Source organism: Hydra vulgaris, chromosome 04, assembly GCF_038396675.1.
Source record: "Hydra vulgaris chromosome 04, alternate assembly HydraT2T_AEP".
NCBI classification, from domain to species: Eukaryota; Metazoa; Cnidaria; class Hydrozoa; order Anthoathecata; family Hydridae; genus Hydra; species Hydra vulgaris.
In genome coordinates, this window is record NC_088923.1 from 25,162,335 (window position 1) to 25,223,282 (window position 60,948).

General features: G+C 26.9%; 3 protein-coding genes across 3 annotated transcripts; 1 reads left to right on the forward strand and 2 right to left on the reverse strand.

Moving 5' to 3' along the window:
- Positions 1-960: 960 nt before the first annotated feature.
- On the reverse strand, positions 961-2,677 carry LOC100203245 (F-box only protein 43). The gene is made up of 3 exons (XM_065795883.1): positions 2,139-2,677; positions 1,856-1,970; positions 961-1,756 (listed from the first exon to the last, which is right to left on the reverse strand). The coding sequence occupies exons 1-3, from the start codon at positions 2,390-2,392 to the stop codon at positions 1,349-1,351; spliced, it is 777 nt and encodes a 258-aa protein (XP_065651955.1). The 5' UTR covers positions 2,393-2,677; the 3' UTR covers positions 961-1,348.
- An 11,058-nt stretch (positions 2,678-13,735) lies between these two features.
- On the reverse strand, positions 13,736-31,228 carry LOC100210358 (proteasomal ubiquitin receptor ADRM1-B). Its single transcript, XM_065795881.1, has 8 exons — positions 30,937-31,228; positions 22,045-22,312; positions 21,794-21,959; positions 21,489-21,622; positions 16,455-16,472; positions 14,291-14,451; positions 14,030-14,132; positions 13,736-13,929 (listed from the first exon to the last, which is right to left on the reverse strand). Exons 1-8 carry the CDS (start codon positions 31,123-31,125, stop codon positions 13,844-13,846), a joined length of 1,125 nt encoding a protein of 374 aa, XP_065651953.1. The 5' UTR covers positions 31,126-31,228; the 3' UTR covers positions 13,736-13,843.
- Positions 31,229-31,297: 69 nt separating this feature from the next.
- Positions 31,298-60,383, forward strand: LOC100215219 (33 kDa inner dynein arm light chain, axonemal). The gene is made up of 8 exons (XM_065795882.1): positions 31,298-31,474; positions 35,042-35,193; positions 43,549-43,630; positions 49,520-49,607; positions 49,719-49,833; positions 50,389-50,452; positions 55,595-55,759; positions 59,916-60,383. Exons 1-8 carry the CDS (start codon positions 31,394-31,396, stop codon positions 59,952-59,954), a joined length of 786 nt encoding a protein of 261 aa, XP_065651954.1. The 5' UTR covers positions 31,298-31,393; the 3' UTR covers positions 59,955-60,383.
- The last annotated feature ends 565 nt before the right edge of the window (positions 60,384-60,948 follow it).

The window sequence follows — 60,948 nt, forward strand, 5'->3', positions numbered from 1 at the left end:
GTTGCTAACATTTAAAATGTATAACGTTTTTAAAATGTGTTTAACTGTTGGTATGAAAGGGGTAAAATAATTGCAAATTAAAGCCGCAAGAGTTGAGCTCAATGCTGAGTTAACTAATTTATATTTTAAAAATAAGCAACGGGATTTATTTAATTAGATTTATAACTTTTAATTTTATTTAATATCAAATATGTTAATATCAAGTTTTTATTTTATTATCAAAAGCATTATAGTAATATTAAACGCAAAAATCTTTTTCATAGTCGTTTAAAAGTTTCGAAAAACGCAGCAAAAACTAAATTACTCAAATTTTAGCCTAACCGCATGAGTAATAGAGAGATGAATAAACAAACGTGCAAATGCATAAAACCTAGTATTACCTCTTCTATAATATCATCAAAATTTGTCTACTATATTAAAAGAAAAAAGCAAACAATGACAAGTTACATTTTCAAAACAAACATTTGGAAAAGCTTTAAAAAAAATTTTATCAACACATAGAAACCATCTAGAACATTAACATTGTTATAGATAGGTCAACCCAAAACATTAAACTTTAATAAAATATTTTTTTGGTTTCCACATTTAAAAACTCCTAAAAGAAAAACAAATTCTTAAAAACTCAATATAATGTAATTTATATAAATTAATTTTAAATAATAAATTTTATAAAAAAAGTAATTATATATATAAATATATATATATATATATATATATATATATATATATATATATATATATATATATATATATATATATATATATATATATATATATATATATATATATATATATATATATAGCATTTATGCATTTATACCAAATTAAAATTAAATCATTAAAATAATATTTTTATACTCATGAATATTAACACCATTTTTAATTTTATTAAAGTTTAATATTTTTAGGTTCAAGTAGTATATATCTTTGATTCTTTGGTTTGAGATAAAAGAAACAGAATTAAAAGTTTACAAAATTATTCTTTTTCAATATTATTTTACAATTTTTATTAATACATATTTACAATTTGTAATAAAAGCATATCTGAAAAATAAATACCACTGTGATAAATGGTTAAAATACTTTTTTCAAAGATAAGAAATGTTTCAAGCTAAACAGTACTTGTCCAAAAATATTTGTTTTAAAAATAAAGCTGCCCATGCAGTTTTGATATAAAAACATTGCTACCTTAAAATATACCTCTTTTCTTCCTTCTTTATTTTTTGCTGTGCCATCTTCTCATCTTTTGTTGTTGTTGTGTAGTCTTTTCTCAATAAACTTCTTTAAGGTAATGACCAATCAAATTAATCAATGAAAGTATAACTTAAGCTAGCTGAAGTTTAAAAGATCACAGTCTTTTCAAACGAACTTTATTATCTTTTGCATTTATAGAATATTGATGACAGTATGCGTTTGTCAGTTTTCTAGGTGAGCCTAAAGTACCTGGACCACCCATAACTTGACACGTTGGCGAGTGTTTTTCTTTTGAATAAAAACAATGTATACAAAAGTCTGTATTACACTTCGTACAATGTCCGACATTTTGATAGGATATTTTAGACGGAGACTGACACTCAGGGCATTGTTTATATTTATCCTTAGATGTTAAAAGAAAAGTATCTGAGTTTAAAAATGTATTACTTTCAACTTTCAACAATTTTGAAGGAGTATTTGCATCAACATTTACATTAGATGTCAATAAAGGCAAGCGTAATGGACCAAGTAAAGTTGTTTTCTTCACGCATTCTCTGTTTTCCTGAAAAAGTTTTTAAATATGGGTAATAATTAACAATATTTATTAGGAGTTAAATTGTAATAAAACTTGTGTATAAATTAAAAAATAAAAATGGCATACTTTATTGAACTCATGCGACCTCTTTAATTTTTTTAAAAATCGATTCATTCTTCTCCCTGACTTTATGTCAACATATCTAATAATTGAACGCCAAGTTGAACTGACATGAGAGGCTCTGAATGAAAGAAATCGTATTATTTCCTTTATGATTTTTTAAGTATTGATTAAAAATAGAAATGCTTTAGCTTAAATTCTTTTTGCTCCATCATAACAAAGTTTATTCTTAAAAGAAAGTTTACAAATAATAAATTGCTACTTGAAATCAATTAAATAAATATCTTACCTTAATAAGTCACGATCAGCAAGACTATCTAAAATTTTTTTACAAACTGTGCTTATCATTGATTTTGATAAAAGTTCTTTGAGAAAATCTACTTTTTTATCTTTGTTTATATTATCATCTACGTCGTCGAGGCAAAAACTAGGAGGTTTTTCTTTATAAATATTGCAGATAAACCTGTTAGAAGTAGAGACTTCATCAGAAAAAGGTGGTGTGTACATAAAACTAGCCGAGGCTAGTTCAGGAGTTTTCGCCATGATGAGCCTTTCGTTAATGAACTTTATAATCTTGAATTTTGGCGCTTCAGCTACGTCTTTGACTGTTTACCTAAAATTCTAAATACAACCGCTTTAAATTTTAAAGCCAATCATACACGAGAGAAAAAATTTAACCAATAAAATTAAGTTAAAAACTGAGAAAATGTTTGAAAAAAGAAATTAAGCTGAATAATAAAAGAAACTACTCCAGAGTTTACAAATATGCTTCATTTAGTTGAAATAAAAACTGTTTATTTCAACCTATTTGACTCTTTTTTTATGCATAAGTAAGTCGATAACGTGTTTTTAAACTACTTAGGAAACAATCATGTGATTTAAAACAATACCATGCAACTACAAATTTTGACTTAAAGCTGACGTAAAGCTAAGATTTTTTTTTTTTTTTTCAAAACATTTTTTTTACCCACAATTTTGTTAGCGTACGCAATGCTTATCTGAGAACAGATTAACTAAACTGAAATGAAACACTAAAGATCCCGATTGAGGTTCACTAGAAATCGATAGTAAAACGTTTAACAGATAGTTTGTATTTAAAGTTTTTACACTGATAAGAAAGTAAATATGTTTTGCCCCATACAATTTTTTATATTATTTAGAAAAAATTTCTTTGAGCAAGTTAAATATGTCAAAAAAACTGAAACTTATTATAATGAATTATGATAAATTCAGTTTAAGTTACTGATGATAATTTTGAACAGACTCACTGCTGATGTTTATTACATTATATAATTTATAATAAAAAATCTCACATAATAACGTTTTTTAAAACAATAATGTACTTTTGCATTTCATATATTTTTATATAGCTATATTTTTTACTCCAAAAAAAAGTCTTACTTTTAGAGATTAAAAAACTTCGGCCGAATCTTCTTTGAAACATATTTTAGTATGAATGATGTTTTAGTATGAATGGTATTTTAGTGTAAATGATATTGAAAGATCTTTTAGTAAAAATGTTCTTATAATTGTCCTAAGTGTTTTAAAACACAGACCCCCTAAAACACTATCTATTTAGCCTTATAGGTACCCTGTTTCTGATTATGATTATTTCCGTTGAAAAATATACAACATAACATAATAAATACTTATGCAATTTATGCCTTAATGAAGAGTATCATTCAATAACAGTCAAAAATTACAACTTGTTAAATTACAACTTGTTATATTGTTAAATAAGAATTACATTTTTAAGAATTAATTGTTAAGAATTACATGAGAATTAAATAAGAATTACATTTAATTGAATTACATTTAAATAAGAATTACATTTACAAGAACTAATTGTTAAAAAAAAATTACATCTTGTTATATTGTTAATTAAGAAAAGTGAAATGCTTTCTAAATTTTGCCATGAATACAAACCTACTTTCACTATTCGAAATTGGAGATTAGGCAGCTCTACTCAAAATTTTCTTATTCTATTTTTTCAATACTTTTATTTTGTTTGTTAATTTTTTTTTTTTTTTTTTTTTTTTTTTTAAAATTTTAATAATTTTAGTTTTTTTTTAAAAAAAATACATAAATAAATTTTATAAATTAATTTTTATAACTTTTATTTTTTAAATTATTTTTTTAATATTAAATATTCAAAATTAAATATTAAACATTAAATTTTAAATTAAATATTAAAATTAAATATTAAACATTAAATAATTTTATAAATTAATAAAATTTTAGAATAACTTTAGAATAACATTAAAAAATATTAAATATTATTGCTGGGGCGGAATGAAATATTTAAAAAAAAAATAAAAAATAATAATAAGTTAATCTTGGTTATTTTATAATAACCAAGATTAACTTATTATTATTTAATTTTGTTAAAAATAATTTACCAATTATTTTTAACAAAATTACAAAGTAACTTTCTACTGTTTATTTTTCTATTAATTTTTTAACGACTTTTTTTCAAGAAGTTAAAAATTTACCTTATACTGTGGTATATTGAAAAAACTATTTTAAAGTATGTATTTATGATTTGATTTGATATGAATTATAATGGAAAATTCACCAAAAGTTATTCACACCTTAAAACAATTAACAATATGTTACAAAAATAATTAATTTAGTTTTGACTAGAAGCCATTATAATGAGTAATTTAAGTTCTTTTAGGTACCTATAAAAACAGGAAAGGAAAAGAAAGAACTTTTCCCCCGTAAAATGATTAAATTCGGAACCAAAAGAAAATAGAAATAAAATATTGTAAAAATTCTAATAAAAAGCAAAACCATACAAAAATACGTTTGACTGTTTAATATCATAAAACTTTTGTTCTAATAAGATAAATTTAGAAAAATAAGTTTCTAAAAAAAGTTAAAACTATAAAATTTGTTTAACTAATTGCATTTGGTTATAAAAAAATAAACACATATATCATTATGTCTGGATTTTTGATATACCAAGATTTAGCCGTACAATAAAAAAGTTTTCTGAAAAAACTGTTGAGTTAAAAGTGCTTTGAAAGCATGTTTTTAAATTAAAATGCCGAAAATTTTCGTTTCATAAAAAAAACGCAAAAGCTTCGTTATCTTAGATTCCAAAAAAATGTGTCCTATATGCAGAGCCTAGAGAAAATAATTTATTTGAAAAATAAATATCAACTAGGATATTTTTTTTCAAATAAATTATAACGAAACTGTTTACATTTTCGAAACCATGATACTTTGAACAACTGTTATTTAAATTTTGAAAATTTTCTGTCGATGTCTTTCAAAATAAAAGGGGGTTAAACGGGCAGGTCATGGATTTTTGGTGTTCAAAATGGGTAACTTCCAGAGATGGTGCAAACTTAAAATTTACAATTTAACTTTAAAAACTAAGAAAATTTTTATTTTTTAAAAATGGCGACCAAGGAAAGTTTGGAACCTCCTCTATTTGAGGGGGTTGTTAACTTTACAATGTTATAACTTTAGAACGTTAAATAGTTTTTTACTAAAAAAGAATTTTACGGATGAATTTTAGGCGAGTTCATAATAGTAGAGTTGTTTTTTAAATGCTATTATTGCCCCCTTTCTTACAAACACTTGGACCTTTTCCTACAAACACTTGGGGCCCACATTTTATGGCAAATTTAAACAATACGTCAAGTACGGTAAAAAAACGGTTACATTACAGGTTAAATGTATAAACAACACTCCTGTGTTTTGTATACTTCCTAGTGGTATACCTCAAAAAATTGATTAATAGATATTATGAACTCTTTTTATCTGCTGCTGCAGTTAATAAAAAAATTTTCAAAATTGATTAGTATTGTTCGAATCTTTTCAAAATGCCAAACTTTAAAAACTCTCATAAAAATAATAAAGCCTTATGATTTCTCAAAGTAAGTATACTTACCAGAAACGAATCATTCTGTGTTTGTGACATTAGTAAAATTGCTCGAACTAAAATTACTTCAGGATCAACATCTGAAAATAGAGTGAGAACTAAGTAAAAAAAAAAAGCATCATAACCTGGAACAATAAAAAACATGTAAAAGTTGTTGTGTATATTGGAGTTGACAAAGATAGGGCGAATCTTTTATTTTTGATTTAATATTTCAAACTTTAAGTTAAGAAATTTATATAAAATATTTGAAATATAAAAGCTTAAAATATGAATGTAAATTTCTATTGATATTAGGGTAGACGAAATGCCGAACTTCAATGTTCAAAAGTATTGAAAAGAAATTTTGAGGAGGATAGAACTAAAAGCAAGGTTGCAGCAAAAGGTAAAGCCATTGCCGTCGAACAAACAAAAAGCTTTTTAAAAAGCGCTTTTTCCAGTTAAAAAAAACCCAACATCGGAAATGAACAAATTTAAAAACACTTGTGGTCAGAATATTACACAGTGGGGACCAAAGTTCTTAGCAAATTTAGAAGCTGGAAAAGAAGATAAATATTTGAAAGCAATCTATGAGAGAAATTAAGTGAAAAAGTTAGGTTTGTAAATGATTATTTTGATGTTTAAGAAATCACTTTTAAAAAAGATTCCACACATTTGGTTTATTGTAAAAGGACTTATTGAGAGAGTAATAAAGGAGAGGAAATTGTTAAAAGATTACATTCTAAAGGTGGGCATTGACTTTGAATGCGGATTTTTTAAAAACTTTGTTGAAATATTTCAGAAAAAGTGAAATAATGAAATTTCAAAACAAAAAGTTTAGCTATGAGGAGGCAATAGGTAATGAAAAATAAAAAGACGGTGGCGTAAACAAATTCTTTATTATTGGCATAACAGAAAACGTTGCTGAATCTCATTTAAATCATGAGAAAATTATCTCTATTTTAAAGCTAAATAATTTAAAATACTTTTGTGCTTTTGATATAAAATTAGCCAATATATTTTTTGGAACAGAAAGTGCAACATCAACACATCCTTGCCCTTGGTGTAACATTAGCAAAGAAAAATGCAAGGATTCGAAAATCATGGTGAGCTCAGAGCTTTAGGAAGTATCCGTTCATTATCTAATGCTTATAAAGCCGCCTGTAAAGATTTAAAAAAAATCCAAACTTTCAGCCGCATCTAATATTGGTTGCGTTAACCTTCCACTAGTTTATCTGCCTAGTGACATAAAAAGTATTAAAATTCTTGCTCCAAAGGAACTTCTTTTATTTTGTAGAAATACAAACAGAATTTTTAATAACCTTGAAAAATGTTTGCAATCTATGGATACCACTTTATAAGCAAACCACTGAAATCAACTTTGATGTTTTCAAATACCTAAGCTGTATGGTGGTCAATTTAAAGGTGGAGAATGTTCAAAATTGCTAAAAAAATTCATGTGTTTGAGGAATTAAGGATATTTTACGAACTGGAAAAAAGATGAACGTATCATTTATATAGTTAATTACTTTAAACTTTTTTCTTGTTACCTGAATATGAGTTAATCATTAACGAATACAAAGATGCTTATGTTAAACTTGGTCTACGAGTGTCACCGAAAATGCATGCTCTTATCAAGCATACATGTGAATTTCTTTTACTTATGTCAATTTCTAATCCAAAGAAAGGATTGAGTTTTTGGTCTGAACAGGCCTCTGAATTTGTTCATTATAATTTCAAACAGTTATGGGAGAGTGGATACAAAGTTGTTAGTAGCTTTAAAGATTATCCTTAGAGCCACTATTGGGTACAACTCCCGGCATACCTTCTTTAAAGCCAGTTTTAATTTAAAATTAAATATGTTATAATATATATGTGTATCTTTTAGAAACTATTAATGATTTAAATGTAAATAAATATAAATGTAAACATTAATTTGTGTCGTTTAAATCATTCTCTTATTGAAAAATAATTGAATATATCCTTAAAGATCAGTTTCAAGATTTTTTATTGTTCAAGATAAGTAACCTCCAGATATGTATTTTCACGCTATTACAAATAATATGTTAAAAAAAAAATCATGATGGTCATAGTTTGGGAACAATATTATGCTCAAATTAGGGCCCTAAAGTCGAAATGTATTGATAGTAATGATAGCACTTAAAAAAAAACTCTACTATTATGAACTCGCAAGTTTTTGCAGATGAGTTTTAGTAGATCGACTAAAATTCATCTGTAAAATTATCATTTAGTAAAAAAGTTTTTTAATGCTCTAAGGTTATGACCTCGTAAAGTTGACAACCCCCTCAAATATTTTTGAACGATAAAATTTTTTTTTAGATAAATTCATTTTTCCGATGAACTTTGATCTGTTTTAAGATACTGAAGAAAAAAGTATTTTTTTTCTACATTTGGGACAGTGGGTCCCAATTTTTCAGGTGTATATTGTTTCTGGGCTCCTTCCACTGTAATTTTTGTTAAACATTCTAATTTGAAACCAGCATCAATATTACAATATTTAAAGTTTACGCCATCTCTGGAAGTTATTTTGAACACCAAAATTTCATGACGTTTAACCCCCTTTTTTTTTGAAAAACGTCGACAGAGTATTTTCAAAGTTTAGATAATAGTTATTCAAAGTATTGTGATTTCAAAAATGCAAACCGTTTCTGGTGGATATTTTTTTTCAAATAAATTTATTCAGGTACGGTGTGAAGGAAAAGCGTGGTTAGTTATCAAGCTTTTTACGTTTTAGACTGTTAATATTTTATTTTTCATTAAATCAAATCCAAACTTTGCATAAAAGTAGATAAGCAATTTTCGTTAACTATTACAACAATTTCGTGACGTTGAATTAAATGTATTTTGTTGTAAAATCATTTTTCAAAGACCTCTGCTGTGTGACAACCAACCCCAACCACAAAGTCGGTTGTTACAGAATTGGGGTTGGTTATCACTGAGTGTGGGGTTGATTGTCACATTTTATCGTATATTTAGGTTAATGCAAATTTGAGTACAACTTAAATTTGTTAATACAATTCTGAGACTAGTGCTTATCAGACTATTCTGAAAACAATATTTTTTAAAATGATTTTACCTAAAGCCGAGGCCACTATAGTCGAGGAGACTACTTATTAGCTTCTTTTTTATTAGATGCCTTTTTTTAGCTTCTGAGTTTGACAACTTTTTGTTTAGTTTTATTCACATGCAACTTACTAGGATATTTAGTCTTACTAGTTTTATTGTTTTTAGCATTAGTCCTAAACTAATATAATAAACTAGAAACATATGGAGTCATAAATAGCAACTTAAAATGGCTACAAAGTTACCTTAAAAATAGAAAACAAGGAGTATCTTATGATTCAACGCGTACAAAGTTAGAAACAATAAGCTGTGGAGTTCCTCAAGGCTCTATTCTCAGACTCTTACTACTTCTGATTTATGTTAATGATATCTACCTATCCTCAAACATGCTTAATTTTGTTCATTTTGCTGATGACACTAATTTGTTTATACCCATTCCAATATAAAAATAATTTTCTTTACAATAAATCGTGAGCTGGAAAACCTTGATGACTGGTTCAAATCAAACAAACTATCTTTGAATATTAGTAAAACTAAGTATATTTTATTTCATCACTCTAAATCCGATGACTTGCCTCTGCAACTTCCTCAGCTAATAACAAATAACAATAAAGTAAACAGAGTTACATCACTTAAAAGCCTAAGAATAATATTTAATGAACATCTTAATTGGAAAATCATATTACGTTAATTGAAAACAAAATTTCTAAAACTATAGGGATTATGCGACGAAACACCTACTAAATAAAAAATGTTTAATAGATTTATATATTTATATTACTCTTTTATCCATAGCTACATAAGCTATTGTAATATTGCTTGGGCAAGCACTTGCTCTTCAGCATAAAAAAATATATATATTAAACAAAAATAAGTCCGTAGAATTATATATAATGTGCGTAAATACACCCACTTCAAGCCGTTACTCCGGGAAATTAAAGCTTTTAATTTCTATAGATTAAAGCTGTTCCAAAACTTGTTATTCGTGTTTAAATATCAAAATGACATGCTTCAAAAATCACTTAATAACCGATTTCTAAAATTTAATCATAAATACTTAACGAGGTACACTATCCAAGACTTTAATTTACCTAAGTCAACTCTTAAAACATCCGGTTACTCAATTTCATATATGTGGAACATAGTTCTTAATGAAAATATGAAAAGTGTAACTTCAATAAATTGTTTTATAAAGTTTAGTTAAACAGTATTTACTTGAATTAACAAATGTATTTTTGTATTTTTAATTAAATTAAAAAAAAAAATCTTGTAATATTTCTTACTTTATCTATTTATTTAATTGTTGTAATTTATCGTATTTTATTGTAACTATGTATTAACTTGTTTTTTTTTGTAAATTTGTGAAAAATACTTTACGCTTACTATAGAGGCTTGATGACAAGACTTCTGTCTTCTACTTGCTCTTGTCGTTATTAATTTTTTATTTAAATTTTATTGATGAAAGTTGTAAAACAAAAACATTCTAAAATGTTTATAAATGACGAATATATATATATATATATATATATATATATATATATATATATATATATATATATATATATATATATATATATATATATATATATATATATATATATATATATATATATATATATATATATATATATATATATATATATATATATATATATATATATAGTAAGCTATGTTTTGACAGATGAGTAAGGATCATAGTTAAATGCTTTTTCATACCCTTTTTGATGCAAAGCATTGACCTGCTTTAGGCTAATACTCTCAGGTGGTATGGTTGAATATTTAAAAACTAATGAAGTGGTTAGGTCATGATTAGAGATTTAATTTGATTCAAGTGAATCTTTAATACTTCTGTCTAGCTGATAAGCCGGTGTTTGAATTCTTTAAACCATTGATTTTGTGGTTTTAGTTAAATTGGATACAGTGAGCAAACTTCTTTAAGTTAAATTAAATACAGTGAGCAGACTTCTTTATTTGATCAGCATGTGAAGAAGATGGATTTGGGTAATCAGTTACATAAATAGGACAATAATCAGCCTCAGTAAAAATATTAGGATTTAATTGGTAAATACCCATCGCAGTAGAACCATTCAAAATATTTTTAAGGTATACAGCCTGTGATACAGCTTATGATGTCGTCCTTTTGAACTATATTGTATACCACTAATCAAGAACTTAAATAAGCGGTTTAAAAAAACAACGCGCGCAGTTGAGGCAAAGCTAACCCTTCTATGTTAAGGTATTTTGGTATAATTAGAGAGATACCTGTAAATTTACCCAAAAGCGTGCTAATTTCATGAGAATTGTTCCTAGATTACATTTCTCAAATGAGTAAAAAACTTTATAACTGCACATTTGAAATACAACAAATTAATTTCCTTTTAGAAAAAAGAAAAATTCTAAAAATGTGAAATTCAACTTTTACATATATATGTAAAATATTTTTTAGTAGATTTTACACAGCGCAGAACCGTCGCTTTAAATAAAACTATTTTATGTAACCTTTTGTTACATAAAATAACTCTTTTTATAGCCACGCAACCCAACTTTATTGCTTAATGTTTTCGATTAGTTTTTTTAATGCTGCAAAAGTTTCAATAAAAATACCATTATTGCTATAACTATAACTTACATCACTAAAAGGTTAAAGAAAAAAGAATAAACTCAATTATTGTTTTATTTTGAAAACTGAAACGCATAATCACAAATATTTTTTGATCAAATAAGAAAAATATGAATCTAAAATAAATATCTCATCAACCACATGTAACAACACCATCTCACCTACTGCCTTCTGAACCTATATCAGCAACATCTAACCGGAGGCGATTCCACAAATAAAATGAGAGGGGGGGAGGGTGAAAAGTGGCTTATTAAAAAAAAGAAAAAGTCCATAAAACTAAAATTTACCCGGCTGAATTGTGTCAATTACCCAACTAACCGACTAAATTATTAAAAAACCGAGTATGACTTCAACCTCCACCCCACCCCTCCAAAAAATAGCCTCTGCATCTAGCATCAGCATACGTGGTACATCAACTGAAGTCAAATCTGAAGTTTTTACGTGCAGCCGTAGTGTAATGGTTAGTTCTGGCCACACAACTAGATGTCCGTAGTTCAAAGTAAGCTTTGGCCATACATGCATCATTGCTAAGGAAGAAGGCGTGAACTGGTGAAATTATATTTTGCGGTGATCTGTGATAAGACCTTTAAGACTTCTTGGACCACCGAAATCATTTATATTAAATTACTGTAACGATTCCGGCTATTCAAAAGGAAATGCTAAAAAAAGTTGAAAAATAATTGCAACCCCAAGATTTGAAGCGGAGTTTCTCTATAAGTTTTCCCTTCTAACAGAAACTTAAAAAAAAAAATTAAAAAAACATTTGAAATCATTTTGATGTCAATTTTTTTTTTTTTAATTACAATATTAAAAATAATCAAAAAGTATAAATTTATATGTATATATATAAAAAAAATGTATACACTGCTGTTCAAAAATTTGCAGTCAATTGAAATTTTAATAGCTTTTTACTTATTATTATTAGATTTAAAAATTGTTTAAAAAATAATTCAATTAAAATGTACTGTATTTTTGAAATTAATAATAATCAGAATACATGTTTTCTTTATTTTTGTATTATAAAGATGCTCAAACATAGCACTATTTGAAAATAAAATTCAGCTGTTCTTTAAAATACCGCAAAAATATTTTGAGTCACTATTTGTTGGTTGTACTGTGCAATGTATTGATACAAATAAAGATAGGTAAAAAAGTAAATATCTCTGTTAAACATTCCGTACAAGAGTACGGAAACATGTCGTTAATATTTATTTAATAAATAAGTAAAGAGATTATAAAATATTGAAGGCAATTATCATCCAGGTCAAACTTGAAAAATCGGAAAAGATTTTGCCAAACACGCAAAAAAGAAAAAAATCGAAATTTTCTATCTTTATCTACTCTGTTGTGTTTTAATTTAGCAGATGTCTTTTTTTGAAATTTTTCTTTTTTTTGGTATGGGTAGTGACCGAAAAAGTTAAAAAACAAATATATTGCAATAATTTACATTTAAATTTGTATTTGCGGAAAAATTAGTGGAAAACCAAATTAAAGTTGAAACAATCACCCGGTTAAGTATACGAAGTCCACGATCGAAGGCCCCTAGATATGCTAGAGAGCTGGCATGACCCTTAGATAAGGGGTTTTCAAAAAAAAAATAAAATACGAATACACAAGAAGCCTAATTTAGGGCAAGTATAAAAAAAATATGATTACAAAAAAATTATTTGGCTTTGAGCGCTTAAAAAATATGTGCTCAAAATACTCCAAATTTTTAAAAGATTGTTGTGTAACCTAGTTATTTTCATAATTATTGTTAAAATTACAAAAAGATTTCGCAAAAAAATAATTCTGCGCAAATACGCAAAAAATTAAGGTTTTTTTTCATAAATTTTGCGAAATCTTTTTTTCATTTTAAACTATTGTTATAAAAAAAACCAGGATAAACAACAATTAAAAAAGAATTCGGACCATTACTTGCACATTAGAAAAATTTTTTTTACAAAATACTGATTTACCTTGCGCTCAAAGGTAAATGTTAATATTTTTGGATTTTTTTTTTGTAATCGTATTTTTTTAATATTTGCATCAAACTTGGTTTTTTCTGTATTCGCGTTTTAAAATTTGTTTTTTTTTCTCTCCCGACCTTAGACCTTAGGGAGCTGGCAGTCAATATGTATTTGTTTCCTACTAAAAGGCATTTATTAATACAGAATTGCATGCCTTTTAGTATGATTTGATAAAGCTGATATCGATATTGAGAGGAAGAGTGTAACCATCACCATCCAAAATCAACTTAATGCTTACTCTCTTAACACAAATTTTTTGAGACGGTGTGATAAAATAAACTTTAAAAACTCATTTAAAACCAAAATTTTCTTTAAATAAAAGTTCTTATTGCCATCAACTTAAATATTAACAAAATTCATAATACAAAAGTACAAGAAATAAAACGAGTCTTAAATATTTTATTTTAAACACATTAATCTAACGCCATGTCTTCTATGGAATCGTGTTGTTTATTTGACGACTCACTATCTTGAAGAGCTTTTGTAAACGCAATTATATCTAAAAATAAACTATTAAATTTTTTTACTCTTGGAAAAACAACTTTAATTTTTTAAAAAAGATTAAAAAAATAAAAAATAAAAAAAGAATAAAAAACAACCTCCTTTTGCTGCAGCATCAACAGCAGCTTGCGAGAGTTTGAATTGTTGCATAAGAGGGGCAAGTTCGCCAGACTGAAGAGCTGTACTGAATATCGATAAAGCCTGCCATAAAAAATAGTCAGACAATAGTGGCTTTGAAAATTTTAAAAAGTAAAACTTTTTTGGATGAAAAAACTAATAAAATAACTTGGATCAAAAAATTTCGATGAAATATAAATAATTTGTTAAAAATATAACATAACTAAATATTAAACACAAACCTGTTTAAATTGTGGCGACTGGATCGTTTCTCGTAACTCATTTTCAGAACCCCTCAGAGTAGAAACAGCAGGTAAAAAGGGTTGAAGTCGGGCCTGTACATCTTTATCAACTAAGAGCGGTAAAAGCGCTTCTGTGGAAAACGAAGAAGATAAATCCACACCTATAAATTCAAAAAAAAAAGCGTTTTACTTTATCAATGCAGTATAAATTTTGAAATTGCTTTTAACTATGGAAAATAAATCCAAATTGTTGTCGTAAATTGTTAATAATAAAATGTCAAATAGAATTAGGTCATTAGGAATTAGGTTAAAGATTAAACAAGTTTAAAACAAGTTTAAAGACATTACAAAAAAGTCTTAACTTGAAAAGAAACATTAATGTAATAATATAATTATAAGAACACAAAAAAACAAGCAGCAAATACTTTTTCAAAATATCAATCTATATACTACATATTAATATATATCATTATTCAATATTATACAAAGTGACTGTATAAAAAAAACCATTTTATTAATTTAGTCTATAGCTCTGTTCACAAAATATTCTAGTTTTTAACCCATTTTGTATCCTAAAACGTTTCATTGTTAGAGGCTTATTGTTAAAGTTACTTTTAATTCAGATTTTTTTAACCAGTAAGATAACAAGAAACGGATCTGATAAAACATATTGTGGACCATGTATTCAGTCGGGACATGAATTCTCATGCCACTAGAATTTTTGAAAGTCACAAACATTTTAAAAGTAAGGTAAGGTTACAAGTTAAGATGATTTCACGATTAAATGGACATTATCATAAAGTTTGAAATAATGAAATAAGATATAGGATACTAATTATAGTCTTTTTGAATTCCGAAAAAAAAAAAAAAAATTAATTTTGCAGTTTAATAGTTGGTATTTGTCACACATGCAGCACAAATAAAACTATTCAAAATTATTAGTAAGGCTTGATTAAACCAACCAGAAGGAATTAAAGCTTCAATGACTGCATGAATCCAGGAAATTACAAAAGCAGAGAGACAAAAAGATATCACTGTAAAAAAAAAATCAGCCTTAAGGCAGTAGTAAGTAAGCAGTGATAAAACCTGGTGTAGAAGAATTATGAGATAAGAGTGTTAGGGAGATCATTGCACAATCTAAACCAATTAATGAAAAAATGAAATTAAGCACAAGTTAAGAGACAAACATTAAGGAGTGAAGATAAGGAGTGAAGGTAAGAAGTGAAGATAAGGAGTGAAGATAAGGAGTGAAGGTAAGGAGTGAAGGTAAGGAGTGAAGGTAAGGAGTGAAGATAAGGAGTGAAGGAAAGGAGTAAAGATAAGGAGTGAAGGTAAGGAGTAAAGGTAAGGAGTGAAGACAAGGAGTGAGGGTAAACGATTAGAGTCACCTGAAAAACAAGTCACAAAGTTAACTAATTATAAGATTATAAGATCAGTGGTACTAGTGCCAAGTCAAACAGTGTGATGAACATTAAAGTTACCAATAACAATAATTCCGTCAATTTGATCAAAAACAATATCAAAAAGAATGAATCTTGGGAAATAGGAAAACAATAAAGTACAAAAAAAAAGGCAATTGAAGAGGTGTTAAGCCTAAGAACATAAATGAATAGTCAGAGAATTCAAATCTCACTCCACAAAAATTTAGTGAACTAATACGCAAGTATATAACAAGGCCAAACATGTGATTATTGAAGTCTTTTTTGAATTAAATTCACCTAAATTCGTAAAAAAAACTCCTTATGGCCTTGACAAATCACACCAAAAGCACTAACAAGGACACATTTTATGTGCAACATGGCACTGTTAATATTTTGATATTTTTTACTTTTTAATAAGATCATAATTTGTAAATAGATTTCAAATTTTATCAAAATAGATTTTTTGGCTTTCAAATGATATAACCATATATATTCATATATATGGTTATAACCATATATTCATTTTTTAAATGTTTTCTATTTTTTTTATTTAACAATTTCTATTATTTCAACCTAATGAATAGAGTGATTTAAAAAGGTCTGAATTAAAATTAACTTCAGCTAAAAACTTTAAAAAGACAAACTTGCATAAATGACTTTATTGAATGATCATCTCAGAACTATCACTCACTTAAATAATTCTAAATTAGAAATTAAAAAAAAAAGAAACTTAATAAACTTACTTTCTTGTGATTTAGGAACTAAAAAATAAAAAAATTAGAAGAGATAATTTATAAATTTAACCAAAATATACGAATTTCAAATTTCATAATGACATACTTATATTTGTGTAGAATTCATCTAAACAAATAAACATCTAAAATAAGTTATGAGTTTTCCTCATCATATAAGCTTATTAATTTTTGACATAACCTTGTTTTTTTGGATAAACTTTGATTAGGAAAACTTCAAAAAAGTTATTTATTCTAGGACTCAAATAAAGTGAACTTATATAAAAATGTTAATAATTATAATCATTTCTTAAAAATAAAATAATTAAAAAAAAAAAATTGTAAAAACTTACAATTATGGATGTAAATTTATGCGGTAGTGTGCTTGCATGGTGGGGATCGAACTCGGAACTTTTTGCATAAGCAAAAAGTTCTGAGTTTGATCCCCACCATGCCCCTGGTAGTACCACGCTCAACTTGTTTCTCTGAGCAGCGGCCTTGTTCATCAAGGTTCGTGTTTCGAAGTTATAGAGTTGAGAGAGGGTTGTAACCACGACTAAAAGTAACCCACTTAACTGTAGTAGTCTTCATGGCCTTAAGGAGGTGAATTGAAAAAATAGGTAGAGTTTAAAGTCAATCAAGCTCTAATATCTCTCTTAACACATGCTGTCAGTATTTATTTGCATTTTTGTGTGCTATTTTCTAGTTTATAATTTTATAAGTATTGTATTACAGAATAAAATATTTGGCAAGGTGGTATTTGGATCATTTATGTTTATAGCTGTGTTGGTGAGGTGCATCAATCTGTTTTTTCTGATTATCTGCAATAAAAATATTATGTTTTTTTACTTATCTCAACCAGTTTTAAAAATGGTAAATAAAAACTTAAATACACTCATTTCTTGCAATATGGATTAACTTATCAGAGCAACACTGGCAATGATAAAAGGAAGTAAAAACATGACAAAAGATTTTATTAGACTTTCTCAAACATCATTGATAAATGTTTATGTATATAAATATGGAGGGATGCAGAGTGCCAAAAAGGACTTTTTTGTTTAAACAAACATCATTTATTGAACAAAAAGCATTCAATGCCGTTGACCAAAAAAAATTTAAATTCTAAATAAGAACTTTATGAAATTCGCGGAATTGTAAATGACTGGTCTCAATTAAAATTCAGATTAAAAATAATTTGTAAGTATTATTGGTTTAAATTCTAGTAATAAATCTTTTTTGTGTGTCTTAAAATCTAGTAATAAATCTATTTTGTGGTGTTCCTTAAGGTTCTGTTCTTGGTCCTCCTACGCTTTTAATCTATGTCAACAATCTAACCAATTCTTTTCTTACTTCTTGTCAGTTCATCTATTTGCTGATGATACAATCTCTTGCATATTAACAAATTGTATCATTCTAAATTTAAAAATGTAAATTCGGATCTAAAAGGTATAGTTCACTGATTAAATGCTAACCTAATATGTCTTAACACCAAAAAAACTGAACTAATTTTTTTTCATCTCCAGAAGAAAAAACTATTTCTATAAAAATGTTGAAAATAAAATCAAAATTAATAATAAACAGCTATATCCTTTGAGAGTTATTAAATACCCTGGTGTGTTAATTGACTGCAACCTTTCATAGAACTTTCACAATGAGCTACGCAAGAAATGAGCTAATGGTATGCTTTCAATAATTCGACATGATGTCAATAAATTTATCATTATCATAATTATCTCATCTTAGTTATTGTTGTCAAGTTTGGGGTCAAGTTGGAAAGTATCGCATTAACAAGTTGCTATAGCCTCAGTGCCAATCTATTAGAATAATAAACTTCCAACGATTTAAATCAGATAGATCGGAATGCTTCAAAAAAAACTTAACATTTGAACATTTCCAGCATTAGTAAAGTATGCCAATCTTCTTTTTGTTTTGACATCTTAAATAAAAATTTACCATCTTCCATTACAAATTTGTTCACAGAGAATAGACTAGTTCACAGAAAGTAGACATTCTTATTCGACTAGAAATATAAACAATTGAAAATTAAATTTACTATCTTATACAACCCAGAAGTAAGCATTCTATGGTCTGTCAGTGCGCCTGTAAATCGAACAGGAGCTTTGTATGAGTTTTTAATGAGCCCAAAAATTTACATCCTAAAATACCTTTACTCCATTTTAAACAAAATCAATTGAAAAATTTTCTGAAAAATATTTTATTCTAAATTTTAGATATTATTATTATTAAAATATTCTCTAAATTTTCATATCCTTATTACTAAAATTATCATCAGTATTTTTTGTTTGTTTATTTTCTTTTTTTATTATTATAACCTGCAAATTAGAATTTTTTATTTCACATAAAACATACGTTAATGTTCTATGTGCTTTACTCTATGTATTTCAATGTCTTTGTGCTTATTATTACTTATATTTAAAAAGTGGTATCACTCCTTTTATCACACTTCTGTATGATATTTTTAAATTGTAATTATTGTGAACATAGTTATTATTACTATTAGTATAAATTGTATTAACTTTCTTATTTTATATTACTTTTATATTAATATAATATTTATCTTTATATTATTATTACCATTGTTATTATTATTATTTACATTATTATTGTATTGTTGTAAAATCATCAAGGAAAATAAGAATCTATTTGTTTTGTGCTTTCCAATCCATAGGCCTTTTGGGGACTTCGCATCCCTGCCTATCTACACAGATAAAAAACGTGTATATTTCTAGGTGCATATGTTTTTTAGGGTAATTTAAAATCTATAAAAAAAAAAAAAAAGGCTTTTTCCAATACCTTAAACATGTTCTATATAACAGAATAATACACGATTTAAAAAATATTTAAAATTTTTTTTTAGGTTTCTTAAGAACATCAACAAATAAAAGTTTTTCAAAAATAGAGTAATCTAGGACTCAAATAAAGTGAATTAATATTATAATCATTTCTTAAAAATAAAAAAATAAAAACTTGTAAAAATTTTTTCACTTTTAGTATAATACTTTTAATAATATTTTTTGTATGAAATGATTATAACTTTTAAAACTATAAAATAATTTTGCTTTTTATTTGGCCCAGGTTGATATAGTTTTCAACAATTATTTTTTTGATAAAATGAGGGACCTATCAAATGTTTACAGGTTTGCACAGCACCTAAAAAGATTTTTTATTATTTTAAAAATATTTTAACATATATACTTACAGTAACTACATAAGTTTTATATAAATATATACATTATTTTCTTATTATCACAGCTCATCATTTATTTATGTATATATTTACTGAAACTGGTTTTTAATGCATTTTAACATGTTTTGAGTACAAATTCTAGTAGTGGAGTAGTAGTAGTAGCGTAGTGCAAAACAATTCTTTTTAAGTCATATAGTTCGTAATGCATTATAGCAGTTAATATGTCCTTAATGATAATATTTTTGTTAAAATGAGGCAACTAAAAATCTGAACCAACATTGTAGTTTCAATATATGTTTATCAATGATTTAAAACTTTATAACCCTACCTATTGCAAATTAAATCCTCTACATAGTTTTTATTTTTTTAGAACTTAATTTAACATGTCTAAATACTTGAATAATCAGAAGGTACTCCAAAAACGAGTGTACACTTTTTTGAATTTGCATCTTTAAGAAAGCAAAATGTTTATTGTTAATCACTTTCGCATAAAAAATGCCCTAAAATTTACCAAGCACAATATATTGTAACGAAAGAAAAATATTATAGGACCAGAATGAAAAGTGGAAGGTGGTCGAATTAAAAAAAAAAAAAAAGCTTAAGAATCTGATAAAAATTCCCCCTTTGATGTTTTGATGTTTCCAAGCAGTATAGAAGATAGATAGATAGCCTTGTCAAAGAAAGATGCCTCAAAGCACTCTTTCAGACTAAGCAGTCAACAAGGATGTGTACATTTACAAATGACTAGTTAAATTAAATAATTTCATCAATGAGGTTTACATATACAATAAAATTGTGGTCTGGCCTGATCTAGCTTCTTCACATTATTCTAACAAAATTACCTAAAGATTCTAACAAGATTACCTAAATAACCAAAATATTGAATATGCTTGTAAAACTTCAAGTAAAAACTAGGAAACTCAGCATATACAGTCTTCTCCGTTAGAAATTTAATACTAGCTCACGAAAAAACACTGGCGCGATGGTAATTTTTAAGTTAGCCAGCAAGATTTAAAAAATTAGTTTTTTTCTAGCGAAAAGAATGCTTTGAATAAATACTAGATAAAATAAAAAAATAAATACTACATAAAGTTAAAAAAAAAACTGGTAAAAAAGGTCATTTTTAATAAAAGTTGAACAAATGAACAAAAAGGTTTTGTTGCATATAAAACAAAATACTTTTATATTTTTGACGGGCATTTTTTTATGTCCTCGCCAAAGTTTTTGCGGGCGTGTGGGTGAGCGTGAAAAAACTCAAGCACAAAAGCGCTGGCTAAATGGAGAAGACTTTGTATAATAACATCAATATGTGCTAAATACACACACCAAAAGATTTTTTTTTTACCATGCAAAGTTGTTTTATTCAGAAGTGGTAAAAAGTAAGTGTTACGACCATCACGCTATGTAGAGTTAATTTTTGAAAAAAGTTGTAAACTTTAATGCTGTAACTTTTACATACTAAATTATATGATAGTATTTCACATTTCTGGAAAATTTCACGTCATTTCTTTTTTAGGTTCATTTTTAATAACTTAAAGAGTGTCAAATGTTATGACCGCCACTCTCACGGAATTGCACATATATATATATATATTGCACATGTATATATATATATATATATATATATATATATATATATATATATATATATATATATATATATATAAAGATATATTAAATGTTGACATTTTCAAAAGAGTTTAGTTTTATAAATACTTTAAAATAAAACTTTTTATGGATTTAACTCTATTTGTTAAAAATATATTCATTTTTATGACATTTCGATGGAATATTTAAACAAAAAAGAAAAACTGATTTGAATTTTAAATAATAATTACCTTGCATATTAGATAATATATTTTGCAATTCGCTTAGCTGTACTGAAGCAGCAGGTGTTGAAGTGTTATTAATTCTTTGTACAGGTGTTGTGTTTAAAGGAACAGCAGGAGTAGAATTGTTCACAACTTCAGCACTAAAATAAAGTAAAACAACAAATTATTGTTTGATGAACCTACCCCAAACAAACTATAAAACTATGAAACAATAATATAAAAAAATATGACAAATTATAGTACAAACTAAAGATGTAACTGTACTATTGCTGTTACATTTATGATTTAGTATAAAGTATATATAAACTGGCCTTTGTGCTCGACTTTGTGAAAGAGCAGAGATATTTCTTAAATCTTGATTTGGACGAGTTGAAATACCACCACTTAAATCACCCGACCCTAAGCCTGTCATTCCAAGAAGCTGCATTAATTGATTTTGATCCATATTATTTAATAAACTCTGAAGACTACTGTCACCTAATAAAGAATAACATTAAATAAGGAATAATGTTAATAAAGAATAAGGTTAAATAAATATATGTAAAGTTAAATATAAAAATACCAATTTGGTCCCCAAGTGACGCTAGAGCAGGTGGAAGTCCTGCTCCAGAATTTCCATTACTAGGCCCTGTACTAATACCAGGGGTAGGAGGATTGTTTAGCATATCATCAACTTTTTTACAATTCTCTTCATCTTTATCTTCTTTAGGTTCTTGCATCCAAAAAAAAAATTTCCGAGTTGAAGACTTGAACTTAAGAACATAAACTCTTCCAGTTTTACATTCATTCACACGCTTGAATTCAACATCATCAGGAAATATAATAAGATCCTAAAGCATGTATATATATATATTTTTTTATTTTAATATATGAACATCAATGATACGAATTCTCTCAACACTAATTTTTTTATTTAATCTAGGAAATTTTCGCTAGATTTTTGATACTAGCAACTTCATATATATATATATATATATATATATATATATATATATATATATATATATATATATATATATATATATATATATATATATATATATATATATATATATATATATATATATATATATATATTAGTTATGATAAGCTTAGATTAGATATGACTTAATGTAGAGAAAATCAGACGTCGGCATTTTTTATTCTTTTGTTTTCTTAGTTGATCATTAATCATAATTATAACACGTTAAAAGAAAACAACAAAAATTATTTTATGAAATCAAATATTTAACATAAGAGAAACAAACAAACAAAAAAAAGAGTTAAATTTTTTAAAGTTTTAGAAACAAAGTTAAATTTTTTAAAGTTATAAATTAACAAAATATTTTTAAAGTATTGACTGCAAGCCTTTTTAGGAAAGGTGTGCTGTCGAATGCCTAATATGACCATGCATATAATATTTTGTTTTGACAACTCAGCCACTGCTCTTTGCAAGTTTTGAAAATTATAGCATTTTAAAAATGCACTGAACAAACAAATGTAAACTTAAACTAAAACTAAAATAAACAAATTATAAACTGAAAAAAAATTACAAAACTAAACTAAATAAATGAAATCTTAACAAATGTTAAAATTAAAAAAATGAATCAGAAAATAAAAGAATAAAATTAATGTCTTTATTTTAATTTAAAAGTGTTTCATAAAATTTATATATATATATATATATATGTGTGTGTGTGTGTGTGTGTGTGTGTGTGTGTGTGTGTGTGTGTGTGTGTGTGTGTGTGTGTGTGTGTGTGTGTATGTGTGTGTGTGTGGGCAATTCCATTTTTAACTGTAAACTAAACTTTTAGCTATTTTGTATGAAAGCTGTTAATCTAAAGAATAAATAAGCTAAAAATTTTTGAGTCTGGCCAAAAGAGGCGAACTTATTACTAAAGATGCCACTTAACTTTCCTCTGATTTCAAAAGCGTTCGTAATTTAAATGTATTTATATTGGAAAATGTTTATATGGTTTAACTAAATGTATGGTATAAACGTCTTTGCGTAGTCAAGCCAGCTCATTTAAAAAACAGTAGTTCTTAATTTTACACTTAAAAGTTTTATTTTTCTTTGAAATTAATAAACTGGGACAGGTCTTAATAAGCTCTGGGTGGTCGGAAGTTGATAAAATAGATAAGAATTAAATAAATTTTTTTATTGACTTTCTAATGGAAAGTGATTGGAAAGTGTTGGGAAGAAAGGTTGAATTTAATTAATAGTAATATTATAATTTTATTACTGTGGAAAAACTTATAGAAAGTGATAAATTTGTAAATACTTTCCTTTTTCCAGAAATTGAAAATAGATTGAATTCAATCTATTTCCACTTTCTAGAATGTTGGAAACTCATTAAAACTTAATGTCACATAAATTGTATAATTGAAACAATTTATTTTTCATTATAAAAACATGGATTATTAAAAAAATATCCGCTTTCTCAGAAGGAAACAGAAATCGAGCACTCCTAGTTTATATCTGAAATTTTCACAAAATGTTGAGAATTCTATACTAACACACCAAAAAACTGGTGGTACCCTTCTAGAGTGATTTTTCATAACATTTATGAAAGTTATCAGACCAAGAGCAACTTTAATTATTTTAAAATTACAACTTTATTAATACTTATTTGAGTCGTTTAAATAAGAAAATCTTTGGTTGGTTGAAGTTTTTACTTACACTTCTTACCTTTATGTGTACTGCTTTTATTTTTACGTTATGCCTATTGCCTTATTTATTTTATTTAGGTTGAATTTTTAAAATGCTGCCAAGTATTTACATTTAAATTTTTTAAAATATTTTTGATGTAAAAACTGCTTTCACAGTTTAGGAAGGAGAGGGGGTTCAGGTATATGTGATTGTTTATGACAGGAGGGAAGGGTGTAAGAATTGACAAAAATAGGATGACATTCTTTATGGATGACCCTCTCTTAATTGCATTTACAAAAAATTTGTTTTACTAAAACAAAAGTTAAAAAAAAAAGGTTCTAACTGATTTTTTTTAACATTAGGAGAACAGCAAATAAATCCTTTTTTTTTTTTAATGTCTAAATATATATATATATATATATATATATATATATATATATATATATATATATATATATCTCTTATTTTTATTTATTTATGTATATTTATATCTCAACCAAAATAAGAATACATAAACAAATAAAACAACAATAATAAACATAATTTTAATTAAACATTAAAAAATTTTTTTTTTACCTTAATTCTCCTTATATAAAAAGTTTCAGTTAGAACCTTGTCAAACTAAGGCGACAAAATAAGAATTACAAAATGACGTAATTCATTTTTTACAGAACTTTGGTAAATCTTGTAGTTTTAACTTATGTAACACAAATGTAAAACGAAAATGTGCTTTAAATAAGCATTGTTAATCAAAACTTTAAATGTAAAAATGTAATACTTAATACTATTTTGCATATATTATAAAAAAACTTAAGTCTTCAACTAAATTTTAGAAAAAATAAAACTTTTTCATGCTTTTGCTAACTTACGTTACATGAAGATTTCTTTCATTATTTTCTTGAAATATATTATTTTATATATATATTTTTTATTAAGTATAAAATGTGACCAACAACAATTTGAACATGTCAGATCCATTCTCACGGTAAATTAATCCAGATTAGGCTAAAATAACATTTTACAACTATACTTTTTTAAGCATAAAAATGACTTAAAGCAATTTAAAAGTACTAAAGGTATATTTTAAATAAACTTTCAACACATTAATATATTAATTTTCCACCGAATAAAATTTGACTACTTTTTCATTTTCCACAGTGGAATTGCCCATATATATATATATATATATATATATATATATATATATATATATATATATATATATATATATATATATATAAATATATATATATATATATATAAATATATATATATATAAATATATATATATATATATATAAATATATATATATATATATATATATATAAATATATATATATATATAAATATAAATATATATATAAATATATATATATATAAATATATAAATATATATATATATATATATATATATATATATATATATATATATATATATATATATATATATATATATATATATATATATATATATAAATTAGTAGAAAATCACCTGACAAAAATTTTTCTCATTCCCAAAAATTAAATTACAGGAAGTTGCAAATGTCTTAACTACTGCAAATTTTCACACATTTGTGGAATTTGCTGACACAAAACTACAGAAAATTGTAATTTTTACAATTACAATTTTCTGTAGTTTTTTCATTTAGGATTTCTTTTTTGTTTAACAAAGCATTATTGTGGCTTTTTATAATTCTTTCCATATTTTTTGCACAACTATAGCTAACTTCAATTGTAATTTGATTAAAAATTTTATGTAATTTTTTAGAGGGCGGGAAATGCTTATCAACCAATCTTAAAAACACTTTTCCTATGTTAGTGGAAACATTTTTGCTATATGAGGGGATGAACCAAATTACATTTCTAGTTCTATTTTGCTTTTTTGTATTCTTTTTTTCAGGGTCAAATTTTAGTTTAAAATTTTCAAAACCACTTTTTTTAAAGGCATCTTCAAATATTCGTTTAGAGGAATTGAAAACATTTTCATTAGCAGAGTTTTAGTTTAGCCTGTTATTGATTGAAATCAGGATTTGTTTTAGAATTTAGGGTAGATGATTTGAGTTAATATTAATATACAATAATTCATCATTTGGTTTTTTGAAAGGTTTATATGAATTTTTAGAGAGGTTAAATGTGACATCAAGAAAGTTCACAATTTTCCAATTTATGTTTATTTCGATTTGAAAGCCATTATTTTAAAACATTTTTATATCTTTTCTAATTTTATCGAGGTGTGGAACATATTTTTTATGCATTACTATAAAACCATCATCACAATAAAGGCCTAAATCATTTATGTTGATTATTTACTTAACAAATCTAAAATGTATAGTCCAACAAATTCACAAATCTCTGCTCCGTCATAACTGCCTATTATTACATTAAAGCAGTCATGTATGTTTTTCTTTTTCTGTTGTTTATCAAAAAATGTGGTATATAAATCTGTTGTTTCCTCTAAGAATGTACCTGATAAACAATATATTGGGATAACAGAGGGTGAATGGAAAAAACATTTTGCCAATCATAAGCAATCTTTGAAAAAATAAAAAGTAAAAGACACCATGCTGTCAAAATATATGTGGGAATTAAAAGATAAAAATATTGATGATTTTATACTGAATTGGTCCATCCTTAAAACAGCGCCTGCATATAACAATATTTCCAAAAAATGTATAAATGTATGCATACAAGAAAAATTTGAAACAATTACACATGCAAACCAAGAACGTTTATTAAACAAAAAATTGGAATTAATTTCTAAATACAGGCACGGAAATAAGTTTCTCCTAAAAAACTATAAAAATAAATGAGCTCAAATAATAGTTACACTTTGTCCCCCTTTTAATGATATTTTTTCTAAAAAAACATAAGTAATCATTTCCAAAGAGTTCTTTTTATGATAGTGTCAGCAAATACTACATATGTATGAAAATTTACAGTAGTTAAGACATTTGCGACTTCCTGTAATTTAATTTTTGGTATAAATTGAAGTTTTATTAATTTGATCATACATTTCTGATGAGTATTTATTGATGAAACTCAGTGTAAAACAAAAAATTTTTTTGTTAAGTGATTTTTTACTAATTTATAATTACTCTATTTTGTAGAATACATTTTAAAATTGTTTAAATATATATATAATTATATATATATATATATATATATATATATATATATATATATATATATATATATATATATATATATATATATATATATATATATATATATATATATAATTATCAGGGTGGTGCTAAAAACAACTTATTTTAAAAATGTCAGCTGACAACTTCTAAATGTGTTTTATATAATAAAATAATGCTGGATTTAAAAAATTTTTGAATAAAAAATATTTTTACGGGTGCCACAAGGCCCTTATACATCAAATCAGGTTCCGAATATTATAAAAAAAAAAGTTTTTCAAAAGTATGTCATGTTGGGTCTCAAATGATGCAAAAATATATAAAAATTTCAAAAATATGAATCATTTTATAAATTTATTATTATTTTAGATTTTAGTAAATAGAAAATGACATTTTTTAATTTATAACAAAAAAAAGGGAATTTAACAAGATTTTTTTAATTATAATTTTTTATCTCTGATTATTTTTGAAATTTTTACATAATTTTGCTTCATTTGAGCCCCAACATGATATACTTTTGAAAAACTTTTTTTTTTATAATATTAGGAACCTGTTTGATGTTTAAGGGCCTTGTGGCACCCGTAAAAATATTTTTTATTTAAAAAATTTTTTAAATCCAGTATTATTTTATTATATAAAACACATTTAGGGGTTGTCAGCTGACATTTTTAAAATAAGTTGTTTTTAGCACCACCCTAATAATTATATATAATTATATATATATATTTATATTAATATATTTATAAATATATATATATATATATATATATATATATATATATATATATATATATATATATATATATATATATATATATATATATATATATATACACAAACATATATTTACATATACACATTACTAATACTCAGCCCTCGGAAATTAGGAAAAATGTGGGCCAGCAATATTTTACTAACCTTAATCTGCTTGTGGTCAGCATCAAGTAGGCAAAAAAAAATTTGATACAGAAGTTTTACCATAAAACATACAAACAAGGTCAGCAATTGTTTGCCAACCTCAAACACTTCTAGGTCAGTAGTATGGTCAGCATTGCCAAATGCCGATCTTAATTCCGATGGCTGAATGCTAGATACATGACATGAAGTATGTATTACATAAATACATATGCATAAATATACAAATGTATATTTATGCATATGTATTTATGTAATACATTTATACTTTTCTCTTATACTTCATCAAATTTATGTATCATAAATATTATTTATGATACATAAATTTGATGCATAAATTTATGTATCACTATTTATTAAATAAAGATAAATTTATATGTACTGGTGTGTACTAGTATATAAAAACTATTCCTGATTTACTGTTTTAGAAAATTATATTTTTAGTAATGAATTATTTAATATAGTACTTTAATTACTATAGTTGCACAATGATTGTATTTTAAACTGTTAACTAGTACATATGAACTGATGTATCTTTAATGCATCAAATCTATGTATAAATTTTTTTATTTATTATGAAAAATATACTTTAATTATAAATTAAAAAAAAATTATAAAAAAAATAAAAAAACTGAACCATTTTATGTAAATGTTTCTATTTTGAGCTACAAATAGGAAACAAAAAGAGATTGTAACTTATAGTGAATCCAAAACTTGTTAATAAAACACATCACTTTTTAGAATCAAAACTTCCTATATATCTTTCAATATTAAAGTTTTTTAAAAATTAAATCTATTAAAATTAAAACTATTTGAATATGATAGTATGTCAAACCAAATTTACTTTACTTCTACACAAAATGAGTTTTAAGGACATTAAAGGCAATTCCAAATCTACCACAAGATATCATTCCAAGGCATTGCGTAAGACCACCATAGTTAAGTTTTGTCTCAAAATAATTGTAATTTTTTATTTAATTTTCATTTTTTGATTATTTTCTAATACAAATTAAGTTTTTTACTTCATTTTAAAAACCTTCTGGTGGCAGGAGGGATGGCAGAAGAGAAAGTATTTATGTCAATCACTGTACATACACATATTAATGTACATGCAGATTTTATTTTTGTGGTAAATTCACCTCCTAAAAGCCAAGAAAGGCTACTACAGACGAGGAGGTTACTTAATTGTGGTTATAACCCTCTCTCAACTCTATAACTTCGAAACACAAACCTTAATGAACAAGGCCGCTTCGCTGAGAAATAAGTTGAGTGTGGTACTACGAGGGATGTGGTGGGGATCGAACTTGGAACATCTCGCTTATGAAGCGAGCGCTCTACCACTACACCACTACCACATTATACACATATGGGTTCATATATATATATATATATGTATATATATATATAAAGTTACACTAAAGAATTTTTACTATACATTATTCTCATCTCATCTTAGATATTATTGTCAAGTTTGGGGTCAAATTGGACACTATTGCATTAACAGGTTGCTATCGCCTCAGCGTCAATTCATTAGAATATTAAATTTTCAACCAATTAAATCAGATACATCAAAGTCCTTCAAAAAACTTTTCATTCCAACATTTCTAGTGCTAGTAAAGTATGTTAATCTTTTTTTTGTTTTTGACTCCTTAAATAAAAACTTAGCATCTCATTACTACAATTATCATCTGTACTTTTTATTTCTTTTTTTATTATTATTATTAAAACTTGCAAATTATGATTTCTACATGTTTGTTTGTTCTATGTGCTTTAATCTATGTGTTTACGGTCCATATTTTTCAATGCATGCCTTTGCTTATTACTACTTAAATGATGTCACTCCTTTGATCAGATTTCTGTATGAGTGACACCATCCTAAATAAATCATTAACTTCTTATTATAAATAATTTTATGCTCATTGTTGTTGTTGTAAATAGTTATAAATTTTTTTTAAATACGAAACCTGAGAAAAGTATTGTTAAATTTAATGAAAACTTGCAATTGCTATGTTTATCAAATTTGGCCATATTTTATCCAATTTTCAAGGGCAAAAACAAGAAAGATATTTGAAATCCAAAAATATGAAAAATATGATGAGCAATATTGTGCTCAAAACTGTACTCCTGACATTTTTCCAATATTTATAAACATAGTTGCAATTGCAGATTTACATTAAATTTAACAAAAAATAACAACCAAACTTTCTGTGGATTAACATCACCCAAAAATTTTAGTGTTTAATTAGTTTAAAATATTTATGACACACACCTACCCTAGGTTCAGTTGAAAAAATTTGCTTGAGCAAACAACTAATAAATTAAGGTACAATTCTACAATTGTACAAGGTACAATTACAAAATTGTACAAGGTACAATTACAAAATTGTACAAGGTACATTTTACACATTCTTTGATTTGATGTAAATTACAATTTACATCAAATCAAAGGTAAATTTAATTCTTTTCCAAGCTAATTAAAGTCAATCAAATTAAAATTTTAAAGAGTATAATAATACAAATAAAATAAATATAATATCTTACATAAAAATAAAAAGAGCATAAACTAATATCTTTGAGTTAATTTATTTTACTTTTATCATATTTAAGATTTTATCATATTTAAGATATGAATTAAGTAAAAAGTATATATTTTAGGTAATTAGTGCAAGGAAAAATTTAAGTTTGAATCAATTTCTATATCATGAAACTATTGAAGCAATTTTGGGAATAAAAGAATTATTTATTATAACAAATACTTATCCATACATCTTCAAGGGTGCCTGTTGTTCTATCTTTCCAACAAAAGTGCATTAGAGAATCATCACTTTGATAAACATAGACAAGACCCTTTCGTTTATCTGCGGTAACAGTCGTTCCCTTTAAGTTCATTTTTCCTGCTCTAAAGCTTACAAGATTTTTTGAAGAAGAAACGGCTGAGCTCCCAAACAATGCCATTGCTATTTTTTTTTAAATTTATAAAACAGAGCAATCTACAATAGTTACAGGCTTTTGGTTAGGTACAATGATTCAGATTCAAGTTGTAAACGCAAAACAACTCCGTGTAAAGTTACACACTAAATTTGTCGACAAGTTTTTAGTTCGGTTGCTATAGACATTTTTGTACACAATATGATACGGCACTGTCTCTTAAACAACTTTACCTTAATTGCTCATAAATATGTTTTATTTTATTTTTAGTTATTAGTACTTTTTTATAGTTAATATGATAAATCCCAATGCTTCTCTTGTTAAATACAATAACCCATTGTTGGTTAGCAAAAATACCGAAAAGAAATCTCATAGGGTGATTTTTTTTGTTCATTTTTTTTGTTCATGTTTCCACTGCCTGATATACTTTGTGTCAATAAGAATGTTACAAAAAAGAATACAGATCATTGCATATACTATATGTAATGACCTGTATTTTCTTTTGTCACTATATGATATAGTGATTCACTTATAAAATACAATACAGGTCTTAGATTAATCCATATGTTACACACTAATTTTAGTGATGAAAGCTTGGAGGGTTTATAAAGTGCTTTGCTAAATATCTTTTTATTTTAATTGTCATTTTTTGATTTTTAAATCTATTTTAATAAATATATTTTAATGGTACTGGATATAAATTTTATAATACAATTATTTTTATAAATAATTATAAATAATTATTTTTATAACAACACACACACACATACTCACACACGCACACACACACACATACACAATCAATCAATCAATCAATCAATCAATCAATATATTCTGAATTACATGATTTTACAATTAAAGGATGTTTACAAATAGTATAATTACTAATGATGTGTAAACACCTAATAATAATGAATATAATAATAAAGAACATAAGAATAAAATAATAACAACTCTAAAAATCATAAGGCTAACAATAATAATAACATTAATAATAACTATAATAATAAAAATGGTATTAATAACAATAAGAATAATGGTATTAATAAAAATAATGATATTAATAAAAATAAAGGTAATAATAATATCAACAATGGTATATTTAAATATGTCTATACTTATCTACATACGCACATACATAAATATACATACACATTCACACACATATTAACACACAGCACACATACGTACACATATACACACACTTGCACACATACATATACCCACACACACATACATATACCCACACAGGCATACGCACATACACATTCAATCATTGTACAAGGACGACAAAAAAGCTGTACATAAATGTAAAAATTAAAAAAAAAAAAAAAAAAAGATAAAATAAATAAAATATACAAGAGAGTATTTTTAATAAGACTATTAACAGTGACATATTGCTTTTATTGATGTTATTATTCTAGTAGCTATCCAAATAGTGTTTTTTTAATTTATTGAGAAAATTATATCGAGAAATTGAGTTTTCAGTTTTAAAAGAATGAGGGAGGTTGTTCCAAGCATTGGTGCGCTGATGTTTAATTGATTCGCTGCCGAATTTTATTGTCCTAGTATGTTCTACAAAAGTATTGTTGCATGAAGAGGATCTTAGATACACACACACACACACACACACACACGCACACACACACACACAGTGGTAAAATAATAAATAAATTAAAGTAGATCATAAAGTAGATTGGACAAAAATTTAAAGAACCATAGTTTTAAAATTTTAGTAGCATTTTTTGGGTTATATTTTAGCAGTAGTTAATTTACAAATATAATATGAATATGATATTTACAATTAAAAGCAATATTTAACGATTGCACTCTTGAAAACCTAAAATTTAAAACTTTCACTTATTTTAGTTATATCAAAGTCCTGAAATTTTTTTCATAGAAATCTTTTTATAGAAAAGTTGAGAAATTTTTTTTGCACTGCACTTGCATGTAAAACAGAAGAACTGCTTTTGTCTCTTTAGTTTAACAATTTGTTTATATTTTTTAAGAATTTTTTATTTCTTTTTTGTGTAAATCATTTTACACAAAAAAGTTATGTGCAGTTATTAGGGATATGTTACTAATAAAATTGATTAAAAAAAGTAAACCCTCTGCCAAAAAAAAAAGACTAATAAAGGATCAATAACAGAGCCATAAAGTACTCCACTAAATATCTCTTTTCATGAGGTAACAATTTCACCTTTTATAAATCCATGTTGCTTTTTTAACATTAGCTTTTAATTCTTAAAGTGTTCTTGTAGACAATCTCTAATAGCAACTTCCATTATTTTACAAAGTATAGTAGATGTTCATGAAAAAGGTTTGCAGTTTAAAGCTTAGCTTTTATAGTCTTTATTGAATAATGGTGTTATATTTGCAGTTTTCCGTTATATCGGTTACTCACTTTTATTAAATAACTCTTTCATTATTATAGTCAAAGTTAACCTAAATATTCAAGGCTAACTAGCCATAGTAAAACTAAATATTCATAGCTAACTAAACTTAGTAAAACTAAATATTTAAGGCTTAACTAAATATTTCAAAGGATTGCACTTGAATCTTGTTCAGGAATTCTCATGAACTTGAATCAAATTGAAAAAGATTGAAAAAACTAAATCCAATGTGTTGTTAGAGATGTTTTCTGTTTGTTGAAAAGTTGAAATTCAAATATGTTTACATATAATATATACTATGACCTCAACAAATTGATTTTCAGTCGATTTATCTCAGCGTAAAATATTGTTTTCATATCCATTTAACCACTTTAAACTTGGAAAGTTAAAACTTCCAGAATTAAAAGTTGAACTATTGTTTTGAGCAATGTTGTTTGCTTCCAGAAATATTTAATTTATTTCAATAATATCAATTAGATCATGTAAATACAACAAAAGTATTGTTTCAATTTTGTTTCTAATTATTGTAATCCAGATTGATCTTGCAAGTTAAAAATTTCACTTTCCTTATTTAACATATAATCCACTTCTTTTCTAATTCTATTTTATAAAGTGAATCTTTCTAAATTTATTATTGACGAAGTTGTAAACCAAGTTTCTATTATTACTATCATTTAAAAGTTTTTAAAAGTTTACATTCTTCAAATTTATTCATCAAGAAACTAGTATTTGTGTGTAATATGCTAAAAAATGACAAATTTGTTACTTAAATTGATTTTGAGTTGTTTTGAATTTGACAGTACCCTTTCCATGGAATGCATATTGAAAGGTAGCATTGACTTATTTTTTTAAAATTATTTTCCATACTTTTAGCATCAGTGAGGTCAAGAGAAATGAAAACACTTTTATAATTTGCTTTTCAAGGAATTGGACTTCTTTCTGGTGTTTCATTCTAAATGAATAATACTGGTTCAGGCTTTTAAGCATTTTTTTAATTCAATCTTCTTTGAAAAGCAAAAACTGACTTGTGCTGTTATTTCTCCAAAAAGTTTTCTATTTTCTAATTTATCCTCCTCTTGTTGTTCTTGCAAAAAATCAATTTGATACAATTTATATATTTTTATCTCTATTTTTTTGCTCTATTTACATTAATTGCGCTATTTACTACCACTAATTATTTAACAGAAGCTATCATCTTGAACTTGAAGTTATCAGTCTACAACACTTGATGCAACTGGGACTGATTATTGTTGAGATTTTTTGGTTTATAAAACCCTTATACATTTTTCTTAAGTTTTTATCTTGTCTTCAAAGTTAGTCTCAATTATCTTGTCTTCAAACTTCTTACTTACTATGTCTTCAAAATTAGTCTTAAGCTTCTTTAAGCCAACGACATCTTGTACAATTATTTTTAAACTATTAATATCTATCTTTCATTGCGTAAAAGTTTTAAATAAAGTATAAAATGTGACTTTTTGTACTAAATCTTAAATGACTTTAAATAATATAAATGGCTATTAAAATCATAACAATAAATTTTGTTTATTTAGTCACGAGCTTTGAAGTCTTCACCACAACAGCAATCTGAAGAAAATTCTCCTTTGATTCCCTCTCCTCCTAAAACTTCAAAACTTCCAACATTATCTGGTGATTTAAATAAAAGTCAAACTGAAGAAATTTTAAATGGCATTCTACCTCCAAGGTTACTTACATTTTATTTTATTTCTTTTTAATTTTGTCTTAAAAATGTTTATTTTGTTACGAGTTAACTGTTAATCTTGCTTAATTTCAATTGTCTTTTCCAAATTTTGTACTTTATTTACAAGTATTTTTCTTTACTAAATCATTTTTTATGGTTTAGTGGATGTTAAATACACAAAAATATAATAACGAATTAAGAATTACTATTTTTAATTTACTAGTTTGTATTGACAATAGTTTTGACACAAGTACAATCATTATTGATGCCTGATTAGAAAATACTTTCTGTAAATTAATGCATTTGAATTTATATTTTGTATTTGAAATCATCCAGACCATAACACCCTTATGTCTCAGAATTTGTTCATTTTTATCTCACTTGCGGTCCATATCAAAAAATTAATAACTGCAAAAATTTTAGTTAAAAATACACATGGGTTCCAAGTGACTTCAAAGCAACTTTGACATCTTCAACATAGTATCTTCATAATGACTAGAAAAATTTTCCTAAAATTTGGTACCCCAATTGATTTTTTTGCACTGCACTTGCATGTAAAACCGAAGAACTGCTTTTGTCTCTTTAGTTTAACAATTTGTTTATTTTTTTTAAGAATTTTCTATTTCTCTTTTGTGTAAATCATTTTAAATATATGTAAAAAACTATATAATTTTATTCTCAATTTTGATCTCAGAATTTAAAAATTAATTTTTTTCATAGTCCCATCTTAAAATTTTAAAATTATGTGCAGTTATTAGGGATATGTTACTAATAAAATTGATTTTATTAGTAACAGAAAAGTAAACCCTCTGCTAAAAAAAAAATAACATTTTAATTTTTTTAAGGCCACATGAATTGGTCAAAATTTGTGTTTAAAAATGTCTTTTTAGAAAAATTTAAATTTTGTAATAAAAGCATTTGAAATATTTTTTAAAACATTTATCTGAATAATACATCAAAATAGTGTTATTTATGGACTAATTTAGGACATTTATAGTCATGAGCCAAGAGAGAGCCAAGGGACCTCTGACTAACTCTGCCCCCCCCCCCTATCTTACTGGATTTTTTTTTTCCCCACATAAAATGAATTAATAATGAACAATTATTAAAATTCAATTTAAAAACACAATTTTTTTTTTAGTTTAAGTTTGAGAAACAATTTTTTTTCATTATTTCAATTCAAATTGGTGAATGCTTACCTCTTATTATGTCAAAAACAAACAAAAGTTTTGTTTTGTTCTTTTTAAAGGTTGTACTTGTTTGTATTTTCTTAAAGAATGATTGTGAAAAATGTGACACTGGAAAAAGTCTTGCAAAACATTCATTGCCACAAAACTGGATTTTCTAGAAAACAAGGTTTTCTTCAATTCAAAGTTCTCCCTTATGAAAAGCAAGAAGAAATTATATGGCAAGCAAATTTAAAAGAAAAATATTGTTCAATAAGAATTATATGTTGTTATCATGAACAATTCTATGGAAAATATTTTGAGAGAAAAATTACAAAGTGTTGCAATCCTTTTGAAACACACAAGGAAAGTAAAAAAATTCCTATAAAAGGTAATCTAACAATAATTAAACAGAATTGATATGGAAATTAAAAGAAAAACAGTTTATTATTTATAAAAAGTTTTCAGTTATTTTAAAACTTATAACAAAATTTGTTTCTAATATCATGGTCATAGTATTTAACAAGTAAGGAAATGCGGGCCGTTGTCTATGAATTTCGTAAAATAATTTGAACTTTATAAGGTGACCAGACTGAGAGTGCATTAAATATTTTTTTAACTGATATTTTATGGCGCAGACTTTGATATTTTGAGTGAATTCATTGCTGTTTTAGCTGCTATTGAGTTGCTGTTTGTTGGAAGCAGACCTCAATTTTAGTTCAAATTTTAGGTTACTTTATTTAATTTATCTTAACCAAAGTGAAGAAAGTATTTTTATGTGTTTGTTTTGCTAGAAACGATGTATATCGCAAGGTAACTGGTCGTCTCAACGCCAAACAAAAGGAAAAGATTACTGATAAACAATTTAAGAAAGAATAAAAGAAAGTAAAAATTCTTCTTTAACCTATTAGGTTTTAAAATTATTTAATTCAGAATGCAGTAAAGCTTACTTCAGATAAATGCTATCCTGCTATAAACTGAATTTAAAATCAAGTATAAATATTTCAATTATTTTAGAAGTCATTACAGCTTAGTTCCTAGTAAAAATGTAACTAATTTATTTGATAGAAATGCTGAAATTTTTACCGCAGAATTTACAAAATACTTCCTGAAACATGTTTTTTTTAAAACCTTAGCCAAAGTTGTACTTTTCTTTAAAGTTTTGAAGTAGCAAATCTTGTCTTTGTTTATCTGACTGGTACCTTTTTTCTCAATGATATTATGAAGTTGTACAGGGTGGGCCAAAGAAGACCTACTAATGTTAAACATGGATAACTTTTGCAATAATCATTTATTTTGGTAATTTTTTTTATACATTAAATATATTTTCAAGAAATCATGTGTGAAATATGACATCAGACAAATGTCCACCATTTTTCGCGATACAATAGATTGGCTCTTTTTAATGCATTTTACACCACATAATATTTCTGGTTGAAAGCTCAGTATTTCGTCTCGAATATTTTGCTTCAGCTGTCTAATAGTCTCTGGTTTATTAACATACACTTTGTCTTTTAAATATCCCCATAAAAATTAGTCGGGCGCAGTCAAATCTGGCAAACGAGATGGCCAAGGGAAATCTGATTTTTTTGAAATCAGACATTCGCCAAAAATTTCACGCAGCAGGTCCATAGTTTGTCTAGCAGTATACAGAGTTACTCCATCTTGTTGAAACCACAAATTAGGATTCTGCTCCGCCATTGGCCGCAAAAAGTTTTCAATCATTGTTCTGTAAGAAGCTCCTGAAATCGATTTCGGCGTTCCATCCTCATTTTCAAAGAAATATGGGCTGATAACTCTAGTGGCCATAATACCGCACCAAACAGTATATTTAGATGGGTGCAATTGATACTGGTGTGTTGCCCTTTGGTTTTCAGAGCCCCAAAATCTACAGTTTTGTTTGTTGACATAACCATTTAAATGGAAATGCGCTTCATCCGACATCAAAACATTATTTAAAAAATCAATTTGTGTGGCTAATTGTGTAAAACGAATAGCGTATTGTAGTCGTTGTTGGTGATCTTGCGGTAGTAGTGTTTGCACAATTTGAATTTTGTATGAGTACATCTTAAGATCCAACTTTAAAATTCTATGCAATGTCATTCTGGAAATGCTTAATTGGCTGGAACAACAGCGAGTTGAGACAGATGGATCATCTGCAACACTCTGCCCTACCTCGTCCACTGAACTCAGTTCTTCAAAATGACCAACCAAACTCCTAATCATGAAGGCTGTGGGAGCTGTTCTAGAATTAAAATGTTGTCAATATTTATGCTGCGTCAAAACAATTGATAGTTGACAATTGATCGTTGAATAGAAAAACTCTATAATTCTAACTCGCTTTTTTGTACTGTATGGTTCCATAATAAATCTCCTAGAATTCAATTATAACCTAAGAAAAGAGAAAAATAAAAATGTCAAAAAATAAAAAAGTTATTTCGGTTTTACATTAGTAGGTTTTCTTTTCCACCATTTATCTCACTACATTACATTATATATATATATATATATATATATATATATATATATATATATATATATATATATATATATATATATATATATATATATATATATATATATATATATTTAGTTTTGAACAAATCTAATAACATTATCTTGTAAATAATACAAACAATTTTTACTTGCTTTTAGCTTCTTCTTTTTTGGGCATGACTCAGTGATATATTACTATCTTAAAATACTATGTATTACCTGTGTAGCTAAATACATTACATTTCCAGCTACTACAAATATTTTTTTAGTATTTTTATTGTGTCATCATCGAAGCCAAAGTCATTAAAAAATGGGTTATCCTTATAAACGCTAAGTGATTGTTAGTGTCAAAAATAATTTTCAAATAAGTTTTTCCATAATGATAAAAAAATTTTTAATACAGCAAAAACTTATTACTTAGGCAGCAGGTTTAACACTTCTTAATAAATAAGTTGTCAACTTTATATGGTCAAAAATGAGTTTAGGTAAAATAAAAAAACTACATTCTCTGTCTTCATAGAATATATAAGCAATATGATTAAACTGCATAAACATACCATCCTTCTACATATATCTTTTTTATCTGTATGTTTTAAGTTGGATAAATCATATTTGAATAAGACAGTAACAAGTTGTTTTATTTTAATGTGGTGGATCAGGTATAAATAAATCATTTAAAATGCCTTTTCAACAACTTGCAATTGGCTGAAACTTCATCACAAGTTACAAGCAACAACTTTTAAGGAGTTTAGTTGCCCAATTCTGATTGCTTTCTAAAGTAAAAGAAACGTTTGTCATGCAGTGACACCAACTGTGATAAAATCAGCTAGATTAGTTAAGTATATAATCATACACTGCAGCAGACTTTGAAACTAGAGAATATTTATGGGATACCTTATTTAGTTAAAGATAACCTTAGATTTTTTGTTGTTTCTCTTGAAAAAGAGAGGTTTTTTTCTGCATTCAACGTAATAAATACTAAATCATTGTTTAAACTTATAGTCAAGATTTGAAATAAAATTCTGTAACTTAATTTAATACATTGCTTTTTTTTTAATTAAATCCTTTTTGATTATGTACTTTAGTGATGCAATATTTTAATAGCAGACTTTTTTGCATCATCTTTTTTGCATCAAGTATAAATTTTTTTATTTGCTTTCATATACAGCAATACAGCAATAAGAACAAAAAATTATATTCAAGCTTTTGAATTTTAGTTTAAGTAGCTTTGGTATACTAGCTTTTTTTTAAATTATATATACAAATTAAGATCTTTATTTATTGTTTTGAAATAAATTTTATTTACTGAATAAGTTTTTTACTTAATAATAAAAATAGAAAAACATTTTTGAACAAGGTCTATTGTTGGCACTCTAACAAAAAGATAGAAGTTTTACCTAAGGATAAGGTATGTGATATACTTTTAGTAAGGTATAATTTTCTACCTTTTAAGGTAAAAAGTTATGCCTTCAAATATTTAATTTTCCTCCTGCTATGGTAGAAAGTTATACATTTAAGTAAGAATAGTGTATAGCAAGTCATTTTTTTCAATTACTTGATATAATGCATAATGACCTGTTACTTGAAATAAAAAATTCAAAGACTGACTCTTATTGCCATAAGGTGCAAATGATAACACTCGCACCAAAATTATGGACATGTACAAAGATATCAAGTTTCTGAGTATCTTGTTTGAACTACAAGAAAAGTTATCATTGCCCAAAAAAAACTGGAAACCCACTTTCACCAGAAACAGTTATTTTAGTGATTAACTTTTGTCAAAGTTATGAATTTTCAAGAATGATGCCAGGAAAAAAAGATTTTGTAAGTGTTAGGAAAAACCAACATGTTCAATAAAGATTATTGCTACTCAATCTTAATGAATTACATGTTGCATTTAAAAAAGACTACCCTAATGTCAAAGTCAGTTTATCAAAATTTTGTACTCTTAAACCTAAATGGTGCATTACAACTAATTCTTCAGGTACACATAATGTATGTGTATGCATACATCACCAAAATACAAAATTTTCATTGATGCCAATTGGTGGAATATAAGTTGTAAAGATTTCATGGCATTGATTGTTTGCTCTCTTGAAAATGCAGAATGTATGTTGCATCGATGTAACCAATGCCCTGGTATTGAAGCATTAAAAAGTTTTTAGTGCAGGAGTTTATGGACCATAAGCTGGAAGAAGATGTAGCATTCAAGCAATCGCAGAGTACCGATCGTACAACACTATTACAATCATTGCCACTAGATGAATTTAATAATTTATTATGTGACAGTATTGACAATCTTACCACTCATTCATATATTGCAAAAACAAAGTAGGTACTTAAAAAAGTGTAAAGAAAATCTTAACCAAAACGAATGCCGAATTTTAGGAGACTTTGGTGAAAATTATCAATATGTTGTTCAGGATGAGGTTCAAAGTTATCACTGGAGCAAAAGTCAATGTTCACTTTTTACAATTGTACTTTATATTATAGAGAAAAAGGTTCTCAAACATAAATCTTTTTGTTACCTTTCAGAAGATGTTGATCATGACACAGGATTTATTTACAAAACTCAGGAAGATATAACTAGATATATCAAAGAAAATCTACCTGGTGTATCAAGTGTAAAATACTTTTCCGATGGTTGTCCAGCACAATTTAAAAATTTTAAAAACTTTATCAATCTTTGTCATCACAGTAAAGATTTTAATTTAAATGCTGAATGGGTACTTTTTGCTAGCAGTCATGGTAAATCCACCTGTGATGTAGTAAATGACCGAGACTGGTATATGACCTGAGCTAAAGCTGGGTTTATGGCTGGGGCTATATAAATATTGGTGCACATTGTTATGATATGTGCACATTGTTATGATATATAAAAACAAGTCAATATGCATCAATGTTTATGCAGTATCATCCGTTTAACCGACCTTGGCCACAGTCAAATACCAGCCCCGGTCGTTTTTTACTGTGATGGTATTGGTGGGATTGTTAAAAGTGTAGTATGTCAAGAAAGTCTAAAACAAATAACAACTGGGCAGATTTTAGATGTTACTTTAATGTACTCCTTTTGTAAAGCCAAGATAAATGGAATTTGTTTTAAATTATTTTCTGAAGATGAAATCAACCAAACAGGAGCACAATTAGAAAAAAGATATTTAGGTGGAAGAACAGTTCCAGGCACAAGGATGTATCATTTTATTCCAATTGCTTCAAACACTTCAAGTTATAAAAAAATAAGTATTGATGTATGTATTAAAATATTTGATGCAGTATAATCCATCATAAAAACTGCATGTTTTTATGATGGATTATACTGCATGTTTTTATGATGGATTATACTGCATGTTTTTATGATGGATTATACTGCATGTTTTTATGATGGATTATACTGCATGTTTTTATGATGGATTATACTGCATGTTTTTATGATGGATTATACTGCATGTTTTTATGATGGACTATACTGCATGTTTTTATGATGGATTATACTGCATGTTTTTATGATGGATTTTGGTGGATAGGGATTGCTAAACATGTAAGTGAGCTTGATATAAAAGTCAGGTTCATGCATCAGATGGACCAGGTAAAAACTTATTTTGGCCAATGAAAAATGACGAGTGTTGGGTGCTTAATTCTGAAGTTATATGCCTAATTTCTACACCCACAACAATATCAGGTCGTATGTACAACATGTCTGATTTAGATTTAGAGAATATAGACAGTTAAAAAAAAAAATTAAATACATTTAAAATAATTTTGATGTAATTTTATTTACCTATTTTGTTTTTAGAATTTGTCTTTCTTTTTTTCAAATCCTTGGATGAAAAGCTGAAAAGGAGGGGGGTTTAAATAAATCCCACTTTCCACCTTATTATGCCAATGACTATATTAGTCTTAAATTACTAAATAATACCATAAAGATATTGATTGTTAAAATGTTTTAAAAAACATTTCAATTGCTTTCATTACAAAATTTAAATTTTTCCAAAAAGGACAATTTTTAAATGCAAATTTTGATCAAGTATTAGAGAGACAATTGATGAATCTAACTTTTTTTAGTAGACCTAAGATAAAATATTGATATATAATTAAACTTTTTACTCTGGATTTTGGGCCACAGTATTCATTCTACCTCTAAAAATTATTAATTTACAAGTCAATAATTTTGAACAAAATTGGAAAAAACAAGGCATTTCCTGAGACAATCAAGTCTTGAATATTTTTGGATTCTTCAAGTAAAAATCAATTGGGGTAACAAATTTTATGAAATTTCCCCAAGCCATTATGAAGATACTATGTTAAAGATGTCAAAGTTGCTTTGTTGTTGCTTCAGATAATCACTAAAATGATGAGTCAGCATTATTTCAACTGACATTATATCTGGAACTCATGTGTATTTTTAACTAAAGTTTTCGTATTATTTTTTTAATATGAACTGCAAGTGAGGTAAGCATGAACAAATTCTGAAATTTTAAGGGTGTCCAAAATGTTTTTTTTGAGATGATTTCATATTGAATTACCCTAAAGTCAGATTGAGTTACTTCTTTAAACACTCATAGATCAATTGTAAATTTTATTTAAGATGAAAATTAATTGTAGATCCTAAATATAGTTCTGTTAATTAATGCAAAAGAATATTGCAAAATTTGTTACTTGTTTTTGCATTACTTATAAATATGTATAACTATTTTAGAGAAAGATCTGAAGGTGGTCAACTTTGGATTCAAGAAGTATCAAGTACACCTGCAACACGTATGGATGTTGTTAATCTGCAGGTATAGTTTTATTTTAGTATTCAATTATTATACTATTCAGGTATTATACTATTACATTGTATAAAGAATGTATTATATTATGATATTGCATTAGTAAATTAGACAAGGGCTAATATTTAATTGGGGCTGTGGATGTGTATATATTGAAAAGTCCTATAAATATTTTATGTTATTTGTTATACTTAATGTGTATATATATACATATATAAGTATGTAATATATAAATATTTGAACGTAGCATTAGATACACATTGATGATGTCATATTGAAATTGGAAACTGCGGAAGCTTCAATACATACATCAACTGACCAGGGTTGGGGTCAATTACATTTGGTTGACCAAAAACAAATTCAGATACATTAATTTTAGATTTCCAAATACAAATTCAAGTACAAATATATTTAATCGGCATTTTCCAAATACAAATACAAATATTTGTACTTTAGATTAAGAAAAAATGTAGAGGTTTTTTCAAGACAAGACTCATAAAATAGTCTACTAAATAGAAGAATGAAAACAAGTCTTCTAACAAGTATCTCTTAAAACAAGTTTTTATTTTATTTTCGTAAAAATTTTTAAAAAATGAAAAAAAAAAAACAAATCTTGTTGTATTACAAGTATTAAAAAATTTTTTGATCAAATACAATACGGAAGTGCATTTAACCAGAAAGTTCACGGCTCCTTCCTTACCATGACGCGAAAATATGTCCAAAGCTCGTTTCGAACCTGGATCTCCTGCTTATAAAGCAAGCGCTCTGACCACTGCGCCACGGCCGCACAAGGAAGAAAAGTATGTACAAAATTTAACATTTATAAAATGGAGAATTAGTTCTTAGTTCCTTCAAAACTATTAAAATGTCTTTCTGCAATTTTTTCTCTATTATTATTGAACCAATTAAATCTTTACCTATTTCACGACAGTTATAAACGTATACTAATATTTTTATAAACGTTTGCATATTTTTATAATCATGTTTATTAGCTCACAAATTAGGTGGAATTTTTTTCTAAAGATTTCAGGTAAATATTTTAACAATTATATTTATTTGTTTAACTTTTGAGCAACTTTTTTTTTAACTATATTGTCAACACTTTTATTTAACTTTATTGCCAAGAAATAAGTTGTTTTTCAAATTCAGTCTTAATATATTTTTGTAAAACGACATTCTTGTTAGGTGATTGTCTAAGTATCAATTTGCGTACTTCTTTAATGACTGGCCCATAATGAAATTCATTTAGTTCAATTTTAGGTACATTTTCATGATTGTAGCCCAGTAAATCTTCCTCAATTTTCTCATTCTCAGATGAATCACTGTAGGAAAATTCATTTGAAAATTTGCATAAAATTCTCTCTTTTTATAAACAAAATCAATTACAGTAAGTTGTATGCCATGGGCAAAACATAATTGTTGAATAGCAGCCAGCAGCCTTCCAACTTTTTTTATAACACTAGCTCCATGGATCATTATTGCCACAATGTGGCTGTGTAGATCAAGACTATGTCTTTAAATTTTTATTCTAATAGTTCAATGATTTTTTCTGCTGGCATTGAAACTGTCATTTGCACTAAACCTAAATTCCACAAGTGAGAATTTTGTCCCTAAACAGTTAATATTCATGTAGTGACGATTTCGATTTGTCAAAAGAGAAAGAGAATCTCTCTTCTATCCCAAACTCCGTTTTCTTGCGTGCTTTTTTTTCAATTTAATGAACTAAACCTAATCTTCATTTTTTGCTGTACTCATCTACATGATAATGATTATGTTGTACTCAGCTGTATGATTTACTGATGTTAGTAGATTTCTGAACCCCATAGCATTTAGAGCGGCACATAAATCTGTTGAGAAAATATCACATTAGATGAAAGTCCATCAGACGCCGTTAGGCGAGCAAATGTAGCATGAAGTATTTTCTTTTTCTTTTCATAAATTGAAAGTATTCTATTAGTGTTTTAGATTTCTTTTTTGGTGGTTTATTTGATGTGCTTTTTTTTAATATTAGGCTGGGTTGGACTCTCAACCTTCACATTATGCACTGATAACATGTCTATATGAAGTCTTTTTGTTGAACCACCACTGTTTTTTGAAATCTTTTTGCAGTTTGACAATTTACACATCACTGTCTGGCCTTTCTCATCTTGAAGAAAATATTGCCAAAGTGCTGAGTTACTTTTAGTTATAAAATCCACATACGTCATGCTTATTCAATTTTTAATTTTGAAAGTTTACTTTATAAGAAACACGATTGTTTTTCAGTTTGAAAATGTTTATTTTGCAGAATTACAGAACATAATAACTAACAATAGTAACTGAGCTATTGAAATATTAATACCCCAATTATTTAAAAAGTGTTTATGTAAATATACAAACAACATAAATTCATATTATATAATGTGTTATTATTATATAAATATAAACTGTAATTTTTTTTTAAATGTTAATTCATGTCTCCAAGGCTAAGAAGGCCGCTATAGTTGAGGAGGCTACTTTAATTGTGATTACAACCCTTTCTCAACTATATAACTCTGAAACACAAATTTTGACAAACAAGGCAGCTATGCGGTGAAACAAGCTGAATGTGGAACTACCGGGGACATGGTATGGATTGAACTCGGAACCTATTGCTTATGAAGCAAGCACTATACCACTATACAATTACTTTTTGCAATTTTATACTAAATAAAAATTATTTTACTGATACGCATAAATTGTAGTTATTTTTATATATTTTTTGATTGCGGTTTGTTTTGTTTGATTTTATAGGGAATTCCGAGGTTGATTTTAGACAATCCCGTGATTTTGAAAATATAAAAAAAACCAAGATCCCGGGATTGCAGCTTTAAAATTCCAAAGCTTTTTTGCAATAAGATTTTTTTAGCTATATCTTCTAAAGGAATTCCACTAACTTGGTACCATAGAAACTTGGATAACTGATCCATATTTTTTCATCATTTACATAATGCATTGACCTAGCAGCTTTGAATTTTTTGTAAATAGATTTTGATGGGAATTTACTTTCTGTAGTGATTGCATTTATTGCATGTAATGTGTCATTTTTGAGAATGTTTTCTATACAGAAGTCTTATTAGAAATCAATCTATAAGTTACTCTAAAATACAGATGCAGCCCTTATTACAACCAGTGTAATATGCTGTTTTGTCAGCACTAATTTCAACTATAAAACTTTCAATTACAAATTTTATAACATTAAAACTTGCCAATGCCTGATCATATCTTTTATCCAATTGATATTTAAATATGTCTTATTCTATATTTTTCAATTATTTCATAAAGTTTTAGGTAATCTATGTGAAACACTTGCTTTTTTAATCGCAAAAAAAATTTTTAATGCAGCTTTTGTGTTGTTTTTTTTGGAACTATATAAGTTTCTTGTAATGATATATTAATTTTAAAATATTTTCCCTAAAATAATATTACGGAATACTACCCATAACCCATCGTTTATAACTAAAGAGTGAGAAATTTCAGTGTTTTTTTTTTTAATCATTTTTGTTGAAAGTTGATCATTTGCAGCAATGATATCTTAGTAATAAAATATCTTAGTGCGCTGCCTTTTATAGGCAACATTCTGCAATCATTCAGGCATACATAGTCAACATTCTGCAATTATTCAGGCATACATTGGCAACATTCTGCAATCTATTTCATGTGTGTCCTAATAGAAATAATTCAGTAATCAAAATTATTAATGCACGCTGCAACTTTTTTTTAAAATATAAAATATTCAAATCCCTAGGGAGGTCAGGGAAATTTAAATTAAAAAAAATCTTTTCGGAAGTGCCTTTTATGTCAACATACAATGAGAAAATATGGTAGTGAAGTTGCAGTTTTCTGACCCCTAAAAATGGACCTGACTAACAGCATTTTTTGTTAAAATATCATATGTGCTGACAAACTCTAAGTATTGGTATTAGCAGTGTGTTTCAATTAAGAAATTTTGTAAAAGTCCAGTAATATCTCTTATACAGATTCTATTCTATTTTATGAAGGTTTAAAAATTTTCAAAAGTAAATAAATTTATATTTATGTTAAATTAAATTTTGATTTTTTTATTAAATTTGTTATGCTTATGTTAAATTAAATTTTTAATTTTAAAACATCAATAAATATTTCTCTCACTATATTTTTACTCGATTTTTGATACTAACATTTTCAGCTTAACAAACAGAAATGTCACTGTTTAAACTAATTATTATGTATTAACATAATTAACATATATTAACATATTGACATTGAATTTAAATTTAAACTTCATATTTGTTGGCATGCTCAAGTTTTGTTGCAAAGATAAATTTATATAAATTTTTGAAAATTAAGCTTTTTCGTAGGCATTTTCATTTAATAATTATAAAATAAGGTAATAGGGTCATTATTTTTTTTAGATCAGGTATTTAATATGGTGGCGTCTTTAAATTGATAAATAATCAATGCATTTTGACATATGATACAATCACTTAGTCATTGAGTTCAAAACTAATTTTAAATAAATACTAATACAAAACATAAAAATGTCTGTTAAATATCAATAAAAAAAAAATTATCTGTTAAATATCAACAAAATTGAATGGATTGATAACAGTTTCTATTGAATTTATGTTCTTCTTTGCTTAAATACAAAATCCTCCTCCATGTTTCATTCTATCTTTTTGAAAATATTATAATTGATTACATCCACACAGATTACATCCAGTTCATAAATATGTGCCAGTAATCTTAGCTTGTCGATTTTAAGTGATGGTGCATTTGTATGATATTTGATCTCTAGTTTTTTTTTTTAACTGTTTTGCTTTAGGTTGTTTTTATTTGTTTTACCATATATATTTATTTTTTTATGTTGGTTAAATTTTGATGACTTATTTTACCAAATCTTACTTTGTCTTAGTCTACTTTTGGGTGAAATTATTATTGGATAGGTTTTATACTTTATTTTGTTTTATAAAAGTTAACAGTTCATTATGCATTATATCTTTCAGTTAAGTTAGTTAAGTTAGACTTCATAATTTGGCATTGTATCTTTCAGTCTTAGCTAAATTAGGGTTGACAAGCTTTATATTTTTTTTAAACTTCAATTGTTGAGTTTTGATTTAAACGCTAGAATTGATTCTACTCTTTAGCACTTGGTGTATCTAAATCTTTTGATATACTCCAAAAATTATAACATTTTCTTGTTTCTCTCCTACCTCCATTTTGGCAACAACAACATTCATAATATGCAACTCTTAACAATGCTTGCCTATGATATTGAGATAGATATACTTAGAAATTCAATATTTTCTACAGTTTTAATCCTTTCTTATAACTGTATGTTGCAAGTTAGCTCTTCATTTGATATATTTAATGGTCCAACCAATTTCTTTTGCTCAAATTTTAAAGTATTGAGTTCAGTTGCTTGAACATTTCAGTTGTTTAGTAGTTTGAACAATTCAATAATTTATATTTGAATGGCATTCTTATAAATGATAAATTTAAAAAACAATATTTTCATATAGTAATGCAAAATTATTTTTTTTGAATTGATAAAAGTTTAAACTTTTAACAGTTGCCATATTTTGTATTTAGAAGACAGTTTAAAAAAATATGATAATTGAAGGGGAAACAATATTTTTATATATTTATTTACATTTTATTTTTTATATATTTATTTATAGATATTTTTTATATATTTATTTACATTTCATTAAATAAATATTGGTAAAAATTAATCATCACAAACTGTCTTCTACATTAAATCCTGATTGCATTCATGCATATGCACATATTTGTAATGAAGCTTTAGAACTTGGGATTATGTCTTACATAATATGAAAAAGATTTTACAGTCAGAATTTATGTTCATAAGTTATTAACAAATGATAAATATTTGTATAGGAGCAGTTAGATATGAGATTGCAACAAAGACAAGCAAGAGAAACTGGTATATGTCCAGTCCGCAGAGAGTTATATTCACAAGCTTTTGGTAGCTTTTTTTTTTTTAGCATTTTCATTTAGACATCTTTTTTAAAAACGGTTTTGTGGTTTATGTTAATCTCAAAGATTTTTTTAATACTTATTTTATAAATGATTTTAGATGAACTGATTCGTCAAGTGACAATAAATTGCGCAGAGCGTGGACTTCTACTTTTAAGAGTCAGAGATGAAATTAGCATGACCATAGCAGCTTATCAAACATTATATGAGAGCAGGTTTGTTAAAAAAGTTTATTAAACAAGTATAAGTACAGAAATTTATTTATAAATATTGTTAATTAGTGTTTTTAATTGTTGTTATCTTGCATGTTCAAGTTGAAAGTTTAAAGTTCTCCATAAAAATATTATAGAGAAAACCATAGTTTTTCTATGTTTTATTTATTTTGTATCTGGAAATGTAGCTAATTTGATAGGTTTCACAGCCTGGTTTTTGTAACACTCTTCTCTGTAAATCTACATAAGCATCTTAAAAATCTACATGAACATCTTAGACATATTTAACATTATTGTCAGAAAAAATAAAAACTGAAAGGTTTAATGTCTGAATAATGTCTGAAGCAAAATAGATATTTATACAATATAAAATAGATATTTATATTTTAAATACAGGTTTTTACTTATTAGCTACTTATGTAATAGGTAATAAAATGGCTTAACAGTATTATATATTTTAACATTTATTTCTGGACTGTTGTCAAAACATTGTATCATTCATTTAACTTATTTCCATTTTTATTTTTTTATTTTTTAACATTGCGTTTTTTTTTTTAGCATTGCATTTGGCATGCGGAAAGCATTACAGGCAGAACAGGGAAAAACTGACATGGAGCAAAAGGTTCTTAATTTGTGAACTTTTAAAAAACAATTGTTTAAAATTTGAAAAATGTGAAATTGCGTTGTTACCGCATTTTTACAGTGTTGCATGTACAACAAAATACTTTTAATAATATTATATTGTGCATACTTCAAAAAAAAGAAAAATATACCAGTAATAGTATCTGCAATTTATAGATAAAAATTGACTTTGCTCTGTACACAAAGATAATAAAGATGAATTTTTTTTCATTAAATGTAAATCTTTTTAAAATGTTTGTACAAAATCAAAAAAAGTTAATAATATTGATAATTAAATAAACAAACAGGAACTTACAGGCGACTGAACATAAAAATACTTATAGTGAATTACGATAAAAATCGCGCCAGAGGCACGAACAAAACATAAACATACATTTATATAAAATGACTTACGATGAACCAGCACTGTGCCAACGGTCCATACAGAACAAAAACATAATGCCTTCTCACTAAATACATCAGTGGTATTGTGAAGCAGTTCCCCTTCCTCTACATAAATATATTTTACCTCTTTAGTTTCACCATTAAAGTTTGCTTTCTAATAATTTAATGCAATAAAAACATGCTTCTAGTTTGCAAAAGACAAAATAAAATCATAACTTACTTAAAATGTAATAAGCCTTTTATGTATTAGTTTATAATATATATTATAGTATAAAAAGCTGGTAGACTTAAGTCAAATATAAAGTTATTAAATGTATACATAGTGTGCAGTTTAGAAACTGATCATTATAGATCGCTGTTTCAGGGCCTGGCGCATTGCGGAATTCTTTTAAACATTATAAAGACATTGCTAAAAGAAAATGTTATAATATTTTTATAGTAATGCAACAATTTAATTATTTCTTTTGTTCTTACTTAAGAAGAATTGTTTTAAATATTTTAAACTTTGCAAACTACGCAAAGCATGAAATGGTTATGAAAATATATTTACTTTTTTAATTATATTATATAATTCAACTACCATTAGTTTTATTAGAATCTTGTTGAATTAAAGCAAAAATACTTAAATAAAGAATTATATTATAGGCTTTGATAAAATTTAGAACATTTGCTTCTTTACTAAATGACCATTAATAGTAAGTGTTACTTTTTATAAAAGTGTCGCTTAATTTTATAAAAAAATTATAAATGAGTTATTTTAAAATTTCCTTTCTTTTCTAGTTAATTTTTCCCGTCAAATTAAGTTTTTCTTTGCGCTCTTTGAAATGTTCTCAAAAAATCTAAAAAGCTGTGGCCATGATGTTGCAACTAAATATTATATGTGTGGTCAGATATAGAGTGCAATTGCACCTGCTTCCTGACCAAGCGTGTATTATTATTGTTTTTTGTTATTTTTTTCAACATCTTCACTTCCAAAAAGGCTGCAAGATACCACTATTAGAGTTGGAAAATACAGGAAGAGAGATGAAATTTATAGAGCAAGATAACGATTAACAGACAACTTAAAAGGTTGCAAATTATATAAATCTGGAAAACAAGATGAAGGAAGCAAATTCCATCAGGACTGATATTGGAGGAAAAAAAACTAGATAAATGAGAATTTTTAGAGCACTTAGGAACAGTCACAGAAAAAGGATGAGACTTAATTGAATGACGAGTAATACAAAAATGAATTTTAGTAGATGGCACAAGAGATGCTAGCTCTTTAGAGCAATGCCCATTATAGTATTTGTAGAAAAGAAAAAGAGAAGCAACATTTCGACGATGTGATTATGGTTGGAGGTTGGTTGCAAGAGCAGGTCCAACTATGTTTACAATGTATTTTTGCACCTTGCCTAAAAGAAAAAGGGCATCATTAGAAGATCCACCTCAGGTATGGCAACAGTATTCCATACAAGCCCATAAAGGGATTTGAGATTTATAGAGATAGAGAATAGAATCCGAAGTAAGAAAGTGTCGAGCTCAATAAAGAGATGCAACCTTAGCAGATACTAATTTTGCAACAGATTTGATATATGGTTTCCAAGAAAGATCAAAAGTAAGAGTTAATCCTAGAAGATGAAAAGTGGATGACTCATCGAGTACATCACCGTTCATAAATATAGGAAGATCTAAATTGTTTAGATTGTGATAACGATTAACTGAAAAAAATTGAGTTTTATCTGTATTGAAGTTCACCAGCCACTGTGAGCCCCATGCTGTAGCAGAAGTGAGATCTTTTTCAAGCTCAAATGCCCCCTCCAAGCAATCAGAGAGTGTTGGCTTCTTATCACGACAAGAATAAATGGTAGTATCATCAGCAAACAATGCCACCTTAGATGTGAGAATATCTGGAAGATTGTAAATGTAAATTAAAAAGAGTATTGGGCCAAGGATAGAACCTTGAGGAACCCCTGAGGTTACAAAATAAGAAGAAGAGTGCTGTCCATCAAGGACAACTTTTATACTATGATTGGAAAGGAAGGATTCAATTATCATAAAGAAGAGAGTTTATGTTGAGGCTCACATTGGCTGGGCTATGAGGCTCACAGTGGCTGGTGAACTTTAATTCAGATAAAACTCAATTTTTTTCAGCCAATCGTTATCGCAATAATTTAGATCTTCCTATATTTATGAACGGTGATGTACTCGATGAGTCACCTACTCTTAATCTTCTAGGATTAACTCTTACTTCCAATCTTTCTTGGAAACCATATATCAAATCAGTTGCAAAATTAGCATCTGCTAAGATTGCATCTCTTTATCGAGCTCGTCACTTTCTTACTTTGGATTCTATTCTCTATAAACATTTATTCGTCTAGTTTTTTTCAAAAACGTTTATTCGTCTAGTTTTTTTCCTCGAACATCAGTTCTTAGGAATTCGCTTCCTTCATCTTGCTTTCCTGATTCATATAATTTGCAATCTTTTAAGTCGTCCGTCAGTTGTTATCTTGCTCTACAATTTTCATCTTTTCTCTTTCAGTAACTTCCAACTTTAATTAGTGGCAGCCTTGTTGGAAGCGAAGATGTTTAAAAAAAAAAAAAATAATGTAGAAGACCAGCATGCCAAACTTTATGAAAAGCTTTAGAAATGTCAAGGGCAATAGCCTTTGCTTCTCCTCATCCATCTAATGCATGATAAAACCTATTAGTTTTAACAGTTAACAAATCAACAGTAGAACAAGGAGATCGAAATCTATATTGATGATCAGAAAGTTATTAGATTCAAAATGAGAGATTTAGAGTTTGTTAAATAAAGACTCAAAAACCTTGCTTATGATACTAAGAAGACTAATGGGGCAGTAGTTAGACGTTAGATGGCTTTTCAGAATTTTTGAAAATAGAGATAACAGATGCCACTTTCCAGCAGCCTGGAAAACATGACTCTGATAAGCACTTGTTAAAAGTTTTGAAAGTATAAATGACAGCTCCGGAGAACACTTCTGCAAGACTATAACAGTTACGTTGTCTGTACCAAAAGCTGTAGAAGAGTGTAAGCAGGAAATTTCTTTAGATACAGAAGCTGGAGTGATATTCCTGTGTGAAAGGTCAGACAATGGATAAACCTATTTGTCGGCTATATTAGATAGAACACAACTACTGGAATTAAGAGATGGTATTGATGAAAAGTTCTTAGCAAACAATTCAGCTTTGTCTTTAGGCGAGGTGACAAAATCTAAACCATTGAAGTGAGGTGGAATAACAGATTTACTCTCGTTATAGATAATGTTAAAGATCTCCAGAAATCACGAGAAACTAATTTTTGAGATGAAATATGAGATTTTGTGGTTTTTAGCAGTAGTAAACAGATGTCTACTTTTTGAAGATATGTTTTGCTGATAGATGTGAAAGTAATGGTTACGATTGGAAATCGCAGCAGCACAATGAGAGGAAAACCATGAAGAAAAGTGAGACTTGACTCGGAATTGTCAAGAGGGAATAAAGGATTCCATGCCCGTCTTAGCCCAAGAAGTTACATAAGAAGCACATTTTTTAGTAGGAAGACAAAACATTTCTACCCATGGGACATCCTGAAGAAAATCACGGAAAGAGTCCCAGTCAGCTTTAAGGTAGTTATAAGAGGTATGATGATAGGGAGACTCTAATGATAAAGAAAAATGAGATAATAGTTTTAGAGAAATCAAACCGTGATCAGAAGCACCCAAGGTTGAATGTGGAGAAACTGAGCACTGACTAGGATCAGAAACAAGAAATAAGTTAAGTAGAGAAGGTAAATGATTCGGATTGTCTGGAAAGCAAGTTGGAAAGTTAACTGTTTGTGTATGAGATTGAGAAAGGTAAAAGTTGTGGAGCATTAAAGTCACCAACAACAACGATATTGGCTGAAAGTTAAGAAGGAAGGACTTGGTCAGCTTGATCAATAATGACATCTAAAAGAGTGCAGTCTTGACATGAAGGAAAGCAATATAGAACAAAGAGAAAGGCAATATAGTTAAGCAGTGCTAAACGAAAGCACATAAAAGAATATTCTGTGGATTCAGACCTATTTACTAATTTGTCAGTAGTCCTGACAAATGGATGAATTCTTGCGAATAAAGATGCCCAGGCCAAGCATGTGACTATTTGAGTCTTTACGAATTAAAGGAAGATAACCATCAACACTAGATCGCAAGATCAGACAGCCAAACTCAAAATAGTCACACAAAGAGCAATTAGGTCTGGTGAACTTTGCAAGAGATAAGACTCAAAAGAAGAAAAATTACTTTGAAGACCACGAATATTAGTGAATGATGATGATGGTTTTTGGTGTTTTATACTTTTTGGTTCTTTGGTCATTTTTGAATTTGTTAAAGAACTCAACTCAAAGTGCAGTTAGTACTCAGTACATTATTTAATAGCCCAAGTAATTGGCTCATAAACCCTAACCCATAACAAAGACTCCAAATGCAGCATTGACAATGCACACCAAAAGTACAAACAGGGACACCATCCGTGCACAACATGGCACTGTTAGTACTTTGATATTTTACAACTGTTAATGGAATCAGCCTTTATATTGAATGGTAATGTAATTCGTTTCCTTCATCTTGCTTTCCTGATTTATATCATATGAAATCTTTCAAGTTGTCTGTTATTTTACTCTATAAACTTCATCTTTTTTTCTTCCAGTAACTTCCAATTTTAATTAATTTTTTTTTTTTTTTATCTTTATGTTTTTAAAAGATTTTTCATATTTTAGATTAATGATCTGACTCAGCAAAAAGAAGAACTTGAAAAGCAAGTAAATGAGTTAAAAGGAAAATGTGATGCCATTGAAAAAAGAGATGTCGAGCGTCGTGCAATTGAAGATAAAAAACACTCTGAAGAAATTCAGTTTTTAAAAAAGACAAATCAGCAATTAAAAGTATTTAAAAATTTGTTTTATATTTTATAATGTTTGAATTTTTAAAAAGTATTTAGTTAGTATTTATTTTAATATTTTGTAAGTATTATTTTAACAATTTAGCTATCATGAAAATGTTATTAAAACAACTATTTTGTTTTATAATAATATGTTATTATAAAACAAAAAAGATAAATTACCATCAATGTGATAAAAAGTTATGAACAATCTTTCATTTGTTCTTTACATGTTTTATGAGACAACTAAAGTTAAACTAATTTCATATCAAAAGTAGTTAAAACTTTGTAACATGTCATAAAGTTTGAATTATATTTTATTGTATGAAAATTGCTTTAGTTTCAAAATAAGAAAGATTGTTTTTATTCTTTACTTTTTCTCTTTTTTTAAGTGAATTTTTTTTTTAATTTAATATACTCCCAACAAGGCTGCAAGCAACCACTATTAAGTTGGGAGTTACTAGAAAGCAAAGAATAGAGTTAAAGAGCAAGGAATTGGTTAACAGAAAACTTGAAAAGTTGTAGATTTTATTCAGTTTAGAGTCAGCAAAACATGAAGATAGAAGAGAGTATTAGAGGATTAAAATGCCGGGAAAAAAACTAGACAAATAAAAGTTTTTAGAGTATGCAGGGATATATACAGTAGAAAAGTACAATTTTGCTGAATGATTAGTCAAGTAAGAATGAGTTGGTGGAAAGATAAAAACTTCTTTGAGTGTCAACTATAATAATATTTCTAGAAATAAGAACATATTTGGAAATATAATTGGACAGAAGCTCAAGCGTGGTTTTTGTATCTTATCTAGTAGAAAAAGAACATCATTAGAATAACCAGCTCAAATATGACAATCAGGAGTAATAAAATGGTGGGCACGATAATTAGAAGCAACCTTAGCAAATGCTAAGTTTGCAATCGATTGTATATATGGTTTTCCTAAGAGGTCAGTAGTGAATGATAATTCTAGAAGACTTAAAAAAGAAGACTCAGTGAAAAAGTTGCCATTCATTAATATAGGAATTTCTACAGTTTTTCAATAGTTATTTGCTGTAAATAACTAAGTTTTGTTGGAGTTAAAATTGACAAGCCACTGCAAGCTGCAATCTGTTACAGGAGTGAAATCAGATTCGAGATCAGATGCCAATTCTAAAGTGATAAAAAAGTGAAAAGTAGATAGGAGTATAAAGTTACCAGTAAATAGAACCACTTTAGATGCAAAATTGTTAGGAAGATTATTAATGTAGATAAGAAACAAAACAGTAATAAGGATAGAACCTTGAGGTACCCCAGATGTTATTGGAAATGATGAAGAGTGTTGACCTTTGTGGATGGACTCTAATAAGGCCATTAGTGTGAAATGTTTTGATGATTTGAAATAAATAAAAGTTATATAGAACATGTATATACATTTTGAAATGTTTTTGTTTATTTTGTATTAGCATTTATATCAATTTTATTTTATATTTTTGAAAGACATGTTGAAACAGTTTAGTTTGTGATGGTGATGGTTTTTTATGTTTAATATTTTTGTTTTTTTTTGGGCATGGATCAAGTTAAGTAGAACATGACTCATTCAAATAAGGTTCAATCATGCCTTTATTCAAACAAGAGCTTAAGGCAGAGTATTTAAGTCAGAGTTTATTTTTCCTAGTTTTTGCCTGAAAAAGCAAAACTTACAAAGTAGCAGAACACGGGGCAAATAATACTGGGTTACATGAATGTAGTAACAGGATGATCATGGTGATCCTGAACCTGAGCTGATCAGAAGTAGTTAAAAAAAGTTACTGTAAGCAGTACTTTATAACATTGAATGAGATATTTTATAAATGTATTATGAAAAACAATACATCTATCGGAATGCTGGAAATTAATTAAGTTTTATAGTTTAAGTAAGTTTTATAGTTGGAGTCATTAGTTGATAACTGAGCTAACTCTACACCCGAGATTCAAGCAAAACACAAACATAGAAATAGCAACTTACGGGTGAGCAAACACGGCATCAGAGGTTCAGACATAACACAAACATAAATGTAACAGGTGATGCGGAAGTTATTGGACAAATCCTAATTTCATTATTTGAGCATAATAATTAGTTTTTGTGGTTTTATGCGTAGGCATAAACGTTCTATAAAATATAAACTTTATCATTTGAAACACAATTATTTAAAATGAGGTTAAATGCAGCTGAATGAGAATCTTTTCGAAAGCGATTAAAAATGTTTTTTGTAAATAAACCTAATATTAAAAAAATAAATCGTAAATCATTTTGAAAAGGAAGGATTTGCTCGAAGTACAATATATGATAACCTAAAAAGACTTAAAACTGTTCAATCGTTTTCTGATAGAAAGCACCCTGGTCGTCCGACATCCTAGACTAGATAAAAGAAAGCCAAATTAACGAGACTTGTCAATAATCGAAAAGGGGTCAGTCAGAGAAAAATAGTTATTAAATTCGGTGTAAATCAATTGACAATTGGTCGTCAGTTAAAAAAAAAAAAATATTAAATATAGAAAACGTGAAAAGACTCCAAAATACACAATAGAACAACAAATAAAGGCAAAGAAAAGAAGCAGGAAACTAGTTAACCAACTCTATAACACAAAATCGCTTCTAGTCATTGATGACGAAAAATACTTTTGTTTTGCAGGGGACAACATGCCTGGAAATTCTGGATACTACACAAACAACATAAAGACATGTTAGAAAGTGTTCTTTTTATAGGAAAAGAGAAATTTCCAAAAAAATTGTTAATGTGGATAGCCATATCTGATCGTGGTATGTCCGAGCCATTGTTTCGCACTTCCAAGGCTGTAGCGATCAATTCATCAATCTATATTAATCAATGTTTAGAAAAACGACTTCTTCCATTTATTCACAAGTATCATGGAGACTTTAACTATTTATTTTGGCCAGATTTAGCAAACTCTCATTATTCTAAAGATTCTCTAAATTGGATGGACCAATATGTCTATTACGTTGATAAAGAATCCAATCCCCCAAATGTGCCTCAAGCACGACCAATTGAAAATTTTTGGGGACATTTGGCACAGAAGGTTTACGAGGGAGATTGGCAAGCTTCAACAGAGCAAGTTTTGATTGATCGCATTAAACTAAAACTACAAGAAATTGATTTAAACTTTTTACAGTCGCATATGAAAGGCGTCAGAGCAAAATTGAGATCAATTGCAGATGGTGGTGTTTTTTCATATAAAAAATAATATATTTTTATTAAAAGATAAATGCTTTATTTTAAAAAAATATAATAGTAGTTTGTTTTTTTATTTATAAATAAGTTATTGATATTTTTATTTTGTCCGATAACTTCCGCATCACCCGTTAGTAACTTTGGAGTGAATAAACTTTGCATGTGTTCAGGAGTGAATGAGCAGCGCAACGTTCCAGAGGTTCAAACAGAACACCAACATACATATAGAAATTTACGAGTGAATGAACATCGCATTAGTGATTTAGGCAGAATAAAAACATACATAAAAAGTAGTAGATAATGGATAAGCTAACACATTAACTAAGACACCTTCAACTATATAACAAACAAAAAGAGATACCACTATAGACATAAAATAGTTTTTAACAAGATTAGCAAGTATTTAACAAGTCCAATAGTTTTCATAATTTCAACACATGATTCCATACAACAACTTTTAAACAAGGTTAATTTCTAATCATTTCTTTTATTTTGGAAACATTTACAAGTTTGTTGTTTTGGTTGTTATTGAATTCATCCTCATTTTCTTTTCTAAAATTGTGAAGCTAAAGTTTTTAAACTCCTTTGAAATCTTGTTTTATAACTCATATTTTTGTAGGAACATAGTTTGCTTACATGGTTTCGATGTTTTACGTACTTCTTTTGTAGAACAAAGATTGCATAATTATTTACTTCTTTTGTAGAACAATGATTGCGTTAAAATGTAAAGACATTATAAAATATCTTTATATTTTATTTCGGATCTTAAGAATAAAAAGAATTAGTAGAAAAAAATTTTTTCTTACATTTTTTTTTTAATATCAAAGACCACTATCTGTTAGATATGTGAATCTTTTTTTTTTTTTAAATATCAAAGACCACTATCTGTCAGATATGTGGTTCTTTTTATGTGGTTCTTTTGTAGATGTATTAGAATTTTTGATTTATTTTTTCAGACTCAACTTGAAGGCATTATTGCGCCCAGCAAGAGATAATATGAGAAAATCCTGTGATCAAAAAAGAGTCAATAATTGGGTCTTGAGACTTTTTACGAGAAGCTTTCAAGTAGCATTATTTCAAGCCACGTAAACGCTTCTCGTTGTTTTATACGGCATTTTGATTTTAATGTTTTCCAATTTTTTAAATATTATAATTTTTGTTTTATTGTAAATGTCATCTAAGTTATTTTAGATGTATAATTTGTCTAGGTGTTTAAATTAAATTATTTTGAAACTCGTTCCTGTAAATATTTTTGAACATGAAACTATTTTTTAGAAATTATATAGAAAAATTATATAGAAAAAGTATATATTTTATGAAATAGATTTATTTTATATCAATTAGTATTGTTTATAACTGCAGCGTAATATGCAGTTTGAATAGTAATGAAAGAAAATAATTATGTTTAAAAAAAATATTAACTCGTTATTCACTAAATTTCTTTAGACTCACCTTTAAAACCTCAAAGTAGTGAACGGAAACTTTCGGCTTCGGCCGAAATTTCGGTTCAAACCGCAACCGAAATGAACCGAAACTTTTATAAGATTTTTTTTTAAGTTTTAATTTAGAGTGGGATCATGACGGTTTCCTAATTGTAATCGTTTGTTAGTAAATCAATTTTTAGTTATAACAATTGTAGAAATTTTAATTGAAATCATGTTACATAATAGTTTTAAGTGACTATTCTCAAATCATTCTTAAAATGAATTAATATTTAAGTAAAGCAACCCAAACCAGTAGTTTCATCAAAAGTTTCTCAGTGCTAAATTTTATAATGGAAAATAATCGATAAAAAACTGGTATATGGAATCATTTTACAGTGACAGCTAGTGATTTCAAATACTTGTAATATCTGCAATTAGAAAATATCTCGTAGATCGCACAATCCAAAACTTCAATCACTTAGCGGACTTTCATCACATTTAAGAAGTCATTTACTCTAAAAAACTCCTAACTGAAAAAGCAATACTCACAACTACCGGCAGTCCT

Bases quoted from the DNA above. Each gene is read 5' to 3' on its own strand.
- LOC100203245 (XM_065795883.1), bottom strand. From the start codon at position 2,392: ATGGCGAAAACTCCTGAACTAGCCTCGGCTAGTTTTATGTACACACCA. The intron at 1,971-2,138 runs GTAAGATATTTA...TCTTTCATTCAG, and splicing joins GCTGATCGTGACTTATTAAG to AGCCTCTCATGTCAGTTCAA. The intron at 1,757-1,855 runs GTATGCCATTTT...AAACTTTTTCAG, and splicing joins GGTCGCATGAGTTCAATAAA to GAAAACAGAGAATGCGTGAA.
- LOC100210358 (XM_065795881.1), bottom strand. From the start codon at position 31,125: ATGGCATTGTTTGGGAGCTCAGCCGTTTCTTCTTCAAAAAATCTTGTA. The intron at 14,133-14,290 runs GTTTGTGTTTAA...TTTTTATGGCAG, and splicing joins AGTCGCCACAATTTAAACAG to GCTTTATCGATATTCAGTAC. The intron at 13,930-14,029 runs GTTGTTTTTTAT...GTTTATTTTTAG, and splicing joins TGATGCTGCAGCAAAAGGAG to ATATAATTGCGTTTACAAAA.
- LOC100215219 (XM_065795882.1), top strand. From the start codon at position 31,394: ATGATAAATCCCAATGCTTCTCTTGTTAAATACAATAACCCATTGTTG. The intron at 43,631-49,519 runs GTATAGTTTTAT...ATATTTGTATAG, and splicing joins TGGATGTTGTTAATCTGCAG to GAGCAGTTAGATATGAGATT. The intron at 55,760-59,915 runs GTATTTAAAAAT...TTATTTTTTCAG, and splicing joins AGACAAATCAGCAATTAAAA to ACTCAACTTGAAGGCATTAT.